The 68,949-nt window shown below is 47.1% G+C and overlaps 5 protein-coding genes across 10 annotated transcripts in view; all 5 read left to right on the forward strand.

The window, feature by feature from the left end:
* Window positions 1-2,051: 2,051 nt before the first annotated feature.
* PSME3 (proteasome activator subunit 3) lies at window positions 2,052-9,515 on the forward strand. 5 transcript variants are annotated; one of them, XR_009182478.2, is made up of 12 exons: window positions 2,101-2,600; window positions 3,282-3,314; window positions 3,439-3,501; window positions 3,698-3,802; window positions 4,679-4,727; window positions 5,626-5,738; window positions 5,986-6,054; window positions 6,166-6,233; window positions 6,329-6,383; window positions 6,513-6,599; window positions 7,271-7,408; window positions 9,131-9,515. XR_009182478.2 is itself a non-coding variant. In XM_058284304.2 (12 exons), the coding sequence occupies exons 1-11, from the start codon at window positions 3,104-3,106 to the stop codon at window positions 7,349-7,351; spliced, it is 798 nt and encodes a 265-aa protein (XP_058140287.1). In that variant the 5' UTR covers window positions 3,096-3,103; the 3' UTR covers window positions 7,352-7,377; window positions 9,131-9,515. The 5 variants fall into 5 exon arrangements, 3 of the variants coding, with proteins under 3 accessions (XP_058140288.1, XP_058140287.1, XP_058140286.1); XR_009182477.2 differs by lacking the exon at window positions 2,101-2,600 and adding an exon at window positions 3,096-3,178; XM_058284304.2 differs by lacking the exon at window positions 2,101-2,600 and adding an exon at window positions 3,096-3,178 and having other exon boundaries at window positions 7,271-7,377.
* Window positions 9,516-9,595: 80 nt separating this feature from the next.
* AOC2 (amine oxidase copper containing 2) lies at window positions 9,596-15,522 on the forward strand. Its single transcript, XM_058284302.1, has 4 exons — window positions 9,596-11,891; window positions 13,867-14,152; window positions 14,383-14,512; window positions 14,857-15,522. The coding sequence occupies exons 1-4, from the start codon at window positions 10,307-10,309 to the stop codon at window positions 15,121-15,123; spliced, it is 2,268 nt and encodes a 755-aa protein (XP_058140285.1). The 5' UTR covers window positions 9,596-10,306; the 3' UTR covers window positions 15,124-15,522.
* A 231-nt stretch (window positions 15,523-15,753) lies between these two features.
* AOC3 (amine oxidase copper containing 3) lies at window positions 15,754-22,508 on the forward strand. 2 transcript variants are annotated; one of them, XM_004484582.5, is made up of 4 exons: window positions 15,764-17,773; window positions 19,152-19,437; window positions 19,799-19,928; window positions 20,710-22,508. In XM_004484582.5, the coding sequence occupies exons 1-4, from the start codon at window positions 16,174-16,176 to the stop codon at window positions 20,983-20,985; spliced, it is 2,292 nt and encodes a 763-aa protein (XP_004484639.1). In that variant the 5' UTR covers window positions 15,764-16,173; the 3' UTR covers window positions 20,986-22,508. The 2 variants fall into 2 exon arrangements, with proteins under 2 accessions (XP_071066777.1, XP_004484639.1); XM_071210676.1 differs by lacking the exon at window positions 19,799-19,928 and having other exon boundaries at window positions 15,754-17,773; window positions 20,710-20,858.
* A 4,248-nt stretch (window positions 22,509-26,756) lies between these two features.
* On the forward strand, window positions 26,757-40,794 carry LOC101434388 (amine oxidase [copper-containing] 3-like). Its single transcript, XM_004484584.4, has 4 exons — window positions 26,757-29,454; window positions 38,456-38,741; window positions 39,486-39,615; window positions 39,878-40,794. Exons 1-4 carry the CDS (start codon window positions 27,699-27,701, stop codon window positions 40,151-40,153), a joined length of 2,448 nt encoding a protein of 815 aa, XP_004484641.2. The 5' UTR covers window positions 26,757-27,698; the 3' UTR covers window positions 40,154-40,794.
* Window positions 40,795-60,781: 19,987 nt separating this feature from the next.
* Window positions 60,782-68,949, forward strand: part of G6PC1 (glucose-6-phosphatase catalytic subunit 1) — an 8,580-nt gene continuing 412 nt past the window's right edge. Inside the window, exons 1-5 of the mRNA XM_004484581.5 lie at window positions 60,782-61,254; window positions 63,676-63,785; window positions 65,664-65,769; window positions 66,346-66,461; window positions 67,689-68,949. The exon at window positions 67,689-68,949 is cut by the window's right edge and continues 412 nt beyond it. Of these exons, the coding sequence (XP_004484638.1) occupies window positions 61,025-61,254; window positions 63,676-63,785; window positions 65,664-65,769; window positions 66,346-66,461; window positions 67,689-68,200 (1,074 nt within the window). The 5' untranslated portion in view covers window positions 60,782-61,024 and the 3' untranslated portion in view covers window positions 68,201-68,949. The remainder of the gene's footprint in view (window positions 61,255-63,675; window positions 63,786-65,663; window positions 65,770-66,345; window positions 66,462-67,688) is intronic.

Here is a 68,949-nt window from a genome sequence, read left to right on the forward strand (position 1 = left end):
TCAGGAGCATGTAGTAGGATCTTGGGCAGTATTGTGCACCATTTAAGATTTGTGGACATGAATTTAGAGTGAGATCAGTCATTAGTGATCATGTATGAGTCATAAGCCTACAGAAATGAATAGTGCTTGTTAAATATAGTGGTGTCCTCAACAATTGTTCACTGAATAAATAAATAGGTGGAGTATTATATAAACCATTTGAATAGAGGAAAAGGAAGGAAAATAATGTTCATCTGTTTTCTTACAATCTACTTGAAGGAGAAAAACATAACTATTTGAGAACAAAGCGATAATTCAAGGACAAACATATTAAGTTCTGAAGTTCAAGTTAGGAACTCTGAAGGAAATGAAGAGTAATTTGGTAAAGAATTCCTGAAGTTAAGTTTCAGATCAGATCTCAGAAGTTCCTTGTGACATGTGTTAATGGAAAGCAAGGTGAAAGGGGGAACACTGTTAGATGTTAATGAGCAAGATGGGCAGGACAGGCTATGTTCTATGCAGTCTTGAATAAGTGGAAAAGGACTTTGAGCTTGAAATAAGGGATGATAATAATTATCGTACTTGAGGAATAACTTCGTCATGCTAAACACTAACAGATTGCTTATCTGACAGTGGGTACTATTTAAGGCCTGCCTTGTGCCCAGGCACTGTTGTGTTTTACATATATTGTTTCTAATACAATAACCCTACAAAGTGCATATTATTATTAATTATTAAATTTCTATTTCATAGATGAGGAATTAAGACTAAGCAGTTCAGAAACTTCCTCAAGATTCCATGGTAAGATTCTTCGGTAAGAATTCCTCAATAAGAAACTGAGGTGGGATTTGAAGCCAGGTCTCTCTGATTCCAAAGATCATAGTCAGGACCTTCCATTTGTACTTGATTTAATTGTGCACCCCCTACTCTCCCTAGCACTTAGTACAGAGGCCAGCCCAAGGTAGATGTTCAGTTGCAAGAGTAATCCCCAAATGTAAACCAGATGACCTGCCTAATTGTTCCCTAACAAACCCACATCCCCAAAACACACACAGATCACTAGTCTTTCAGTTTCTTCAACAAGACAACCTCTTTCCTTCCCCAGAGCACTTGTCGGCATTATTCCCCTACCTTGGGGGCTCTTGCTCTAGATCTCAGCTTAAATGCCACTTCATTGGAGAGGCTTTCCTTGACCATTCTATTCAAAACAGACTCTTGGTATTCTCTATGTCGGCCACTTGTTTCCCAACATTTACCGAATTTTGTCACTTTGGTTTTTGGTGCCATTCCCCTCCCGACTAGAGAGATCTTGAGTCTTGTTTACCTTTGATTTCCCAGAGCTGTGCTACTCAGTACAGGAGCCACTAGCCACATGTAGCTGCAAATATGCTGTTCCAAATTGAAATGTGAAGTGTAAAATACACACCAGATTTTGAAGGCGTAGTATAAAAAAAGAATGAACATATATCCGTAACTTTTAATATTGATTACATATTGAAATATAGAATATTGAAATAATATACTGAGTTAAACATATGATTTATTTCATGTTTTATTTTTTTAAAGTGGCTACTAGATTTTAAATCCAATGCCTGATATATTCCTAGGCTCTTCGACAGAGCCATCCCAGCGCTTAGCACAGTGCCCTGGCTCAAATTTATTGAATTAAGTGAAAAATGTTAAGAGAAAAATCGAATGAATGGGTGACTGAAGAGATACGGTCTCTACCTTTCATTAGGAAAAAGTGGATACAGCATAGTCCTAGAAATCAGGAGACGTGGGTTCAGATCTAGGATTTACTGGGAACACTGTGTAGGCTTGAATCAGCCCTTCTCCATTCTGGGCGTCAATGTGCATATCAGCTAGTTCTTCTCTGAAGTCTAGAAGTTAATGAGTGTAAGTGGGGGGTAAAAGTGGGTAAGTTTGGTATAAATGAACCAGTCTGTGTGGCTCTACCCTCAACACTTCAACTTCAGTTGACGAGAGGACGCAGCGGGAATCGCAGACAAGAGCCGCGAAGCGAGCGCCGGGACCTCCGGCTTCCTCTGGCCGACGTCACTGGGGCGCGACAGGTCCTCTGTCCTGTCTGCGGAGCGGCAGCAGTTCAGGAGATCTCTTCAGTGAGGGCAAGTTCCGGACAAACAGAGGGTCAAATAGTTCCTGAGTCTCTTCGAGGCTCAGTTCTCAGTAAACCATCCTCCACCGCGCCACCGGTCTTGTTTCACCCTTTTTGAGCACGGAAGCCGGGAAGACACTAGCCCCGCCCCGAGCGCCCGGAGCGGAGCCCCAGGGCGGCTGCGCCGGGCATGTGCGTGTCTTCGCTGGAGTCCGGGCGATTGGCTGTGACGTAATTTCCGGTGTGAGCGGCGAAAGCCGGGAGGGCGAGCGAAAGAGGGAGCAGGCGGCAGGCAGGCAGGCGGGCGGGCGGCAAGGAGGGAGGGAGCGAGCGAGCAGTGAGTGAGCCATCGAGGGCGGCGGCGTCCCGAGGGCAGCCGAAATTCCCCCCGCCTTTCTGGCCCTCTCCCCGGAGCCCACAGCGCCTCCGGTCTCCAGCGGAGCGGACACGGCCCGGCCCGGCCATGGCCTCGTTGCTGAAGGTGGATCAGGAAGTGAAGCTCAAGGTAGCGGCACCGTTCCGGGCTTCCTTACCCTTCGCCTCGTTCCCACAGCAGCCTGACCGTCTCCCCACTCCCCATGGCGGCTTTGTCTCCCTGGGGACTCCAGCTCTAAGCTTCCGCTCAGCTTAGCCCAGCCCCCCACTCTCGGAGACAGCATCGGGAGGAAGAGTAATATAGGGAGGCCTTGTGTACTTCGTCTCGTAGTGAAGAGCTCCGGGGGCACCTCGGCGGACACGTGTTGGACTCAGTGCTTTAGACCAGTGACACCTGGAAATCCCCCGACCCAGTAATGTCCCCGCCACCGGAGTCTGCCGTTATCCCTGCCCTTGGCGTCAGGCCTACCTCGTATCATAGGCCTGGTCTGGGTAGGGGTTGGCACGTTTGTGAGCTCACATTCTCTCTACCTACCTTTTGTCTGCTGTCACACCCAGACAACATTAGAAACAGGGTGGGTGGGTGGGAGGGAAGACGGGTGCTGCCCTCGAGCACTGCTTCCTTCTCCTAAGATGGAGAAATGGATCCTCAAAAAAATGAAGTATTTGCAGTCTGGGGGCCTTTCAGCTTCTCATTACAATCACAAGGTGAGGGAAAGGCAGCAGCTGGCTTTAGGATTCCCCATCTTCCCTTTATCTCTGTTGCAAGGTACTGAGTTGTTCTTACTGAATTATTCTCTGTCAATTTTAGGTTGATTCTTTCAGGGAACGGATTACAAGTGAGGTGAGTGAAATACATTTAAAAATGAGAGTGTTGGTTAATAGTTGGGAGTTTCCCATGGGGAGGGGGTATCAGTAGAGAGGCCTTTCCAGGTTACTAATTCAGCTCTGTTTTCACTCACCTTTAGGCAGAAGACTTGGTGGCAAATTTTTTCCCAAAGAAGTTGTTAGAACTTGATAGTTTTTTGAAGGTGAGAGATCCTTTCTTTTCTCCTCTTTCCCCATATTCCACCTGGTTTTACACCTATCTTTCCGTCATTTGAGATAACTTGTGTGTTGATTCTGTTTTGTACTGTAAAGTACTGTCTCATTTCTTACTGTTCAGATGACAATACTTTGTTCAGCTTGAAAAGACTAAGGTATAGGGGGTGGGCATTTCTCTTTCAGGAACCAATCCTAAACATCCATGACCTAACTCAGATCCACTCGGACATGAATCTCCCAGTCCCTGACCCCATTCTTCTCACCAATAGCCATGATGGACTGGACGGTGTAAGTGTCCTTCTGTATTTATCTTTTTTCTTAAGCAATAGCTTCTCTGTCCTCAATTTTTTGGTCAGTTTGAACATGTACAGAAAGTGCAAGATTTGGTTTTGGGAAGCAGGATTGAATCTTATGGGCATGAGGACTCCAATATACTCGCTTTAGACTCTGATATTCAACTATAGCATGAGAATATTCTGCTTTTCTCAGTGTTAGAGAGAGTTTCAAATAGGACTAAACTAGGTACAGTTTCCCTCAGGTTATCTGATCTGTTCCTGTGACTCTAAGCAAGACTTCTTACCTCTGTTTCAATTTCTTGAACCTTCTTATAGGATAAGAAGTTTTTGCTATATAGCTCTAGTCCCCATCTTAGCTCTGCCTCTTTAGAATCTAGTCTTTATCAGTCATATGTCCACATTCTATTTTAACACTGATGACAGTGTATTCTTCTTGCATTACTCTTTCGTTGGTAGAACTTGCATTTCTGGAGACAGGAGCTATCTCAATCATCTTTGAAACCTCAGCCCTACCATTGTGTCTGGTACATAGCAGGTGCTAAATACTGTTGATTGAATATTGTATTCCTTTGTGGGACGAACATATTTGTACATATTCCTCCTTTAATTGCTCATTTTGCATTGATTGCTTTTTTTTTCATATTCTTTGTAGTATCCCCCCGTCCACCATTTGCTAAATATTTTTTATTTCTTGAAAGACTGGTTTTCCCAACTAGAGTGTAAGCTGCTTTTGGCAAGAATCTCTTCCTAAATAAATTGTGCTTAAATTGGGAAGGCAACCAGGGAAGGGATTAAACTGGAAGATACCTGGTGCATGATGTTGTTGGTGTTAAGGGCTGGTTAATTCCTGCCTCTTTTGTATCCTTAGCCCACTTATAAGAAGCGAAGGTTGGATGAGTGTGAAGAGGCCTTCCAAGGTAAGAGCCACTCCCACGCCACCCTAGACCTTCAATCCTGAGAAGTAGGATGGATCTGGTGTTCTCCTTGCCTGATACTATTTCCCAAAGTAATGTCTCCAGATCCTCTATACATGGTCATTATTTGACCCTCTAAATTTAATTTTCCAGAAAAGGGGGAGGGTTTGACTTAGTGTAGACTGCCAAGGGAGAGAGATACATCTCAGATTTTTTACCGAGGACCCAGTTCCATTTTTTTCTTTAAAGACTTATTTTATTTATCCCCTGCCCCCCCCCCCCATTGTTTGCACTCAGTGTCTGTTCTTTGTGTCCATTCATTCTCTGCTCTCTGTGTCTGCTTGTCTTCTCATTAGGAGGCACTGGGACCCGAACCTGGGACTCTTATGTGGGAGAGAGGTGCTCAGTTGCTTGAGCCACCTCTGCTCCCTGCTTTGTTGTGTCTCCCATTGTGTTTACTCTTTGCGTCATCTTGTTGCGTCAGCTCACTGTGCCAGCCCATTGCACCAGCTTGCTGTCTTGCTCATCTTCTCTACGAGGCAATGGGAACTGAACCTGGGACCTCCCATGTGGTAGGCAGGTGTCCAAATGCTTGAGCCACATCCACTTCCCCCAGTTCCATCTTTTTTTCCTCTGTTAATAACACAGTCAATATGTTGAGTCTTTTGAGCATATATTTAAATTTCCCTATTCTTAAAATTTTTGGCATACTTTATTCATTTGTTAACCCATGTATTCTTTTTTCGATTCTGATAGTGGCATCATGGTTTGTAGGTAGAGTTGTAACAGATAAAAGGCAGAGATCATAGCATCTCCTGGATCTGAGGAGGGAAAAAAGAAGGTGGTGGATATTATATTCTTCCCCTTCTCCAGTCATTTGACATCTTCATGTCCTTGCCAGGAACCAAGGTGTTTGTGATGCCCAATGGGATGCTGAAAAGCAACCAACAGCTGGTGGACATTATTGAAAAAGTGAAACCTGAGATCCGGCTGCTGATTGAAAAATGTAACACGGTGAGGCAGGGGCCAGTGACCCATAGGCTGGCCCCATATGGCCCCATTTGAACTATGAGAAATGATGGATGAGGGACTGGAGGCGTGGAGGTAGTATGGGGGTTGGCAGGCCAGGTATCTTGTGCTCCTGTGCTCCTGGTGCTCCTGTGCTCCTGGTGTGTGGCCTTAGCAGCGTGAATCATATACTTTGTCACTTCAGAAAAGGCCATGGTTCTGATATCTGTGTTTTGATTCCCTTATCCTCCAGGTCAAAATGTGGGTGCAGCTCCTGATTCCCAGGATAGAAGATGGGAACAACTTTGGTGTGTCCATTCAGGTAGTGCCTTGTAACTGGGAGCATCTCCCCTGCTTTGTCTGTTTTCCATTTCTTTTTGGTGCTCCTGTGGGGTGACTTGAGAGTGGCTTTTGATTTACCTGTTGTTTTCAGGAAGAGACAGTTGCAGAACTAAGGACTGTTGAAAGTGAAGCTGCGTCTTATCTGGACCAGATTTCTAGGTAGGACAGCTTGGGCTTGGCTCAGAATTGGGGGCTGGTGAGGTGGTGGGTACTGTCCAGGGCTTCCTGCAGCTTCTTCTTCTCTCTCCTTCCAGATATTATATTACAAGAGCCAAATTGGTTTCTAAAATAGCTAAATATCCCCATGTGGTAAGTAAGAGTTTTATGTCTGTGGGTGGAAATGGTAGTAGATAGGGAGGAATGACTGCTGCTGGGACAGAGCCACCTGTGGATAGTCAGACCTTGGAAAATAGCCTTGTCCTCTGCCCCTCCTTTCAGGAGGATTATCGCCGCACCGTGACAGAGATTGATGAGAAAGAATATATCAGCCTTCGGCTCATCATATCAGAGCTAAGGAATCAATATGTGAGTAGCCTTGGTCCCTGCCCACAGTTGCCCTGGGTTCTCTTAGTTCTGTTGATAGTTTTCTGGCCATTATCTAGGGGTTGAGATGGGGAGCGAGGCAAAATGAGTAGAACAAATTCTGCTTGTCCGCTGAGTATTGAGAACCGTGAAATCATTGAGGGTATATAGCTAGGTATCTCCTTTTCACTTGGGTGGGAGGGAAGGCAATATTGCATAGTGGTTAAAATGCAGGTGTTTGAGTCACACAGACTTGACTCTGGAACCAAGCTCTATCCATAATGTGTGTCCTTGAACAACTTGCTTATCCTTTTAATCGTCAGTTTCTTCAGCTCTAAAATGGGACTTTTTAGAGTACTTCACGAAGAGGATTTTAAGAAATAAGTGAAAGTAACACATTAAAGAACTTAGCACCATTTTGGTACATGATAAATGCCAGATAAGTAGTAACTGCTATTAGATACCTGGGGCCTTGGAACTTCTATCTGGGAGTATATAGGAGAGGCAGTCCAGCCACTTTGAATGTAGTGTACTTTCAGGTGGGTGGTTGTGAATGGTTGCTTGGGGATTTGTGAAAAATCTGGGATGTACGGTCTACCTGCAGCCTCTCTTTTTTTCTTTGTAAAGTGTAGGGGTAGAACAAATGTGTGATTTCCTGGTCCCTCTTTTCGTAGGTCACTCTACATGATATGATCCTGAAAAATATTGAGAAGATCAAACGGCCCCGGAGCAGCAATGCAGAGACACTGTACTGAGGCCAGGGCCAGAGCCAGGGGACTCTGTGAGTCTGGCTCAAGACCGACATTGCCTTGGTTTGTTACATGACTATCGTGATGGGGAAACTGGCTGGAAATAGTAATCACACCGCTCTCTGTTTTTAGTTAGAGTCTAATGAAACCCTCATCTAGTTCTGTGACGTGTTTACCTCTTTTTTCAGGCCTCAGGAACTCTTCTATTTCCTTCTTTAATATCCCACATCTCACCTGTCCTAATTTCTGGAGAACTCCAGTTTTGTGTGCACAGGATGTTGGCACAGGCATACTTGTGCTTTCTCTCTCCCCTTCTCTCCCTCCTGTGTCTTGGGCTTTGTCATTTCCTTCTTTTTTTGTGATTAGTTGGTTAGAAGCTGTGGGAACTGGAAGGAAAGCACTAGGTGTTTTTTTGGGAACTGGAGATGTGGACCTTCCTGACATAAGGTTAGTGTCTCTTGCTTCTGTGAGACATTGAACCCTCTCTGCGATAGTTTCCCTGGTGATGACTTAGATTTGTCATCTATATACATCCTGTCTTGAGCCTTGTCAGGACAAGAAGCACCTTAGCCCCAAAGCCAAGTCCCTAGCTCCTTCAATGTTTTCATAATGAAGGTTTTCACATACACACACAGACATGCAGGCACGTGCCTTCCTACTCTATTTCCTAATAGCTCCCCCTACTCCAAATTCTGTCATACAGACCCCTTTCAGAAGGAGGTGGTAGTTGTCTTGGTTGTCATCACCCAGACAAAAGTCCTGGGCCCATCCTCTCTTCTCATATTGTAGCCTCTTGGTGCCCAAAGTCAGGAGAACCGAAAGATGGGAAGAAGAGGTATGGGGAAGGTACTCTTCCTGTGCGACTTGGGTCCTTTTTGGTGTTATTACAAAGACTGGCCCTCTGACTCCTCGTTGCCACTTCCTAGGCCAGTTGTAAATTGGGGTGGGGATGTCTGCAACTGTGAGGTCCAGAAGCTGCTGCTCCTGCTGGGCTTTCCCTTTGGGAAATTTTTCTCTTATTTATAGTATTGTGCTTCCAAGGAAAGCAGTCATTTGTGTGTATATGTGTGTGCATGCACACGTTGTGTATGTGAAAATCTGCTGGGCAAGTCAGAACCGTAGAAGAGTTGCCTCTTATCTCTTGAATCTTCCAGAGATAGCCTTTGTTTTTAGAATTTTTGTGTTACTCCTCATCATCCTGCTGCTTTGTGATTCTACCATGACTGGAGAGTTGATATCTGCAGTCAGCCTGCCAGTGACTGTCTATTTCTGACTTTCACTCTTCCCTTGTCTCCATCTTCCACTCCCCCCCCCCCCCCGACCTCCAGTCATATTTCCACCGGGGATGCATCATTTTTACTCCCAATATCCTATAGAGAAGGAGTAAGAACATTGTCTTCCCATGATTAGTACTTAGTAACAAACCAATTGCATTTTAGTTGGGCAGTGCCCCTACCCACCCTCCAGATCCCTTCCAACCTAAAACCCTTCCCTCCTCCTATCATGTGTTTCTCAGTTTACCTTTTTGTTGGATTGTTCCCCTTGTCCTCCTCACCCTACCATTCTTGGATTGTAATGTAAAATTCTTTTACCATGTCAAGAAATTATTAAAAATACAGGTACTTTGACCTCTTTCTAAAGTTACAGACCCTGGTGCGGTGCTCTGGTGACTAGGGTGTACCCATGCTTACATGCGTTCGTTGACACTTGCATATCCACCTCCACATACACCCCAACTACTCTATTGGGTTGTCTTTATACCAATTAAGCTGTCTCTTTTTTCAGAATAATGGAAAGACCGAGGCTTCTGGCTACGAAGAGGCAAGATTGGGCCCTTTATGTCCAGTCTGAATTAAATCATGTGGAAGTTAGCTCTTCCCAAACCTCTAAGCTGCCTTCTGTATCTCACCCTCAGGAGGTCCCAGTTCCTTCCTTCCCCAGTGATACCAATGAACTGCCAGTAGAGGCTGCTGTTGTTCCATATGTGGGGAATGACCTGGGAATGCAGCACCCTACCCAGTCTTCACCTTATATTCATTCTTCCCTCCATGAACAATATCTTCATTTTCTTGAGATACCAGGGACTCCTGGTCATGGTTTTCAAATTACACCGAGGGCTGCCTGGGACTCAAGCTCCTTCTAAAATAAAGTTTCCTCAATTTCTGCCTAGCGTTCTGGTTGCCAGTAATCCCTTGTCGCTGCGAAAAGATTTAAGGTCTTGAATGACAGAGGAACTTCTGCTCTATTCTGTTTAAGATCAGTACTAATAGCCAATAATTTATGAATGCCTACCCTGTGTTAGGCTCTGCAATGCACATTATGTGCATAATCAAGTTTAATCTTCCTGATTCTATAAAGTAGTTTTTATTATCCCGTTTTTATAGATGAGAGCATTGAGACTAGAATGAGTAACTCTTAGGTCACACAGCTTAGGGAGCTGGGGTTGGTGTACAAGTCAGACTGCTAAGCCCAGGTCCTCAACCACTCAGGCAGAACTCAGTGCTTACTGGCGAAGTGGGCAGTGGATTCTGAAAGTATTGACGTGTAATGCCTGCCAGGAGGCGGGGAAGTGTACGGTTATAGCACCTGCGCAGACATGTAGGACTGAGGTTTGCAGTCCTCAGATTCATTCTGGGTGAAGGTGAGAGTTTAGCATTAATCCAGATGTACTCTAATCTGGTCTCAAATGGATGGAAATCAGTAGTTGGCACTGACTGGGGTTCTTGTAGGGTTTCAGGGGCAGAGAAAGGACTGCACGTGGAAGTACTACCTTGAGCCAAACCACAGGACAGAAAATAGGAACAGAATTACATGAATCAAGGTCAGAAATTTTCCTGTCCAGCCCACAGGGTGGAGTTTTCTCCATTCCTATCCATCCTAGTGAATATAAACCCTGATTTGATGTCAGTAAGTGGAAGGAGCAGCTGGTAGAATTCTTGATTTCAGCTCTCAGCATCTACCATGAATCTCAAGGTAGTCCTCGTGTTCCTGGCATTGTCCATCATTACCATCTTTGCCCTCACCTATATCCTACTGACCAGCCAAGGCTCCAGGCAGCCTCCCCGCTGCCCCTCGGAATCTCCCAGTGCCCAGCGCTGGACACACCCTGGCCAGAACCAGCTGTTTGCAGACCTGAACAAAGAGGAACTGATGGCTGTGATGAGCTTTCTGACCCAGCAGCTGGGGCCAGACCTGGTGGATGCAGCACAGGCTCGTCCCTCAGACAACTGTGTCTTCTCAGTGGAGCTGCAGCTGCCTCCCAAGGCTGCAGCCCTGGCCCACCTGGACAGGGGGAGCCCCCCACCTGCCCGGGAGGCCCTGGCCATCGTCTTCTTTGGTGGACAACCCCAGCCCAATGTGAGTGAGCTGGTGGTGGGACCGTTGCCACACCCATCCTACCTGAGGGATGTGACCGTGGAGCGTCACGGGGGCCCCCTGCCCTATTACCGACGCCCAATTCTGAGAGCTGAGTTTGCCCAGATGTGGAGGCATTTGAAAGAGGTGGAGCTTCCCAAGGCACCTGTCTTCCTGGCTTCTGTCTTCAACTACAATGGCTCCACTTTGGCATCCGTACACGCCACTCCTACTGGCTTGCGCTCAGGAGACCGGGCTACCTGGATAGGCCTCTACCATAACATCTCAGGTGTTGGCTTTTTCCTTCATCCAGTGGGGCTGGAGCTACTGCTGGACCACAGGGCTCTGGACCCTGCCCGTTGGGCTGTCCAGCAGGTCTTCTACCTTGGTCACTACTATGCTGACTTGGGACAGTTGGAATGGGAGTTTAAGGCTGGCCGGCTGGAAGTGGTTAGAGTTCCTCTACCCCTGCCAGATGGGGCTTCATCTCTGAGGTCCCGAATCTCCCCAGGTCTTCTTCCCCCTCTTCAATACTGGCCCCAGGGCCCCCAATACAGTGTACAAGGGAACCTGGTGGCATCCTCCCTCTGGACTTTCACCTTTGGCCATGGAGTGTTCACTGGCATGAGGATTTTTGATATTTGGTTCAAGGGCGAGAGAGTAGCCTATGAAGTCAGTGTCCAGGAGTGTCTGTCTGTCTATGGTGGTGATTCACCCAAGACAATGATGACCCGATACTTGGATAGCAGCTTTGGACTTGGCCGTCACAGCCGAGGCTTGGTGCGGGGAGTGGACTGCCCCTATCAAGCCACAATGGTGGATATCCACTTACTGGCGGGCAAAGGGACAGTCCAACTGCTCCCAGGGGCTGTGTGTATATTTGAGGAGGCCCAGGGGTTACCCCTTCGAAGGCATCACAATCAAATTCAGGGTCATTTCTATGGTGGTTTGGCTGGCTCAGCCCTTGTGATCAGGTCTGTGTCATCTGTGGGCAACTATGACTACATTTGGGACTTTATGTTATACCCCAATGGGGCACTTGAAGGGCGGGTCCATGCCACAGGCTATATCAACACAGCTTTCCTGAGTGGGAATAAGGAAAGCCTCCTGTTTGGGACCCGTGTAGGTGAGCAGGTGCTGGGGGCATTGCACACCCATGCCTTCCACTTCAAGCTGGACCTGGATGTAGCAGGTAAGTGCTGATGGGATGAGGATTGAGTGTCTGGGGTGGGACAGAGACAAAGAAGTCCCCTAGATCAAGCCAGAGATCTCTGGAAGAGCAAGAGGGTGTGGTTCCAGCATGAGAATTTATATAGGCAACAAGGAGCAGGGACTGATTTGTGTTCAACTGCAGTCAGTCTGAAATACTGGGTTTACTGGACATCTGGCAAAAAGTAGAAAGGGGTCCCCTGCCCAGCTCTGAGTCCCCAGACCTGCCGACTAGTTCTTGAAATTAGTTTAGATGTAATGACCAGGCCTGACTGTCTAACTGCCTTAGCCCTCGCTTCATACTCTGGACCCGAGTGATGCCATGGATGGCCCTGTCCGAGGCAGTGGGAGGAGATGGACATATTGAATGGGGTTTTCTGGGCTTTTCCTAATTCTGAGGGTTAGTAGATTTGGGGTGGGGAAGGCAGGGACCTGAGCAGGGGTAGGAAGCAGAGCCTTGTATAGAGAGAGGTTTTCAGAGTAGGGGCAGTTCTGGGGCAAGAGATGGGAGGGTGGGTATCACAGCTGGAGGTTGCTGTACAGGTTTCAGACAAGTGGGAGCACAGGATAGTGGCCCCATCCTCGTGGGAAGGGCCATCCCGTTCTTCCCAGCACATTATCACAATGGGTGCTAGTGACATGGCAGGCATGCAGTAAGCTTGTTGAGTAGGGCTCAGAGCCCAAAGGGTTGTGCTTGTGACAGATTCTGTTGAGGACAGAAAATAACTAGCTTATCAAATAGAATTTTAGACCCAGAAAGAAAATTAGGTATCTACTAGATCCTCTTTATTTTACAGTTGAGGACTCTTAAGGGGTTGGGGTCTGGGGAGGTAGGGCAATGTTGCAAAGTGTATTTCTTGTGAAGCATTTTCTTATCCTCTAGATATGTGGCGGGAGGTGGGGGAAAGAAGAATTAAAAAATAACATGATTGAAATGAGCATATTAAATATATTATTATTTACATATTTGGAATATGACTGCTGATTTAAAGTTTCTCCTTCGCATTTTTTGGCACTAAAGAGCCTGTTATTAGGAAGTAAAATCAAGTAACATTTACTGGATTCCTAGTGTGTGTAGCACAAGCTGATGCTTTGGGGCCAGACAGCCTGTGTCACACAAGCTCCCAGGAATAGGACGGGCAGAGGAGCTAGCTTTAATAGGGTGCTCCCTGAGCCAGATACATTCAGGCAGACTTTGTTTAAAGGAGCCAGCTGTCCAGTTGAAGACCTGCCTAAAGAAGTAGTAGTATATGATTGAGTGCTGAGTGAAGCTGTACAGGCTACGGATGCTATAGTAATTCAGGGAGCTCCCAATTTAAAGATAAAAATCTGCCCACTTCCCAAAATGACTGGCATTGCCCAGCTTGTTGAGAAAGGAGTGTGCAGGGGACCATGGAAGGGGATTGAATTTTTCCAGCCAGCTTCTCAGAGACAAATATTCCTTTCATAGTTAATAAGAATATTTGTAGTCACCTATACTCGCTTTTTCATTTCTAGAGCACAGCCACATTTGTAGCTCATTGGACCTCCACAATATCTGTGAAGTGGATAAAATGGCTTTTATTAGTGAGATTCAGAGTAACAGAACTGGTCCAAGGTCTGTTGGGTAGACCAGCATTACTAGAACTTTCTGTAATGAGAAAAATGTTCTATATTTGCACTAATATGTTAGCTGCTAGCCACAAGTGGCTGTGAGGCACTTGAAATGTGGTTAGTGTGACTGAGGAACTTACTTTTAAATTTACATCACCATATGTGACTACCGGTTACCATATTGGATGGGACAAATTAGACAAAGGCACTCAAGTCCAGCCCTCCTGCCTGCTAGCACAAGGTGTTCTCAGATGCACCCTGCTGCCTTTTGTCAGGCCAATGCCATGGGCATCATGGGAAAGTGGAGGGGTCTGTCAGCAATCTCACCTGGAATGGAACTCCTCTCCCTCCCCTCACTCTGGTAGGGACAAAAAACTGGGTGGTAGCTGAAGACGTGGTGTTTAAACCCGTGGCAGTCCCCTGGAGCCCAGAACACCAGCTACAGCGCCCACAGCTGACTCGGCAGGTCCTGGAAAGAGAGGACCTGGCGGCTTTTTCTTTGGGAAGCCACCTGCCCCGCTACATTTACCTGGCCAGCAACCAGACTAATGCCTGGGGTCACCAGCGCGGGTACCGACTCCAGATCCACAGCCCTCTCGGAATACACATGCCCCTGGAGAGCGTCATGGAGAGGGCCGTCAGCTGGGGGAGGTGAGGAGGGTGCTGGGCAGTGGGTGGTGGGGAAGGGCTGCGCCCCCATCCCAGCTCATGGAGACCTCAACTCACTACCCATGGCTTACCTTTTGTCCCCATACCTCCCCTCACTTCCAAGTAGATAGGGGGTGGGAAGTGGTCTCATAGATTCTGATCCAAAGGACTCCTGAGCTGACAAAAGCCCTTGACATTTCCTGACACTACCTTCCTACAACAATTCTGATCAGATTCCAGCTTGCAGTAACACGGAGGAAGGAGGAAGAGTCACAGAGTAGCAGCATCTATTACCAGAATGATGTCTGGACGCCCACTGTTGTCTTTGCTGACTTCATCAACAATGAAACCCTCTTAGGAGAGGTTGGTAGCCCTAGGAATAGAGGAGAGGGGCTCCTTTGTGCCGTGTTTCTTGGCTGCCTAGCCTCTCACTGGACGGTGGAGGGAGTGGTAGGTTTCCACGTCTCAGGTTCAGGGACCAAGAAGTTCTCTGATGGTCATGGGTCAATACTCCTGGGGTGTGACTGTGACCATCCTAGAGCTTCTTACAGGAATCACCATGGCATATTGTGTAATCCTAGGCTGATGGGTTACAGTGTGGGCAGAAGTGGTAGCAGAGCTGAGCTGGAGATTCAGGGATGGTGGTTGGGGAAGGTGGTTCTTTGGGTCTTGCCTTAAAAGCCCTCTGCTCCTCCCTCTTCTTGCAGGATCTGGTGGCTTGGGTTACAGCCAGCTTCCTGCATATCCCTCATGCTGAGGATATCCCCAACACAGTGACCCTGGGGAACAGAGCTGGCTTCTTGCTCCGACCTTATAACTTCTTTGATGAAGACCCCTCCATCTTCTCCCCTGGCAGTGTCTACTTTGAGAAGGGCCAGAATGCTGAGCTCTGCAGTGTCAACCCTGTAGCCTGTGTCCCCCACCTTGCGGCCTGTGCCCCGGATCTACCCCCTTTCTCTTACCAAGACTTTTAGTCCTAGGGGTGTCGTGGGGTCTGGGGGATGAGACACATGTGCCTTCCTCTGTTTTCACTCCCCATTCCCTTTGTCCTTATTACACTTGCTCTTCTGACTCCTACCCTCTTAATGTTCCTTAGGAAACTGCCCCTTCCCACACTAAATTCCCCATATCCTTTTGGTAAACTCCCGTTTCCTGATTTTAAAATTTTGTTTGAAAATTTTATAAAAGTTATATTAAAATATTCAAGCAGAAACACTACAAATCCTACCACTCAGAAATAGCTAATGTTCACATTTGGTGGCCATTATACGAGACAGTTCTTTATGCATGTATGTTTAAATAGAAGAACAGATAGACTTTTGTAAAATGCTTGATATGGTATGAGTAATTTTGATTAAAAACTATCACAAGAACTTTACTTGTATTCTATTTGACTTTTTAAAGTATCAAGAATCCCCCAGAGAATATTAAGGACTCTGGCCAAGAAAATTAGCACAGGGGAGAGAGGCAAGGGAGACAGATCTGACAGAGGAATGTCACTGGGGAAGTCGTAGGGGCTGGGGTTGGAGTTTCCTTGGAGAGAGAACAATGGTTCACAGTTAACAGAAGGAGAACTTCTGGCCCTAGGCAGGTGGGGGCTGGGGCCAGAAGCTGGGCTCCGGGGAAGGTGAGGGGCTGCCTGCACAGACCCAGCTTCTTGCTGGCTTTGTGCATCTGCATCCGTGCTTAGGCTGGCCAGCTACATTATCTGGAAACTTTCCTTTCTCCTCCTTCCCCCAAGCCCAGCTCTCTTCAATTCCCAGCTCCACCCTAACTCAGAGAACAAACTGATTGGGAGCCAGGAGGACAAAGCCATGTAAGGTCTGTGGAAATCGCTGCTGCCTTGCTTCAGACCCGCCCCCCAACCTCAGCCCGCCCTGCCCACTTCCCCCCAGCTTTCCTTGGGGACTTCCTACCCTCCAATCTCCTATGCCTCACTACCCGGAACCTCAGTCAGACTCCCCCAACACAGCAGCCAAGAGTGAACCTCTGCACTCTGGTTCAGCCCTCGAGGTTAAAGTACAATGAACCAGAAGACCACCCTGGTGCTGCTCGCTCTGGCTGCTGTCACTATCTTTGCCTTGGTTTGTGTGCTGCTGGCTGGCAGGGGTGGAGAAGGGGGTGAACCAATTCTGCCTCCCCGCTGCCCCTCGGAATCTCCCAGTGCCCAGCCCTGGACACACCCTGGCCAGAACCAGCTGTTTGCAGACCTGAACAAAGAGGAGCTGACGGCTGTGATGAGCTTTCTGACCCAGCAGCTGGGGCCAGGCCTGGTGGATGCAGCACAGGCTCGCCCCTCAGACAACTGTGTCTTCTCAGTGGAGCTGCAGCTGCCCCCCAAGGCTGCAGCCCGGGCCCACCTGGACAGGGGGAACCCCCCACCTGCCCGGGAGGCCCTGGCCATCGTCTTCTTTGGAGGACAACCCCAGCCCAATGTGAGTGAGCTGGTGGTGGGGCCGTTGCCACGCCCATCCTACCTGAGGGATGTGACCGTGGAGCGTCACGGGGGCCCCCTGCCCTATTACCGACGTCCCGTGCTGCAACGAGAGTACCTGGACATAGACCAGATGATCTTCGACAGAGAGCTGCCCCAGGCTGCTGGTGTCCTCCACCACTGTTGCTTCTACACACGCAAAGGAAGGAACCTGGTGACCTTGACTATTGGCCCCCGTGGTCTGCATTCAGGAGACCGAGCCACCTGGTTTGGCCTCTACTACAACATCTCAGGGCCTGGGTTTTACCTCCACCCCGTGGGGTTGGAGCTGCTGGTAGACCACAAGGCTCTGGACCCTGCCCACTGGACCATCCGGAAGGTGTTCTATCAAGGCCGCTACTTTGAGAGCCTGGCCCAGCTGGAGGAGCAGTTTGAGGCTGGCCTGGTGAATGTCGTGCTGATCCCAGACAATGGCACAGGTGGGTCCTGGTCCCTGAAGTCCCCGGTGCCCCCGGGTCCGGCTGCCCCCCTGCAGTTCCATCCCCAGGGCCCCCGCTTCAGTGTGCAGGGGGGTCGAGTGGCCTCCTCATTGTGGACTTTCTCCTTTGGTCTGGGGGCTTTCAGTGGCCCAAGGATCTTTGACATCCGCTACCAGGGAGAACGACTAGCTTACGAGATCAGCCTCCAGGAGGCCTTGACTATCTACGGTGGAAATTCCCCAGCAGCAATGCTGACCCGTTACATTGACGGCAGCTTTGGCATGGGCAAGTACGCGTCCCCTCTGACCCGTGGGGTGGACTGCCCTTACCTGGCCACCTACGTGGACTGGCACTTCCTCTTGGAGTCCCAGGTCCCCAAGACATTACGTGATGCCTTTTGTGTGTTTGAACACAACCAAGGCCTGCCCCTGCGGCGACACCACTCAGAGTTCTACTCCTACTACTTTGGGGGCCTTGCGGAGACAGTGCTGGTCCTCAGATCGGTGTCTACCCTGCTCAACTATGACTACGTGTGGGATATGCTCTTCCACCCCAATGGGGCCATAGAAGTCAGATTCCATGCCACCGGCTACATCAGCTCGGCCTTCCTCTTCGGTGCCGCCCGAAGGTACGGGAACCAGGTGGGGGAGCACGCGCTGGGCACCACCCACACCCACAGCGCCCACTTCAAGGTGGACCTGGATGTAGCAGGTAAGGCGTCCTGGCTGGGGTGTATGTCCCAGAGAAATTGCTGAAGAGTTGTCTCCACTTGCCTTGGTTTTTTTGTGGGTTATCTGGGAAAGGAAGATTTGACCAGGCCTATGTGGTTTTAGGTTTTCACATGCCCACCATCACCGCCTTTTGCTGGCTCCTGAGTTTTTGGGTTTTTTTTGGATTGTAGCTCACTGACTGTGTGCACAGCTGCCAGCTCCCTTCCACGTGACCCATGAACCTTGGGAAATAGGAAAGCTCGGGAAGGAGGCAGGGTCTGGGCAAACAAGGTCCCCTTTGCCCTCCTCCCCTCACTTGGAGGAGGCAGTCATTGGTTTTCTGCCCATTTCTCTGCGCCTGGCCTGTGGTCTGGTGTTCTGGATGTCTGTGTTCTGCTGTCCCTGGCACACAAGGGCAGGCACAGGACAAGGCCAGGCTGCACATTTCCTTGGGGGATGGCCCTCCTCCTGCCTGATCTCTCTCTGGGCACAGTACAGTGAGGACATGGGGTAGAATGGATGCTGTAGCCCCAGAATAGTTCCCAAGGTGGGTGGGCACAGAGCAAAGGTCCCACGATGTCTTCCAAGTATCTTTGACTTTTCACTTTCCCTCCCTCCCCACAGTGAGCTCATTGCCACATTTTCCTTCCTCCTTCCTTCCTTCCTCCCTCCCTCCCTTCCTTCCTCTTTCTCTTCTGCCTCTGAAATACCTCAAAACGTTTACTGACCCTCACTGCCATATCCTTTTGGGGCCAGGCCTCTCTCTGCTGTGCCCTCTTCCACTTTTCCTCTCAGATCCAGGGTCCACCTTGTGCCCGGAGGCAAGTCCCAGCTCCTGCCCACCTTGCAGAGCCTTCCTGGCCATGTGCTCTGGCCACACCCACTCTCCCTGCCCTGGCTAACGCACACACCTACGGCCTTTGGCTTTGCTCCTGCATTGCTCCTACCTCCAAGGCCCTTCCGTGTCATCTCTGTTGGTGAAATCTTTGAAGGCCAGGCTGATTGGCCCACGAAGACCCCTCTACCTGCCTGTTCCCGTGTTCCTGTACCCGTGAAGCCACCTCGGCCACACTCCTCACAGAGCAGACCCGTCAGGCCTCTGCCACCCGCGTCCACCTGGGCCCTGGACAGTCCTGTCCGCTGGTGAATGTTGAATGGATGAATGAATGAAATGGACTGGAATTCTTGAAGAAATTTTTAATTTACAGGTCAATAGTTTTGGCTGAAGGGAAAAATCTGTCTTGGGAAGAGGGAAGGGGAGCAGGGGACACGCTCAGTCCTGTGCTTCCCTTTCCCCCACTCCGAAGCCAGGTGGGGGCCAGTCCAAAGTGGGCAGGGCAGCGGCGTGACCGCCTTCCCCCGCCCCCACCACCGCGCAGGGCTGGAGAACTGGGTCTGGGCTGAGGACATGGCCTTTGTCCCGTCCGCGGTGCCCTGGAGCCCCGAGCACCAGACGCAGAGGCTGCAGGTGACCCGGAAGCAGCTGGAGACGGAGGAGCAGGCCGCCTTCCCCGTGGGGGGCACCGCGCCTCGCTACCTGTACCTGGCCAGCAACCGCAGCAACAAGTGGGGTCACCCGCGGGGCTACCGCATCCAGACGCTCAGCTTTGCCGGGGAGCCATTGCCCCGGAACAGCTCCATGGAGAGAGCCTTCAGCTGGGCGAGGTGCGTACCGGGGGTGGCAGAGAGAGGCATGGGAGGTGAGAGTGGTCAGGGGGCGTTGGGAGGGTAATGGGGAATTTGGTTTAACTGTGGGCGGTGAGGTAAGGTCAGAAAAGATTGCCTAGTTGTCAGAAGACACCCCCTTTGGGCCCATCTTCCCCTAGGAGCACCAGAACCCTGGAGTGGGAACTCTTTTCTGCTTGGGTGGGAGGGGCCTTTCTGTTCAAGGGGACGGATGACCAGGCACTGAGGCATCACAGAGGTACAGCTGTGTGAGTGGGATGGGGAAGCGGAGGTCAGCTTGCCCAGCCTCCTTCTACCATAATCAGGCAGCAGGAGGGGTTAGTGACCAGTGCCACCTTAGGTACCAGCTGGCTGTGACCCAGCGGAAGGAGAAGGAGCCCAGTAGCACCAGCATCTTCAATCAGAACGACCCTTGGACACCGACCGTGAACTTTGCTGACTTTATCAACAATGAGACCATTGCTGGAGAGGTCAGCGGCCTGTGAAGGCGCCGGGGGAGGGAGGCGGGCACAAGGACCAGCACCACCTTCTCTTGGGGGTCTCTGCAAACCATCTCACCTGCTCAGGGGTGGAGCTGACTCCTGCCTTCTGCACATCAGTGCTCAGATCATCACCTCTTGAGGGACTCTTCCCAAGCTGGCAGTTCATCTGCCATCACTGGGCGCGGGCCCAGGCCTGTTCTGGAGACCCTAGAGCCCTCTAAGTCCCAGGTTCACGGCAGGGGACTGTGCTGAGGGTGACAATACATCCTGACCCCAGGACTGAAGGAGGCTTGGTGTCAGCAGGGAAGATCGGGTCTCCTGTATCTGAAGCTCTCCCCCTCCTTGCCAGCCAATTGAAGGGTTCATTTCTGAATGTCAGCCTCTGTCCACCTCGAAACTCCTAAACTTCCTTCCATTCTCCTTCCCTCACTTACAGTTGGGGAACTCAAGGAAGGTTAGGGGGAGAAAAGCTGAGGTTGCCTGCGTGTGTCCTCATTTCCCTGGAGGTGGGTAGGCAGATGGCTGTGTGTGTGTGTGTGCGTGTGAACTGTCGTTTATGGAAGGCACAGGCCAAGGCCAGGGAAGCAGGTATTTCTCCCAAAGTGAGACTGATTCTGCTTTGACTTCTGGCTGCATGGGAACACTTGTTTAAAGATTCAATCTTCTTTGAGGGAGGGTGGATAGGTAAGCTGAATCCATATCTGCAAGACTCCTGTGGGAGGCCTTAGCAAAGACTGATCTCTTGGCCCTCTTGCTTCTCCCCTACCAGGACTTGGTGGCCTGGGTGACAGCCGGTTTCCTGCACATCCCACATGCAGAGGACATTCCCAACACTTTGACTGTGGGGAACGGCGTGGGCTTCTTCCTCCGACCTTACAACTTCTTTGATGAGGAGCCCTCCTTCGGCTCTGCTGACTCGGTCTACTTCCAGGGGGGCCAGGACGCTGGCGCCTGTGAGGTCAACCCCCTGGCTTGCCTCCGCCAGACTGCTGCCTGTGTCCCTGACCTTCCTGCCTTCTCCCACGGGGGCTTCTCTCGCACCTAGGTGGTCCCTGGGATGGGGCATGCGGCCAGGGTCCCCCGGGCCAGGGTGTGCTGGGAGGGGGAGAGCTTCCCCATCTCCCCGGCTTCCCTCCCCTCCTTCTTCCCAGCCCTGGCATCCTTACCTCCCCTGCCCTCCTTTGTGACCGCTCTCTGCCAGAGGCATCCTGAGCCTGTGGTGAGGGTGGGGCATACAAAGGGCTCTGTTTCATTGATCCCAGAAGCACTGGGCTCCCACCCTAGCAAGGAGAAAGGAATGGTTCAGCTGGGACCAGGAGTGATGACCCTTTTTTTTCCCCCTAGAGACTCCTTTGTTTTGCTTTATGGCTTTCCCAAGTCTTTTAGGCCATCTCCAGCTGTCTCCTGGGCCGCCTCAGGCCCTCCCTTGGAGGTGAGCATGGGGTCTCTGCAATGGGGATTTTCTTCTAGAGACCCCAGGCAAAGTTCCTGCCTTGCTGCAAGTCCACAGATGGTTCTGGAAGCGGCTCCGTTGCCCAGCTTCCTCTCCCCCAAGTCTTCGTTCTCTTCCTCTCGTCCTCCAGGGCTCTTGCCTACTGGGGTTTCTCTCTGCCCTGGCTCCTGGTCCCCCCCAGCCTCACTTCTCCTCTTCAGTCTCCTCTCCTGTATCTGTCCCTCTGGAAGTCTCAAAGGACAAGGGGGCATCTAGTTTGAGAGGACAATCCCTGTCTATCCCCCTGTGTCTGGCACCTACCTGGGTAGGAGTTGCCCACACCCCCACCTGGCCAGGCTTCTTTCCAGACAGTTCCCTCTGCCCATTTGTGTCTGCCTGCCTGGCACGCTCAGGAGGACGTGCACAGTGACAGCAGGACTTTGTTAGCCTTTTAGCTGATTTCGTGGGGGCAGTGGTAATGAGGAGTGGTCAGCTGTGCCTGGGCTTTGTGCGCTGGCAGCTGCCTGTCTGGGAGGCTGGGGTGGGGACCACGGGTGGGGAGCAGAGGCAGCAGGAACGTCCCATCAAATGTGGACATGCAAAGGAGCCGGCCCTGTGGTGGGGCAGGGCCTGGGCTGGGGTGGGGCCAGCACCAGCCTCCAGGGCCTCTCACTGCTGGTGGGTCCAAAAATTAGCAAGAGATTGGAAACAACAGAAACCATCTTCCATAGCGGATTCTTTAAATAAATTTGGATACAGCCTTACGTGCAATACTATGCCACTGTAAAAATAATCATGTGTCTCTATATACTAATAGGGAATAATTTCAAATGAGAAAGGCCAGGTGGTAACGCGTGTGCAGTGCACTCCCCATGTGTGCTTAGGAAAGGGAGATAATGTAAGTGCATATTTGCCTTCATGTGCATGTACAGAAGAAATGCCAGTAACACTGGCAATGTGGATGGTAATGGTTGGTATCTCTGGTTGTCTCTGGGGGGACAGGGGTGTTGGGAGGAGAAGTGGGAGGTTGGGGACAGCCAAGGAGGGGGCTTTGTACCATATACCCTTTTGTATATTTTGAAATTTGAATCATGTGATGACTTTACCTATTCAAAATAAATAAGAAATGGACTCAAGCCAATACCGACATTTTTCTTTTTAATTTCTAAGAATGGGTGGGTTGATAGGGAGAGGAGAGGCTAAGATGGGTTAAGGGATGGATTCAGGACTAAATTTTCTCAAGTTCTGAAGTGCCAGAGAGGCAGGTGTGTGGCCCTGGCAACTTCTTTACCTCCTCTTGTTTGCATCTCTCTGAGAAAATCTCCGTCGGTGTCTCTGTCTTTTGTAGAAGAGGGGGCGGTGAAAAGCGATGGGAAGGGGTTGAAGTTGAAACAGATTTTGGATGCTGCTCAGCTTCTGCCCAAAGTGAGAGCATAACCCAGGAACTCAGACGTCGTGGAAGCTTCTGCTGCCTTCTATTCTGCCTTACCCCAGGGTCAATGGAACATGGATGGGGACGAGTCTGTGAGCTGGAAAGTAACTGGGTTCCAAAGAACAAGGAGAAAGCCTTCAGCAAGGGGCAGAGGGCCAGTGATGAACCCAGGACTCATCCTAATCTGGGGTGGAAGCAAGGCTGAGGGAGGACAGGGAGAGAGGAAACTGAGGTGACGGAGAAAGGGGCATGGTGGTCCTCTGTGGGTGTGCTCCTCTCTCTTCCTTTGGCTGAGTAACTTCTCTTTAAAATGTCTGTCCTTTTGTTTCCACCTTCTTATGGGTCTATCTTGTGCAGAGTTCCATAATGGTCAGTGCAAAGGCATGCTGCTTCCAGCTGCCCCCGCCCCCCGTTCATGTTACATGGAAGCTCATTACCTTGAAACCTGTCTCCAGACAAAGAGTGTGAGTGTTTGTGCATGGGTGCGAATGCTCACAGGCTTTATATCAAAGTGTGACTGTGTTGGGTTCTCCGGATGTCACCAGAAGGGTGACACCAACTACCCCAGCCCCCAAGTGAGGGGAGGCAGAAAGGACATTGTATTAGTCAGCCAAAGGCTGCTGATGCAAAATGCCAGGAACTGCTTGGTTTTTATAAAGAGTATTTCTTTGGGGTAGGAGCTTACAGATACCAGGCCATAAGCATAAGTTACTTCCCTCACCAAAGATATTTCCGCATGTTGGAGCAAGATGGCTGCCGAGGTCTGTGAGCGTTCAGGCTTTCTGGGTTCCTCTAGGTTCAGCTCTTCTGTTTTCTCCACAAGGTCAGCTGTAGACTAGGAGGCTCTCTAGGCTTTGCCTCTCTCCACAAGGTCAGCTGTAGACTATCAGGTGAATGGCTCTGTCTCTTTCCCTGGGGCTCCAGCCTAAGACTTCAGTATTGAACTCCAACATCAGAAACCCTCAACTCTGTTCTTCGCCATGCCTTTTATCGCAATGCCCTAATCATAACTCAATCCTGCCTAGGTACAGATCAGATTACAAGCATAATCCAATATCTATTTTTGGAATTCATAACCATAGCAAACTGCTACAGACATCTAAACCATTAGCAAGTCAGCCCAGCTGGGGTGAGGCGGTTGCTGGGTGGACCGCCAAGCCCCCACCAGATCCGATCTCTTCCCAAGATCACAGGAGCCAGCTGGAGTGTTGGCCTCAGACCTGTGGTCAAGTGTCTAGGAGTGAAGTGTGACCGAGGGTACCAGGTTCTGAAGGAACTGGTGACTGCAGGGTTCAGATCTTTAGGACCTGAGAAAGAAGAGCTGGCCAAGAGGACTCCTGAAGTTTGGGTCAGAGGGCATGATGAGGACTTCTCCAGGAACGTAGACATGGGAACCTATTCTCTTGGGATTGCTTCCTTGCCTCCCCCAATCACCCCTCAAACCACAGCCCCACCCCCATTGCTTGGCCACATGCCACAGACACTGCCCTGGCAAGAGTGACTTCCTAAATGCTAAGTCAGTGGGCCTTTCCAGGTGCCTCCTTTATGGACCCCTCATTGGCATTTGAGATTACTTATGGCTGCCTTCCTAAGCTCTCTGCTCCCATGATCCTCCACATTCTGATGCCTCCTCGCCCATGCTTGCTCCTTCTCAGTCTTCTCTGCTGGCCCCTTTACCTCTTCCCACCCATCTCTTTGGGCATTTTCCAGGGCTCTGACCTTGGGCCTCCTCTCTTCTCTCCTTCGCTGATCTCAGCCTCTCTTACTTTAACTGCGAATGTTTGTTGTTGGTCTGAATCCGTATTTCTAGCCAGAACATCTCTCTCCTGTAGTCCAGGCCCAAAGAGCCAATTTCCCTTTTCCTACATTTCTATAGTGGGGCTTCCATGAGCACCTCAGACTTAGTATGTTCTACCTTGAATTTATCCCTCCCCCCGCAAAGCTACTGTTCTTATCCTGATGAAAGGCCCACCAGATGGGTCTATCATCTGTGTCTTGACGGCCAGTTCTCCAGTCACTCATTTCCATGTTATTGTTCAATGATGGATATATTGGGCGTGACTCTTACTCCCAACACTTGGTATTAAATGTCACATTTCTTTACTTTTCCAAATCAGAGAATCAGCTCTGTGCCCTCACCACCTGGTTGGTAGAAATTCAGTTTCCTCCAACGTGTTTTTTGGTGGTGCTCACTTTTGGGGTTAGGAAAGAATCCAGGCGCTTCTGTATTCCGGGTGCTGGTGGAGTCAGCTAGTCTTCAGTGGATGGTGGTTACTGTCCCGGGGCCAGTCTTGAGAGGTGGTGATGGAAGAGGCCTGGGCCCCTGTTCCTCTCTGAGGCAGTCACATCCCCAAGGCCCTGGGTGGGGATGGGCTCTGGTCCTCCTCCCCCTGTCACACACACACACTCCCCACTTGTGAATCCCACAAAACTCCACAAAGTCCTTTCCTTTCCCAGTGTTAGGGAAGTTCTCAAAGACCTCTCTAGCCCTGAGTAGACCACAACTACTTCCTCTCCCAGTCCCAAAGCTTTAGGCCCTCCTTTTAAATTGTACTTTTTATTTTGTAAATCTCCCACCAATAGTCCTTGATGACCCACCTGAAGAGGCACAGAGGCAGGAAACTCAAGCCTTGGGTTAAAGTGTTTGTGTCTACCTAGAGGCACTGAGGTAGGCATTTCTCAGGGAAAATTATCTCTCACAGTGTATTCCTTATGTTTTCTAAATTGTTTGTCATATGTATCTATGATGGTTTGAAGCTCTGTGTATACCAGAAAAGTCTTTTCTTAAAGTTAATCCCTTCTTTTGGGTGTGGACCCATCATAAGTAGGATCTTCTGGTGAGTAGGATCTTCAGATCTGACCCACCTCATTCAGGGTGTGCCTTAATCCTCTTACTGGAGTCCTTTGTAAGAGAATGAAATTCAGAGAGAGAAATCCAGGGAAGCAAGAGCAGGAAGCAATGAAACTTGGAAGAGAAGAGAGAGACCAGCAGATGCTGCGATGTGCCTTGTCCTGTGACAGAGGAGTCCAGCATTGCTGGCAGATGGTCTTTAGGATGAAGGTATCATCTTGATGATGCCTTGACGTAGACATTTTCGTGGCCTCAGATCTGTCATCTTGTAAGCTAAAAGAGTTCCCTTGTGCCAGTCCACCTATTTCTGGTATATTGCTTTCAGCAGACTAGCAACCTAGCCTGTTATCGATTACATTTTCTAAATAGTTTTTAAAAGTAAAAATATCGAAAGTGTTGTTTTCCATGAAGAATTTCTGTGCACCATGAAAACCAGATCAGCAAAAGAAAAACTGGTTTGTGTTTTCCTGTAAGTGCTTGTGTCCATCTGCTCCCTAGACCGGGGGCTTATGTTCATATTACTTCTTGGGGATCTGGAGTAGGAGGCCTTTCTCACACCCTGGAATGAGCCCCACTTTTCCTTCTATAGCTTTAAACAACAATAGAGAGGAAAGCCTGGAGAGCATGTTTTTGTTGTTGTTTTTATACCGCCCGTTCCACCCTCCCCTCTGAGAAGGCTCCCTCAGTTGTCTGCTCTTCTTCTTTAGGAGAACTGAACCCTGTACCTCCCATGTAGGAGGAGGCTGCCCAATCGCTCGAACACATCTCCTACTCTGACGAACTTTTATATCAAAGTACAGCTAGTTGCACAAGCATTTCTGGTAACCTGACACTTTTCGTGTTGATTTACCTTGTTATCTTTTCGGGGTTTCGAAGTACATCCCTTCTTCCTGCAATCACTATCCTGCTTCATACACCACACTTCATGATTTTACCCCCTCAGCCCAGTCCCTGACCTGACCTCACACCACATACACCGTTATTATGTACTGTTCCCTGCCTGCCATGCTATTTCAAGTGTCTGGACATTTGTACTTTCTGTACCCTTCAACCGGAATGTCCTTCCTCTTCTCGGGCAGCTGAAAGCATTCTATCTCTAGGGTCAGCTCACACCTGTCTTCTGGAACGTCTTCCTGGACATGTCCAGGCCGGAACACAGTCTCCCACAGGTTCATGAAGCAGGCATGTCTTCTCTCTGGAACGCTCTGGCTCTCCCAGCTCCTCTTCAAAACTGGGCTGCCCAGATGACATCGGCCACCCAACTTCACCTGGCAGAGAAGCTGTCCGTCTTCAACTGTGAGGACAGAGGTGGCTTCACTCTATGCCTGTATAAGCTATTGGAAGGGGGTTTCCTGGAGTTGAGGGCCAGTGGGCTCCTAGGTTCACCCTATAGCCAATTTCCCAGTCCCACCCTGACCTCTGACCTGGCCCATCAGTCCTGCTCAAGGCGGACACACAAGGGCACACTCTGCCTTGCATCTCAATGAAATTATCAGCTTCTGCCTTGCTCTACACCCTACATCCTCCTCTCCCACATTAGGGCACCCAAGGTCTCCCTAGCGTTGACCTGGCTCAGTCCTTTAGTCCCCAGCCTCTCACCAGATGCTTTTGTTCTCATTGTAGCTGTCTGTCTTCCCTCGGGCTGATGGTTTTATTCTAGCTGATGGAGAGAGAGCAAGAGACAGTAGGGGAGAATTCCTGACGATATGTGGGCAGAGGATTTCTACTTGCAGCCTTGTAGCTTGGATAAAAGTTCTATCTAAGGAGAGCAGATGAAGAGTCCAAGGACCTTCCATTTCTTTCCCTATCTCTCTCTTCTTCCTCTAGCCTCTTCACAGCTGCATTATCTCCAAAACTCCCGCCTCCCCCTCTTCATTCCCCAACCGTGGTCCAGAGTGTGTTTGATTTGGAACAAGAGGACAGAGGCTTACATGGGGCCACTTAAAGTCCATGTTCCTAGCTTGGCCCCACCTCCCAAGCCTGACCTGATCACTGGCCCCCTCCAGACCCACCCCCAACCACCCCTCTTCAGCATTACCCATCATGCCTCTTACCCAGCAGCACTACCAGGGACCAGGACCCTCTAACCCAGAGGCTGAAAGAGACATCCCTGGACCCAGGTTCTGTCTGTCTATCTGTCTATTTATTTTCCACTCTGCGTTACAGATCAAGAATCTGAAGAAGGCCCAAGAGCTCCTAGCTATGATTTTCTTCCTTATTTTGTGCCTGTTTAGTGTTCTATCAACAGGTATCGGTGAAGGTGGGGTTGGGAGTGAGGAATGGGTTGAGAGGGGAGGTACACCTGGCCTGCCTCCCCGCTGCCCCTCGGAATCTCCCAGTGCCCAGCCCTGGACACACCCTGGCCAGAACCAGCTGTTTGCAGACCTGAACAAAGAGGAGCTGACGGCTGTGATGAGCTTTCTGACCCAGCAGCTGGGGCCAGGCCTGGTGGATGCAGCACAGGCTCGCCCCTCAGACAACTGTGTCTTCTCAGTGGAGCTGCAGCTGCCCCCCAAGGCTGCAGCCCTGGCCCACCTGGACAGGGGGAGCCCCCCACCTGCCCGGGAGGCCCTGGCCATCGTCTTCTTTGGTGGACAACCCCAGCCCAATGTGAGTGAGCTGGTGGTGGGGCCATTGCCACGCCCATCCTACCTGAGGGATGTGACCGTGGAGCGCCACGGGGGCCCCCTGCCCTATTACCGACGTCCCGTGCTGCAACGAGAGTACCTGGACATAGACCAGATGATCTTCGACAGAGAGCTGCCCCAGGCTGCTGGTGTCCTCCACCACTGTTGCTTCTACACACGCAAAGGAAGGAACCTGGTGACAATGAACACAGCCCCCCGTGGTCTGCATTCAGGGGACCGAGCCACGTGGTTTGGCCTCTACTACAACATCTCAGGGGCAGGAATTTACCTCCATCCTGTGGGGTTGGAGCTGCTGGTAGACCACAAGGCTCTGGACCCTGCCCACTGGACCATCCAGAAGGTGTTCTATCAAGGCCGCTACTTTGAGAGCCTGGCCCAGCTGGAGGAGCAGTTTGAGGCTGGCCTGGTGAATGTCGTGCTGATCCCAGACAATGGCACAGGTGGGTCCTGGTCCCTGAAGTCCCCAGTGCCCCCGGGTCCGGCTCCCCCGCTGCAGTTCCATCCCCAGGGCCCCCGCTTCAGTGTGCAGGGGGGCCGAGTGGCCTCCTCATTGTGGACTTTCTCCTTTGGCCTGGGGGCTTTCAGTGGCCCAAGGATCTTTGACGTCCGCTTCCGAGGAGAGAGGGTAGCCTATGAAGTCAGCATCCAGGAGGCCTTGGCTATCTATGGTGGCAATTCTCCTTCTGCCCTGAGAAGCCGGCTTGCCGATGGTGGCTTTGGCTTGGGCTATTTCTCCTCACCTCTGACCCATGGGGTGGACTGCCCCTACCTGGCCACCTATGTGGACTGGCACTTCCTCTTGGAGTCCCAGGTCCCCAAGACATTACGTGATGCCTTTTGTGTGTTTGAACACAACCAAGGCCTGCCCCTGCGGCGACACCACTCAGAGTTCTACTCCTACTACTTTGGGGGCCTTGCAGAGACAGTGCTGGTCCTCAGATCGGTGTCTACCATGCTCAACTATGACTACGTGTGGGATATGCTCTTCCACCCCAATGGGGCCATAGAAGTCAGATTCCATGCCACCGGCTACATCAGCTCGGCCTTCCTCTTCGGTGCCGCCCGAAGGTACGGGAACCAGGTGGGGGAGCACGCGCTGGGCTCCATCCACACCCACAGCGCCCACTTCAAGGTGGACCTGGATGTAGCAGGTAAGGCGTCCTGGTGAAGCAAGCACACTAGAAGATGCAGCTGAAGTTTACATGCCTACCTAATTTTAAAAGGTTTCATTAAGAAATGGAAAAATATATGTAATAAATGTGAAAGTTATCCTCAGAGATTTTCACTAATAGCACATCGGTACTCTTCAACACATGAAAAGTTTTTTCATTTTCTTTCTACATGGAAGATATGTCATCTGTGAATATGAATATTTACTTCCTCTTCTTCAATTTAAATGTCCTTTCTCTCTTTTTTCTTTTCTTTTTTCAGTCAATTGCTCTAGCTAGAACTTCCAGCAGTATGTTGAATAGGTGAGAAAAGTGGGCATCCTTGTCTTTTTTCTGATCTTAGGGGAAAGACCTTTCAGTCTTGTTATGATGTTAGCTGTGAGCTTTTTATATGTGCCCTTTATCATACTGAAGAAGTTCCCTTCTATTCCTAAGTTTGTCGAGTGTTTTTATCTTGAGAGGGTGGTGGATTTTGTCAAGTACTTTTTCCACATCAATTGAGGTGGCAGATATATTTTTCCTTCATTCCATTAACGTGTTGCATTATATTGATTGACTTTTTTGTTTTAAGCCTTCATTGGATTCCTGGGAGAATCCCACTTGCTCATGGTGGATAACCCTTTTAAAATGCTGCTGAATTCAGTTTAGTAGTATTTTGTGAAGATTACTGCATCTATATTCATAAAGGATATCAGTCTGTAGCTTTCTTATAATTTTTTTTCTTTTTTTTCCACATAAACTTTATTTTTAAAGAGGTTTTAGATTATGGAAAAGTTACATTGAAAGTGTAAGGGATTCCCATACGCCCTACCTTCTCCCGCTCCCTCTTGTAGTGTCTTTATCTGACTTTGCTGTACTAGGTGATACCGGCCTCATAGAATGAGTTAGACTATTGTGGGTCTGGCCATGGTTCTTTTTGAGTTTATCCTGTTTGGGGTTTGTTGGGCTTCTTGAATGTGTTTATCCATGTCTTTTGTTAAACTTGGGAGGTTTTCTGCCACTGTTTCTTTGCATATTCCTTCTGCCCCTTTCTCTTTTTCTTTGCCTTCTGGGACTCCCTTGATGTGTATATTAAGGAATGACGTAATGGTGTCTCGCTGGTCTCTTAGGCTCAGTTCACTTTTTTTTCATTCTTTTTTTTTTTCTTTCTCTTTCTCAGACTGATTCCTCAGCCTGAATCACTTCAGTTGTCTTCTCTTTTGTTCAATGATTCTTTCTTCTGCCAGCAACAATCTGTTGTTGAAACCCTCTAGGGAATTTTTCATTTCAGTCATTGTGGTCTTGAACTCCAGTGTATCTATCTGATTCCTTTTAAAAGTTTATTTATTTATTGAGATACTCATATTGTTCATTCATTGTTTTCCTACTTTATAGTTTTTTCTCGATGTTTTCTTTTATCGCCTTGAACATATTTAGGATCATTTTTTTAAACATTTTTTTCTGGTATGTCCAAATGCTGGTCTTTAATGACGGTTTCTGGATTTTTATCTTGTTCCTTTGGATTGACCATCATTTCCTGCTTGTCTTATAATCTTTGGTTGCACATTGTACATTTTAATCTATTTTTCTTTTTAAAATTAATTTTGTTTAAAGATACTTAGATTATATAAATGTTACATAAAAAATGTAGAGGATTCCCATATGCCCCACTCCCTATTCCTCCCACACTTTCCCACACCAACCACATCTGTTGTTAATGTGGTACATTTGTTACAATTGACATTTTACTATTTCAAGGTGTTAACTTTGGGATTTAGTTCTGGAGGTTTCTGTTCCTTAAGTTTGTATCCAGCTAGTGATATGACAAAGATTCCTCAAGTGCAGTGAGCTAATAAAAATAAACAAACCTGAAAATACCTTTCACAGTCTTTCCAAATTGGCTTATGTTGGCTGTTGCTCTCCTTCAGAGTTTAGCCATTCTATCAAGAAGATCAACCCCAGGCAAAAGCAAAGTACAGGGCCCTGACTTTCCTGAGCCTGTGTTTTGTCCTGGGCCTGTGCTTCCTTGTGTTCTTAGGAATTCCCCCATTTACAGGAATTTGAATGCCCCCTCAACTCCCTTTGAAATAGACTCCCCAGCACTGCCCCCTCAGGCCCTCTATTCTCTGTCTTAAAGCAGATAATCCTTTGCCCGAGGTAGCTTTGACTTAATTTTTCTTACACAGGTTTAGAGTCTGTAAGCTGCTTCTGCCTGCAGGAGAAGTTCTGGGAGGGAGAGCCAGAGAGGAGTTTCCTTGTTTGGCCTTCCAGGCTGCCACTCAATGGTTTGGCACCAAAACCTAGGCACCCCATTATGCACATAGGGGTTGCTCTTGTTTCCTCTGGATCAGGGTCAGGGGACCCACAATGGGAGCACAGGCTGGTGCTGGGGAAAGTGTGTGCCAAGGGCCAGGAAGGACACGATGAGCATCTCCTTTTCAAAACTATGTTTTCTTGATACAGCACTCACCCAGTTACTGCAACCATTTAACTGTTTTCCAGAGTTTTGAGGAAGATGGTTTGCCTATTTTTGCTAGTTGTTCAAAAATTCTGTGGGGGCAATGGCACCCCAGAGCCTCTCACTACTGCCCTCTTTGTCTACCTTCTTTCTGGTTGATAGGTCATGAGCTTTTTATTCACTCTGCTGCCAGGAACCCCTCCCTCTCGTCAGAAAAGGAGTGCCTTCTCAAGGTTCCATCCAAGTATCTCTTTCCAGGTCACTAGTTTAATTGCTTTTCAGTCCCTTGGGAGCCCCAGAGTGCAGCAGTGTTTATAAACTACCCCTTGGCCAATGTAATTTAAAATGGCCTTCAAGGATTCAGACTTACTATATAGATGTAATTAGTTAATTATCTTCACTATTTTCCATTTAATAGCCTAATTTGGCCTGTTCTTAAGCCTGGAAAAAATAAATGGTACTTCAATGTGGAAGACCACAACATTAAAGCTGTGGTCCAATCCATTAAAGTCCCTATGTCCACTATCCAATATTATTGAAATTACTGACTTGACCCAATCAGCAACCTGTAAATATTTTACTATTATAGATTTGCCCAATATGTTCTGTTCAGTGCCTATTCCCAAAGACTCTAAGCTTTTGACTTTACCTCCAAAGGGACACAATACCCCTTTACTGGGCTTCCTATGGGGTATCTAAGCAGCCTTGCCATGACATGCAGTATTTTCAGGTAAAGTCTCAACTGCATCCATCTTTATCCAGGAGCGCAGGTATGACATTACATTGATGACCTCCTCCTCCAAGGAGGGTCATTTGTCACACTGATTCGGGACATATCAATTCTCTCAAAGGAACTTTCAAAAGAGGATGTGCCATTACTCTACACATAATACAAGGCCCTGCCACCTCTGTCAAATTTCTGAAAATTATTTGATAGACTGAAGGCTCCTGCATCCCTGAAAATATTAAGAAACAGCTGTTGACTCTTTCAGCACCCACAATGTTAATATGAGCCCAATATCCTTTAGGACCTTTGGGTCCTGGAACAACATATTTCTTTGTTTACAAATTTAGCTTAACCAACTGATACTCTTGCTTGTAAATCAGTTCACCTTGAATGTGACCCCATCCAACAAAAGACTAGAATCTGTCCATATAGAAAGCAAAAGCTACTTTCATTAGTACCCTTCGAAACTTCTTCTCTCAGGAAACAGATGTGGCTCAACTGATAGAGCAACCACCTACCATGTAGGAGGTCCAGGGTTTGATACCCAGGGCCTCCTGGCCCATGTAGTGAGCTGGCCCATGTGCAGCGCTGCTGCACACAAGGAGTGCCATGCCATGCAGGGGTTCCCCCTGTGTAGGGGTGCCCCACACATAAGGAGTGCACTCTGCAAGGAGAGCTGCCTCGCATGAAAAATGCAACCTGCCCAGGAGTGGCGCCACACACACACAGAGCTGACATAGCAAGATGATGCAACAATAAGAGACACAGATTCCCAGTGCCGCCTGACAGGAATGCAAACGGACAGAGAAGAACACACAGTGAATGGACACAGAGAGCAGACAACAGGAGGGGGGAACTGGAGAGAAATAAAATAAATCTTAAAAAGAAAAAGAAAGAAAATTCCTTTACTATAGAGGCTTTAGCAACCTCCTTTCATGACCCCTGGAGTATCTGGACCACCCATGATGGCTATACATTGCCCATGGGCTAAGAAGCTGCCCTTCTCAGACCTGCTCTAGACACCGTTAGAGTGGCAGTTGCTAGTCACATACTGGGCTTTTCTGAAGGTAGAGGTTCTCACAGACCAGCCTACGACCCTCCATACCCAGGGCTCTATTATGCCTTGGGCCATTGAAGCAGCCCCACACAAACTCAACATAGCTACCAAGACTTCCTTGTTACAGGATGGAGTCAAACATAGGTACCCAGGCATATCCCAGCTGCAGGCGGGGGTGGCCTCCCTTGTTCTCAATGTCTTCCTAGATGTTATGGTGCTGGAGGAGGTCACCCCTCTCCCAGACCCCGTACCTACCTGGGGAGCTCCCGGGATTAACTGAGGGATCAGCAATGGGAGTTTCTACACTTTAGGACAGCATCACCACCATCCTATGTGATGGAGCTCAGTGGAGTGTTGCTGCTTTTCATCCCTTAACCAAGACGTCATGATAGGGAAGTGGACTTGGCCCAGTGGATAGGGCGTCTGTCTACCACATGGGAGGTCCGCGGTTCAAACCCCGGGCCTCCTTGACCTGCATGGAGCTGGCCCACGGGCAGCGCTGATGCGCGCAAGGAGTGCCCTGCCATGCAGGGGTGTCCCTGTGTAGGGGAGCCCCACGCGCAAGGAGTGTGCTCTGTAAGGAGAGCCGCCCAGTGCTAAAGAAAGTTCAGCCTGCCCAGGAATGGCGCCACACACATGGAGAACTGATGCAGCAAGATGACAAAACAAAAAGAGACACAGATTCCTGTGCCGCTGACAACGACAGAAGCGGACAAAGAAAAACACGCAGCAAAATGGACACAGAGAACAGACAACTGGGGGGAGGGGGAAGATGGGGAAAGATAAAAAAATTTAAAAAAAGATGTCATGATAAAAAACAGGATCCAATGGTCAGCAAATTTGCCACAGTTCAGGAAGGTATCTTAGCATTGGATGCCCTGGCCCATCTGTACATTTTTACAAACTTCTGGGCCATTGCCTAAGAGTTGCCCTGATTGGAGTAGAGAACTCTGGGAATCTCTTGCCTCACAGATACCCAAAATATCAATCAAGATACCAAATGCCTCTACATATACTAAGGCCACAATACAAGGCCTCACCAGAAATTCATCCTCTTCAGAATTCCAGATATTAGTAACAGTTACTAAGGCATTAATTTCACTCTCAGAATACACAATGCTGGCTCCTGAAGAAGGCCTTTCAAGGAACTTCCACCTCCCCTACAGGCCCCAGGCAGCTGGTTTAATTGAGAGGCATAATGGGCTCTACAGAGAACTCCTATTTAAATTACAAAATGGCAATGACCACAGGCATTAATTAATCTAAGCTGAAGCCCCGTGGGGACACACACATTCTTCATCAATTGCTTTTATTGGCTACCTCTTTTTTTTTCCCCCCACATAAAGGCCTATCAATCATTCAAGCAACAAATATTCACCAAATACGTACTATGCTTCAGGCAATCCATTAACAAAAGAAATAACATCCTTGCCCTCAGGAGGCTTACATTCTAATGGAGGAGAAGAGAGTACTTTTAGAACCCCTGGAAAGATGTGTATGGTAAAAACATTTTTATGCTTAACCTCTCTGTACCTCAGGTTATTCAAATATAAAAATGGTATAATAGTGTCTCCCTTATAGGATTGTTGTGAGGATTAATAATGACTACTCTAAAAAAAAAAAGAATAGATTCTTTTGAAATAATTTTAGATTTACAGAAAAGTTGTGCAAAAATAGTACAGAGTTCCCATATTCCCTTCACTAGTTCCCACTAATAACAGTTTACATAACAATAGCACAATGATCAAAACTAGGAAACTAACATTATTATAATAGTATTCACTAAAACTACAGACCTTATTTTCATTTCACTACTTCTTCCACTAATGTTCTTTGTTTTTAATCCAGGATAGCACATTGCATTTAGAGGTCATAACTCCTTTCACAGCCTTGACACTTTTGAAGAGTGTTGGGCAATTATTTTGTAGAATGCCTCAGTTTGGTTTCTTTGATGTTTTCTCACGATTAGAATGAGATCATACCTTTTTTGGAAAGAATAACAAAAGGGATGCTTGGTGTGTCTCTTAGTACATCACATTGAGGGGTACATGATATTAATGTGTCTCGTCACTAGTGACGCTAACCTTGAGCGCTTGGTTAAAATCGTGTCTTCTGGGTTTCTCCACTGTTAACATTACTAGTTCCCCTTTGTAGTTAATAAGTATCTTGGGTAAATACTTTGATACTATGCAAATATCCTATTTCTCCTCAAACTTTTGCCAATTAATTTTAATTAATTTTAGCATCATCTGTGGATTTTGCCTGCAACAATTATTACTGTGGTGTTTCCTTACTGGCAAATTAAAATTTTTTCATTATTTCTAATACATTTATTAATTGGAAATCTTTATAAAGGAGAGTTGATCTTCCTTTTTCATTTATGTATATATGCATTTATTTATTCATAACTCTATGAACACATAGGTATTTATTTTATTCCAAGTGTTAGAACCCAGGATATAATTGTTTATTTTCTTCCTTAAGTTGCTCCAGCTTTGGCCATTGGGAGCTCCTTCAGGTTGGTTCCTGTGTCCTGCTGACATGGCTCCATCCGTCTTTAAGCACTTCCTGACTTTCTGGCACTATAAGATGTTCCAATTTCATTTTCTATTTTCTCTGCTCCAGACTTGGAATCAGCCACTTCCCCAAGGAGCTTGGGTTTCTTTTATTGAGGAATAATATTTAGAAACCAAGCTCTAGGTGATAGGTGTGCTCATTATTCCCGGGATGCCATTGCCTTTAGGCCTTCTCAGTGGACTGAGCAAGAAAATGTTCGTAGGTATCAGACAATTACACACACATTTATCTTTTCTAAAAAAGATTTATTTATCCTCCCCTCCACCCCATTGTCTGCTCTCTGTGTCCATTTGCTGTGCATTCTTCTGTGTCTGCTTGTCTTCTCTTTAGGCGGCATCAGGAACTAATCCTGGGACCTTCCGGAGTCGGAGAGAGATGCTCAATCTCTTGTGCCACCTCAGCTCCCTGGCCAGCTGTGTCTCTTATTGTCTCTCCTCTGTGTCTCTTTTTGTTGTGTCATCTTGCTGCACCAGCTCTCCACTTGGGCCAGCTTGCTGCATGAATCAGCACTCCACATGGGCCAGCTTGCCTTCACCAGGAGGCCCTGGAAATTGAACCCCAGACCTCCCATATGGTAGACAGGAGCCCAATCGCTTGAGCCACATCTACTTCCTAACATTTATCTTTATCTCTGCCTGAATGGTGATTACTTTAAAGCACTTGGAACAATGCCTGACACATAACAGGCCCTTAAGAAATAGTAAATATTATTGTTGTTGTTATTATTATCCACATGAGCTCACTTGTGTGGATGTACCAGAGAGAACTCTTAAGTCTTTATTGTCACCTAAGCACAAGAATCCTGGGGTGTGAATTAGGTGCAATGAATCTGCAAAAGGAAGTAACAATTCACTTGATTTCCTGGTCCTTAGAAGGTGTGGAGCGAGCTGCCACTATGTTGTTGTGTTTTTTTTTAAACTGAAAATATTGTACATGTATCTTTTTTCTTTAAGATTTATTTTATTTATTTCTGTCCTCCCCACCCCTTGTTGTTTGTGCTTGCTGTTTGCTTGTTGTGTGCTTGTCTTCTTTTTTATGGGAGGCACTGGGAACTGAACCCCAGACTTCCCATGCAGGAGGGAGGCACCCAGTGGCTTGAGCCATCTCCACTCCCCACCGCGTTTTGATTTACTGCTCTCTTGGTTTCAGATTAAGTTGACTTCTAATATGGGGCCTAGTGAGACTCTAATAAAAAAACTCAAAATTTCAAAAGTTCAGGGAACATACTGTGTCTTTGGCCCTGCTCCCAGCTGAACCCCAAACTTCAGGAGATACGTCCAAGCCCCAGCAGCACTGGCCCCAGGGTATGGTTTTCTTTCCTTTTGGCTCCCCATGTTTGCTGTCCATGTCCTTTGTGTGCTGACGTGAGAGCAGTATAGAGCCAAGTTAACACTGGCATTCTCAGCCCTGCCACAATACTATGTACCCTTGGTGACCAACCAGGGAATGTTATTTAAGCTCTCTAAGCCTCAGTTGTCCCATCTTTAAAATGGGGACACTGTAGTTTCTCCTTCATAAAGTTGTTGTAAAAGTAAAAGTGTAAAGCAGGCAGCACAGTTTATGCATAGCTCCTCCGGGTTCAGTAAATGCTAGCTACAGCTGGTATATATATTTTTTCAGGTACCAGGGGCCGGGGATTGAACCCAGGACCTCATATGTGGGAAGTCAGTGCTCAGCCACTGAGCCACATTGGCTCCCTTGAGTTGGTTTTTTCGTTTGTTCACTTGTTGTAATTTTTTGTTTGTTTTTTTTAGGAGGCACCGGGACCTTAACCCGGGACCTTCCATGTGGGAAGCAGGTGCTCAACTGCTTGAGCCACATCTGCTCCCATGGTATCATTTTCATAATAGGGTTTTTCTGACAATCCTGTAAACTTCAGATGTGAGGGGCAGAAAGAACCCTGCTCCAACCCCAGGTAAGCTCCTCTCCCTTGCAGCCCTTCAGAGTGAGAGGGTTGGTGGAGATACAGTCACCAGACATCTGGGGTTGTTATCAGAGATGACATCAGGGAGAAAGACCTTTCCAGTATCTCTGAATTGGGAATATCTCGGGGAGAGGGAAGGGGAGCAGGGCACACGCTCAGTCCTGTGCTTCCCTTTCCCCCACTCCGAAGCCAGGTGGGGGCCAGTCCAAAGTGGGCAGGGCAGCGGCGTGACCGCCTTCCCCCGCCCCCACCACCGCGCAGGGCTGGAGAACTGGGTCTGGGCTGAGGACATGGCCTTTGTCCCGTCCGCGGTGCCCTGGAGCCCCGAGCACCAGACGCAGAGGCTGCAGGTGACCCGGAAGCAGCTGGAGACGGAGGAGCAGGCCGCCTTCCCCGTGGGGGGCACCGCGCCTCGCTACCTGTACCTGGCCAGCAACCGCAGCAACAAGTGGGGTCACCCGCGGGGCTACCGCATCCAGACGCTCAGCTTTGCCGGGGAGCCATTGCCCCGGAACAGCTCCATGGAGAGAGCCTTCAGCTGGGCGAGGTGCGTACCGGGGGTGGCGGAGGGGACACAGGACGTGGGCTGTAGGAAGGGCCCCGCATCGCTGAGAACCCAGGCTCCCCCCACACCCAGTGGGTGCCCATGCACACACGTACAACTCACACACACACATTCCTGTAGCCACAATTTTTAGGCACGTAAAATGAAGTCTACTGTATCGATAGACGGATGAATGGAAAGATACATGTTGAAGTCAATATAGTAAAATGCTAATGGTAGAATCCAGGTTGTGGGTACATGGGTTTTCATATTTTTTCAACTTTTCTGTGTTTAAATGTTCTTTATAAAGGCTCAGGGTAGGGACGACAAAGAGTAAAGAGGGCCACAGAGCTGAGGAAGTATACCTAAAATCCAGCAATTTGAGATACTGAAATGGATGTAGGTCGGGAAATAAGGCCACGTCTCTACAAACAGACCCTGAGCCGGACACACAGGCTCTAATCTGGATGAGTGAGCAACTTTTCTACCTGTAATCAGAATATGGACCAACTGATGTTTAAGGTACAGGATATTGAACAAGTGCGGGAACTCGGTAGTATGTATATATGTGTGTGTGAGAGAGAAACAGACAGACAGACAGAGAACAAGAATGAGAACTAGACAATGATAAGAGGCTTGACACGTCAAGACCCTTGTTCTCATTTCCCCTTTGAGTTCTCTTTAGTGCCAGCTTTAGGCAATAGGACAGGCTGGTGACCTTGTAGGTCAAATAAAAATTTCCTGTAGGTACCTGCTGGCTGTGACCCAGCGGAAGGAAGACGAGCCCAGCAGCACTAGCATCTACAATTTGAATGACCCTTGGACACCAACTGTGGACTTCACTGATTTTGTCAACAATGAGACTATTGCAGGGCAGGTCAGTTGAATGAGATGTTGAGGGAGGTGGGGGTGAGGGGCAAAGAGAACAAGGATTAGCCACTTTACTCTCTCCCAAACGAGATTGCTTGGAGTTTTTAGAACGTACTAATGAAAGAAAATTTATTATTTCCCATTTTTCCTGAGAAGTTAAGAGAGTATGAGCTGGTAAGCTGAATCCATACCTGCAAGGCTCCTATGGGAGTCAGGGCACATCCTTAGCAAAGCCAGACCTCATGGCCCTCTTGCTTCTCCTCTACCAGGACTTGGTGGCCTGGGTGACAGCCGGTTTCCTGCACATCCCACATGCAGAGGACATTCCCAACACGGTGACTGTGGGGAACGGCGTGGGCTTCTTCCTCCGACCTTACAACTTCTTTGATGAGGAGCCCTCCTTCGGCTCTGCTGACTCGGTCTACTTCCAGGGGGGCCAGGACGCTGGCGCCTGTGAGGTCAACCCCCTGGCTTGCCTCCGCCAGACTGCTGCCTGTGTCCCTGACCTTCCTGCCTTCTCCCACGGGGGCTTCTCTCGCACCTAGGTGGTCCCTGGGATGGGGCATGCGGCCAGGGTCCCCCGGGCCAGGGTGTGCTGGGAGGGGGAGAGCTTCTCCTCTCTTCCCAACTTCCCTCCTCTCCTTCTTCACATCCCTGATGTTCCCCCCTGTCAAGGCATCCTGAGCCTGTGATGCCTCTGACATAGGGACATCACATGTTGATCCCAAAGGCGCTGGGTTCCCACTCCAGAGAGGAGAGGATCCACCCAGCTGGGAGCTTGGAGTGATCACCAAGGTGTCCCTAGAAGACTCCCTCCCTCTTTTTCTCCAACAGTTTTTTCTCCCATTATTTTTTATTGAGATAGGGCTTACATGCCATAAATTCACCTCTTTAAAGTGTACAGTTCAGTGGTTTTTAGTATATTCGCAATGTTGTTCAGCCATCATCCCTATCTAGTTCCAGAATATTTTCATCACTCCTAAAAGAAGCCCCACACCAGTTAAGAGCTCACTCCCCTTCCCTCTCCCCGATTCTGAACACTGCATGTAAAAGGAATCATACAGAGGGAAGTGGGTGTAGCCTGGTGGTTGAGCCCCTTCTTCCCATGTATGAGGTCCAGGGTTCAATCTCTAGTACCTCCTAAAAATAAAAGAAAGAATACGTGCGTTTAAAGGGAATCAAACAATATGTGGTCTTTGTGACTGGCTTCTTTCACTTAGCATAATGTTTTCAAGGTTCATCCATACTTCAGATCATAATCACTTTTTATGGCTGAAAAATATTCCATTGTATGGATAAATCACATTTTGTTTATTCATTCATCAGTTGATGGACATTTGGGTTGCTTCCACTTTTTTGCTATTATGAATTGTTGCTATGAACACCCCTATACATGTTTTTGTGTGGACATATGTTTCCAGTTCTTGGAGTAAAATTGCTGAGTCATATGGTAACTATATGTTCACTCTTTTGAGGAACTGCCAGATTTTTTTTCCGAAACAGCTGTACCATTTTAAATTCTCACCAGGAATGTATAAAGTTCCATTTTCTCTACATCATCACCAATATTCATTATTGTTCATCCTTTTGATTATAGCTATCCTAGTGAGAATGAAGTGATAGCTCATTGTGGTTTGGACTTGCATTTCCCTAATGACTAATGATGTTGAGCATCTTTTCATGTGCTCAGGGCCATTTGTATAGCTTCTTTGGAGAAATGTCTATTTTTAATTGGATCATTTTTCTTTTTATTGTTGAGTTGTAAGAGTTTCTTATGCATTTTTGATACTTGTCCTTTATCAGATATGTGGTTTGCAAATATCGTCTCCATTTCTGTGGGTTGTCTTTTCACTTTCTTTATAGTATCATTTAAAACAAAAAAGTTTTAAATCTTGATGAAGTCCAGTTTACCTGTTTTTTCGTTGGTTGCTTGTACTTTAGGTGTCGTATCTAAGAAACCATTACCTAATCTGAGGTCACAAAGATTTATGCCTATGTTTTCTTGTAAGAGTTTTATAGTTTTACTTCTTACATTTCAGTCTTTGATCCATTTTGAGTTAATTTTTGTATATGGTTTTTTAAAGATTTATTTAATTATTTTATATTTTAATTCTCCCCTTCCCCCCACCCCCAAATAGATCTCTCGTCTGTTTGCTCATTATTTGCTCACCTTCTCCAGGAGGCAGGGGAACTGACCCTGGGACCTTCCACATGGGAGGGGAGTGCCAATGGCCTGAGCCACATCTACTCCCCTCTGGCTGTGGTGTCTGCTGGCTTGTGGTATCTGTTCATTTAGGTGTCTGCTCATTGTGGTGGATACAGTGTGTTTAGCTCATTGCGGCCAATGTGGCATCTGCTAGTCTTCTTTAGGAGGTACTGGGACCTGAACCCAGGACCTCCCATATGGTAGGTGGGCACCCAACTGTTTGAGTCACATCTCCTTCCCTTGTATATGTTTTGAGGTATGGATTCAACTTCATTCTTTTGCTTATGGTGTCCAATTTCCCAGTACCATTTACTGAAAAGACTATTCCTTTGGTATTGCATTGTCCCCCCACTGTTTTGAAGAAATCTTCAGATGCTCTCCTGGGCCATCCCAGTTCCACCTTTATCCTGGCTCTTGAGTATGAAGATGGGACCTTGAGAGATCACATTGTTCTCTCAGTCCCCAGGGTGGTGTCCCCACTAGGCCTGTGTCTCAAGTCTCAGGAAAAAAACAGTACCAAAAATACATAAATACATTCTACAAAAACAAAAAAGAATTTAAAAAAAGTCAAGTCTCAGGAATATGCTCCTCTGTCATCGTTCTTTCTCGCCCTGGCACAATCCTCTCCTCCATCTTCTCCCTCCTCCTCCTAATCCTTCCATTCTTACTACTTTCTATTTCTTTCCAAGGTCCTGGGGTGGGGGAATGTGTCCATACTGCTCCAAGCCCTGTTTTCCCAGCCCTCTGTCCCTGGGCTTGGGGAAGTCTTGGAGATACAGGTCTTGTTTTTGAGTCTTTTTTGAGAGGAAAACAATCCCTGGTTGTCTCCTTGTGGGAGACATGTTGCTGGACAGCTTTCTTCATCGTGTCTCTCTGCCTCTCATTGTTTGAACCAAAATGTTCCTTCTGTCATCTTTTCATCTCTCTACACTTGGCCAGTAATCCTCTTCTGAGTTCCTGACATTTAGTACCTGACTGGGCAGGTTCTAAAAAAAGGAGCATGTGGAGTATACTTTTTAAAAAAAAGATTTATTTTTTTTCTCCCCACCCCCTCAATGCCTTGCACTTGCTGTGTCTGTTCGTCTTCCTTGTTTCTTCAGGAGGCACAGGAAGGCAAACCCGGGACCTCCTATGTGGGAGGGGGCACCTAATCGTTTGAGCCATGTCTACTCCCTGCTTTGTTGTGTCTCTAATTCTGCTTTTCCTCCCCATGTCCCTTGTTTCATCACCTTGTTGCATCAGTTTGCTACACCTGCCCATCATGTCAGCTTGCTGTCCTCTTTAGGAGGCCCTGGGAACCTCTGCTCCCTGCTTGTGTCTCTTGTTGCATCATCTTGTTGTGTCAGCTTGCTGCGCCTGCCCATTGCTCCAGCTCGCTGTCTTCTTTAGGAGGCACCAGGGACTGAACCATGGATCTCCCATGTGGTAGACAGGAGCTCAATCACTTAAGGCACATTAACTCCCCTGGAGTATACTTTTGAGAGGGGAAAGGATGGTCAAGAGACAGCAGGAGTTAGGGTGGTTCTGTGGGTGAAATGATAAAGCGTCATCTGTTTCCAGGACCATGGGTGATAGTGGTCTCATTAGTCTGCAGCAGCCAGTGTGGGTGACCAGGATGTCGCCAAGAGTGGGAACCAAAAAGCTGAAGCTCAGGCAATGAGGCCAGGGGCTGCCAATCAGAGGTGGGCATGCAAATGAGCCAGTACCTCCCGGTCAGGGCAACAGCCTCCAGGGACTCATATCCCTGCTGCCCATCTTGGAGTCTGGATTTTTTTTTTTTTCATTTTTTAAAAATATTACATTAAAAAAATATGAGGTCCCATTCAACCCCACCGCCCCCACCCCACTACTCCCCCCACAGCAACACTCTTCTCCCATCATCATAACACATCCATTGCATTTGGTAAGTACATCTCTGGGCATCGCTGCACCTCATGGTCAATGGTCCGCATCATAGCCCATACTCTCCCACGTTCCATCCAGTGGACCCTGGGAGGATCTACAATGTCTGGTAATTGTCCCTGAAGCACCACCCAGGACAACTCCAAGTCCCGAAAACGCCTCCACATCTCATCTCTTTCTCCCATTCCCCACACCCAGCAGCCACCATGGCCACTTTACCCACACCAATGCCACATTTTCTTTGTGGACCTTGGATTGGTTGTGTCCATTGCATATCTGTGTCAAGAGGAGGGGGCTTAGATTCCACATGGATACTGGATGCAATCCTCCTGCTTTCAGTTGTAGGCACTCTAGGCTCCATGGTGTGGTGGTTGACATTCTTCAACTCCATGTTAGCTGAGTGGGGTAAGTCCAATAAATCAGAGTGTAGGAATTGAAGTCTGTTGAGGCTCAGGGCCTGGCTATCATATTGTCAGTCCAGAGATTCAAATCCCCTAGATATATCTTAAACCCCAGCACCAACTACAATTCCAGTAAAGTAGCATGAAAGTCTTGTGAAAAGAGATCCCATCTGTGTCCAGCTCCATCATGCAGAAACACCAGCTCCAAATAAGGGCCAACTGACATGGCAGTGAACCCCATCTGCCATGACCATAGAACCTGTGTGTCTCTTTAGCCCTCAAAAGAACCAATACCTGGGGTTGTATCTACTTTATCTGTCTCTGAGACTCTGCTCAGGTGTGCATAAGGGCAATCCTTCTGACAACCTCCAGACTCTTTTTTAGAAACTCATAGCCATATAAACTCATTTCTCCTTTTCATTTCCCCCTTACATTAGGTCAAACAGCAGGGTCTGGACTTTTGATGGGCATAAATAAGACCTGGGATCTTTTCTGGGGTGGCGGGGGAGGTTGGGGGCAGGAGTAAGGGGGGAGGAGATAGGGTTCAATTACCAAGTTTTCTTAGGTTCCTCCAGGCCAGACAATCTTGTATGATATTGATATAAAATTAGATATAATATAGATGAGATATAGAAACTCTGCTTTTGAAGTTTACCCACTTCTGTCAGCATCTCTTCTAGAAGAGGAGGCAGTGAGATCAGAAGGAGAGGGGTCTCCTTCCAATGGGAAGCCCAGACCACCCACCTCATTCTAGGGAGGGCACTGACTGGGCAGGTTCTAAAAAAAGGAGCATTCCAGGCACAGAGATTTGGTCTAACTCAGCTTATGACCAGAAGGGAGATGGCACACCAGAAACTGAGGCCACAGGGAAGTCCTGACATTCCCCAAAGGACTGCCTCAACTGACTTCAACCATGTAAGTGGAAAAGGAACTCTGTTCTGGAAAAGAGAGCTTCATGTAAAGAATAAAAACTGTGGGAGCCAAATTCACTGTGAATAACAGCAGTGAAAAGCGGTGAAAAGTGCTGGGTGGAGAAGCGGTTACATCAGCTGGTTTGCCGATTCTTCCTTCTAGTATGCTTCTCCACTCTCAGTGATTCCACTTCTCTTTACTGTCTCAGCTCAATAAATATCTTGTCTGGGCTTTCTTGTGTTTTCTTGTTGAAAGATATTTGGGCAATGAAAGGTAGAAACTCTCATTTTGCTCCCAGGACAAACTTGGGGGGAGCCAAGAATGCTTCTCTCAGCTGTTCCACCTCCGTTTCTCGAGTTGCACAGAAGGGGAGGGGAGGCTGTGGCCCCAGGCTGAGGTCTGTGTGGCTGCTGTGGCTCACGTGCTGACCCCGTGGGCTCCCAGCTCAGGGTCAGAGTGCACAACTGGAGCCACCCCGGAGGGAGCATGTATACAGGGACTGTCTAGAAAAGACCCTGAGGCAGCCTACTTGGAAGGTTCTTCCCGGGACAATTCCTTCCAGCCACAAGCACCAGACCCTGAGGAATGCAGCCCAGAGAGCTCCAAGGGGTCAGCCTCGCAAAGGCCTGAGGGGAATCTGGAGAGTGGAAGGAAACATTGGGAGTGTGGGTCCCCTGGGAACACCTGGACCTGCAGACTCCACTGAAGGGACCTCGAACGGCACACACCACACACACACACACACGCACACACACTGAATCAGTCTGAGTTGCCAAATGTTCACTTCTACCTTGTCCCATGGTCTAGTTCTGCCCTTGGGTCCCCACTTGGCCTGTGGCTGACAGTTGACATGACAGTGTTTGCACCGCTCAGGCGCTATGGCAGGTGACTGCAGCTTCTGCAGCACGCCTCCTCCCGACATCTGCGTCCTGTGATGGAAAGAAACAGTCTGAGTCAAGCCCCGGCCATGTGTTGAGACCTGTTAATTCTATATTGATAATCATCATAAGAAGTTAAATTTCCTTCATAGGAACATCATGGTGGAGTGAGGGGCAATCAGATGAAGAGGCTATTTCTGACCCCATGCAGCGCCAGTTTTCCCAGAGATCAACAATTAGTCTTTGCCTTTCATTACACTGCATCTATTTGAGAAACAGAGATGGAGAGAGGTCAAAATGGGGATGGGTTTGGGGAATGGAGTGGGGTGGGGGAAGAGTTCAGCTAGGGCAACACCAGGGTAGGGATGGAGTAGAGAAGGGCTTAGGGATGGGGTGGGGATGGAAGGCAGGGTGGGGTGGGGTGAGCATGAGAGTGAGGAGAACTTGCAGCCCTCTGGCCTCTCTGGTCTACAACCTTGCACTTCTTACCTTGCCCCACCTATCTTGAAGCAAAGAAGACTTCATTCATTCATTCGTCAAACATTTCTGGGGGCTTCCTGAATACTGCACATGAATTAGGTTTCAATAAAGCTGTTTTTTTTTTTTTAAGAGTACATGTCTCCATCACCCCTATCCCCTGATCCCCAAGCTCACCTCCCCAAGCAATATTATGAGTTTCTTGATATCTTTTTGGTCACGGGTAGGGGAGTGACATTTGAAGTGGCAAATGAGTTGAATTTAATCAAGTGGAGAACAGGGGAGCAGAGTGTTCCTGGCAGAGACATGAGGCATGAAGGCCTTTGGTCCTGTGGTGTGTCCAGGGAGCAAGATGCACTCCTGTTGATGGACATGGAGCAGGGGTGGGGGAATGGACAGACATGAGGTTGGAAATGTGAATGGGGTCAGGAAGATAAGAGCCTCCAATGCCAGGCAGAGCAGTTTGGATTTTATTCATAAGCAATGAAAGCTTTAAGCTGTACACATCACAATGTGACAATAATAGAAAAAAAAAACCCTCCTGAATCTCCTTCTACCATCCCATTTTCCCTGCAGTCCTTGTCTCTATGCATATATAATTTTATCCAATCAGGTAAGAACAGTACAAACGCACTTTTTTTTTTTTTTGAGGTACTGGGGCTGGGGATTGAACCTGGTACCTCGTAAGTGGGAAGCCAGTGCTCAACCACTGAGCCACATTGGCTTCCTTGAGCTGCTTTCTTCATTTCTTTTGCTTGTTGTTTGTTCTTTTTTTAGGAGGCACCAGGAACTGAATCTGGAACCTCCCATGTGGGAAACAGGTGCTCAACTGCTTGAGCCACATCCACTCTCCCAAATATACTATTTTTATTTTTTAAAGATTTATTTTATTTATTTATTTCCCCTTCCCGCCCCACCCCCCCCCCCCCACCATTGTCTGCTCTCTGTGTCCATTAGCTGTGTGTTCTTCTGCATCCACTTGCATTATCAGGAGGCACTGGGAAACTTTGTCTCTTTTCTGTTACATCACCTTGCTGCATCAGCTCTCCGTGTGTGTGGCGCCACTCTGGGGTGGGCTCTCCTTGCAGGGCACACACCTTGCACATGGGGTGCCCCTGTGTGGCACAGCACTCCTTGCATGTGGCAGCACCTCGCGTGAGTCAGCTCACCACACGAGTCAGGAGGCACTGGGGATCAAACCCTGGACCCTCCATATGGTAGATGGATGCTCTATCAGTTGAACCATGTCTGCTTCCCCCAAAACACACTTTTGTATTCTTTTTTCATTTAATATTACATTCTAACCATTTCACAGATTGCCATAAAACACTGAAAAGGATGCTTTTTAAAGGATAAGTGATACTCTATCAAGCTGAAAATAAACTAATCGTTTCCCAATGGGCAAGTAGGTTGGTTCCAATTTGTTATCAAGTGGAATAATGACTTGATTGGATCTTGGCTTTGGACCATGACTTTAATACAGAGGTAAAAGGGACTTTGGGACTCATCTGGGTCCATCCTTAGGGCTTCCTCCAGCTCAAGTAAGCATTTAACCCATCTGAGGCTGTTTCTTCATCTGGAAAATGGTATAACGTATCTGAATCACTTAAAACCCTTTCAGGGTTTCGTAGGTTTTTCAGACACTGGAAGGTCCCCAGCCCTACCTGCTATGCAACAAAGGAACTATCTGAAAACAGTGAAGTCCTTATGGGCTCATCCCTTCTTCAGGCTTAGGAGAGTGCACCACTGCCCTCTTGTCTCCCTTGATCAAATGGCAAAGCAATGTCTGGGGTGGATGAACTCTGGAGACTCAAGAAATGAAGACATTTGGGGCTGTTTATGGTTAAGTCAGAGGCTTCCATTTCATTTTCTTTGACATCAGTGGAGGAATTTACCCACTGTGTCGGTGCTAGATGCTAGGAGGATAGTGGGTACCAGATAGTCAGAGCCCAAGAGGGATGCTGCTGGAACAAGAAACCCTCTCCGTTGTCCTCTGGTCCTTGGCAGTGGGAGCCAACCCCAGACCCTCCTCCTGTCCCTTTTCTCCCTCTCCTAAGGCTTCTTCCTTACCTAGGCTGTCTGGCTCCAGTCTGCCCTGTAGCTGTCACAGAGACCTCATCAAATGAAGGGAAATAGATTGTAGCATCCTCAGTGGGGCTTGGTTCCTCAGATATCTTCCCTTTGTCATGTCTCTTATACATCCTGACCTTATATCCATGGGTCAGAATATGATGGAGTCATTTTTTAAAATGACATCATGTTGTAAATATGGAAAGGAAATTCTTGTATTTATGCATATTTCTGATCATTTTCTCAGGATAAATTTCTAGAATTGAAATTATTGGATCAATGGTTATAGAAATGTGATTCTTCTTCATATTGCCAAACTACCTTCTGGAAAGATTTTACCTAAATGTATTACTTAATAGTGCCTTTTCACTGTATTCTTGTCTGCCTAATCACCTGTTTCATTTGTTGTCAAATTAATAAAGCAGTTTACCTTAAAATATGATTGGGACTCTCCCTCTCTTGAGGACTCTCAAGGAACATAATGTCTGTCTCTCCCACTTCTTCCATTAAAATGGGGAGGCCAGTTTAGTGCAGAATATTCTGGGCCAGATGATTTCCAGATATTATTATACCTCATTTTACAGAGGGGGAAACTAAGATTTAGAGTAATTAGGTAATTTGACCAAAGTCACCTGGCTGGTAAGCAGTGGAACTGGGATTGAACCCAGGTCTCCCAGAATCCCACCTGACTGCCTTCCCCTGAAACTTGGCTCTTCTTCACTGCTTGTCTCATTGTCTGGTAGCACTGTCTCAAGAATTAAATAAGGTAATGCTTGAAAAGCACTTGGCCCCTGGTCTGTGTTAAGTGATCCTCTAAGAGCAAAAGCAACACTCATGGATCAGAGCAGATATATGCAAAGTTCCCTTCAAGCAAAGGCAACCTTGACTGTACATTGAAATCACCTGGGAACCTTTTAAAACTTCCAACTACACAGGTTGCACCACAGACCAATAAAATCAGAATCTCTGGGGGTGAGGCTCTGGCCTCAGTGGCTTTTAAATTTCCCCAGGTTCTCATATGTAGTAATTCAGCTTCTAAGCCTGCCGGAGGAGACTGACAAAAGGGCTCAGGATATATAATGAATGTGTCCATCATAAGGCATGGAAAAGGAGCATTGCAGAGCTTGCTCTGGCAGTGACAATCCAGACATATCTGGAGCAGAGGCAGCCCAGTCAAAGGCCAGGACATGTCCAGCCCTGGAGACTGGTTGGCCCCTATTAGCCACATAGATAGAGGTACCAAGCCCAGTCAGACTCTTAAGTTTCATGGCCAAATGATGGTTCTAATCTAGCTCAACAGACCAGTTTCCCACCATATCATGACCATGGGAAGAAAATGGGCAAGTCAGTTATAGCTCTTGTTGTAAATGAACCGTATTAGTCAGCCAAAGGGGTGCTGATACAAAGTATCAGAACTCTGTTGATTTTTATAAAGGGTATTTATTTGGCATAGAAGTTTACAGTCACAAGGCCCTAAAGAGTCCAACTCAAGGTACGGTAAGAGGTACTTTCTCATCCAAATTCATTGGCCACATGTTGGAGCAAGATGGCGGGTATGTCTGCGAGGGTTCAGCCCTCCTTCTTCCTCTTAAGGCTCTGTGGTCCCAGCTTCTTCCAATCTCAGCCCTAGGCTGGTATAAGGCTCATCTTTCTTCCCAGGGCTTGCTTCTTTCTGGACTCAGCTGCTCAGTACTCTTTACAAGGTCAGCTGTAGACTATCAGTCTCATCTCTCTTCCTGGGGCCTCTGCTACGTCTAATGAACTATCTCTCTTCCTCTGTGTTCTTCTCTGTGTGTCTACTTCCATGTGAGTGTCTGTTTTATCCTCAAGGGGGCTGGAACTCGACACTGAGTCACACTCTAATGATAAGGTTGGATCAGAGCCCTAATCTTAACATAATTTAATCAGATGTCTCAGCTGAATGAATACAATCAAAGGTTTATCACACCAGAGGAACCAACCAGTTTACAAATATAATCTCTATTTCTTTTTGGAATTCATAAATAATATCAAACTAATACATGAACTAATTGGTATTCTGATAAAAATTGCTTTTGCTTTGATAGTTATTATAAATCAATAGTTTGGCCTTTAGGCATGACTTTGGTAAATCTAGATCTTCCTTGAAAGAAGGATTCCCCTTGGTGAAGCCATGAATCAGATTTCTGCTTCAGGTCCCTCCCTTGGACTGCAGTGACTCCACCAAGAAACCATCTGGGATGGTGTCCAAGAGGTGTCCTAAAAGATGTCCTGCCAGACTCTTCTGATTCACACTAACCTTGCCACAAACTTCACAGTTAATTTCCAAAGAGCAGACTCAAAGTAAGTGAATTCCCACCTTCCTTCCTTTACCCACCTATATTTTTTCCTTGGCCAACTGCCACTTGTAAATCTTCAGAACTTCCCACTCTCTGCAGGGTATATCAGGTCATCCACAAACTGGGTCTAGGCTACCCCGCCATCCTGATGCCCTGTACCCCAGACACCCCAGACTATGTGCCATTCCTGCAACAGGCCCTTCCCTTCATACCTCTGCCTATATGCTCCTTTCTCCTTGGCACATTGCCCCTCCCCTTCCTCCTTTCTTCATCCAGTGACTTCTTTTTTTTAAAGATTTATTTTTTATTCATTTATCTTCCCTTCCCCTCCCTCCCCCCCCCCCCGCCCCCCCAGTTGTCTGCTCTCTGTGTCCATTCACTGTGTGTTCTTCTGTGACCACTTCTATCCTTATCAGCGGCACCGGGAATCTGTGTTTCTTTTTTGTTGCGTCATCTTGTTGTGTCAGCTCTCCGTGTGTGCTGTGCCATTCCTGGGCAGGCTGCACTTTCTTTCACACTGGGCGGCTCTCCTTACAGGGCGCACTCCTTGTACGTGGGGCTCCCCTACGCAAGGGACACCCCTGCATGGCACAGCACTCCTTGCACACATCAGCACTGCGCATGGGCCAGCTCTACACGGGTCAAGGAGGCTGGGGTTTGAACTGTGGACCTCCCATGTGGTAGGCAGATGCCCTATCCATTGGGCCAAGTCTGCTTCCCTAGTGACTTCTTACTCATCTTCTAAAACCCAACTCATTTATTATCCCTTCCACCATTCCCTGGGTAAAACTAATTGCATTGTTCTACTGACGGTACTTTTGCAAGGTGAGTTCACACACTGGACTCTAGTTTTGTCTGCCCGTGTTCCCATCATAGAAACTGAGCTCCCTGAGACAAGAACCAGTCCCATTGGTCTGATGGCCATCATGGTATCAAGCCCATTATGGGTGCCTAAATATGTCTTGGTTGAAATTTGAATAAACAATAACAATTGCTACATCTTGAGTAACGAAGAATTCTTTGTCTTTTGCAAATCCATTTCACATCCAAAGACAAAATCTCAGGAAGCCCAAAGATTCTGTGTGAGAAATCACCCTGGCTTCACAGGCTAAACCAGGACAAGGGGCCAAAGGGCAGTATTAATGTGGCTGAGCCCAGCCATTTCCTCTCCAGCTTTCCAGATGAGACTTGCCCCACCTGGACCAGCATGGGACAGAAGGGTTTCTGGGTCAAAGGACATTGGTAGGTCTGTAAATCAATTCCCCATGCTTAGCATTCCTAAAACAGGCAGAGCCTCTTGGGGTAGACCCAAGAGGGCATGGTATAGGAGGCTTTGAAGCACAAAACCCCAAAATGCTATAAAATTAGGCAAATTTGTGAAGAATGGTGTTTTTGAGGTAGCAGATCAATAAATTAATAATTTCGTCATTATGGATAAGCAGCTTTGTTGTTGTTGCTGTTTTTGGATAAGCAGCTTTATAGTGTGGCCTCTGAAGCCAGATTGCTGGAATTTGCATCTGGCAACTATGACCTTGGGCAAGTTATTTAACTTCTCTATACCTCACTTTCCTTACATGTAGAATGGGTACAGTAATAAAATCTACCTCACAATTTTTATGAGGATTAAATGAGTGATTCTATGTAACTTTCCAGGACTATTCTCTGGCATATAGTAAATGCATAAATGGATGTTAACTATTATTTAATATTTTATTTACCATCACCTACCCAGTATTTCAGTTACTGCATAACAAGCCGCCCTTAGTCTTAGTGCTTTAACACAACAAATCATTTTATTTTGTTCCCTATAGGTTGGCAATCAGGGCTGGGCTCAGTTGGGCAGTTCTTCTGCTGGATTAACCTGGGATCACTCACATAGCTATAGCTATCTGGCAGATTATCTGGGGCTGGGTGGTCTAAGAAGGTGTCACTCATATGTGTAGTATCTGGGGCTAGCTAGGCCACATGTTTACAGTGATATGTCTCCAGCAGACTGGCCTAGACTGCTTTGTGTGGTCCAGGGTCCCAGCCACAGTGAAAAGAGAGCAAGCCCTAATGAGTGAATGCTTTTTTTTTCAGGACCACGTACATGGTAAGCAGGTATTCAACCACTGAGCTACATCTGCTCCCAATGTTTGTTTGCTTGTTTTTTGTTTGTTTGTTTTGTTTTGTTTTAGGAGGTATCAGGGATCGAACCCAGGACCTTGTTCATGAGAAGCAGGCACTCAACCACTTGAGCTACATTCGCTCCCCAGTGAATGCTTTTTAAGCCTCTACTTGCATCAAATTGCTAATGTCTCCTTTAGCCAAGGCAAGTCACAAGGTCAAACTCAGATTCAAAGGATGGAGATATAAATTTCACCTCTTGATGACAAGAGAGGCAAAGTCTCAAGCTGAAGGGGTGTGTGTCCAGGGATGGGAGGAACTGTGGCAGTCATCTAAACAATCTACCACACTGGGCATCAGCTAAGTGAGCAGAGCTCAGTTCTAGAGGCTGGAGGAGGAACTTTCTAGGCCCTCAGGGAAGCTCAGGATAGCAGGAACAGGGTAAGACATATGCAAAACAGCTGCAATGCAAGGTTTGAACATGATAAATCCCAAGATAAGAACAATTCAATGGTAGGGGAGTTTGGATCAGAGTGATCATTTACAGTCCATGAGGGGTGGAAATTAGGAGTCTGAGAAGTCCTCATTAGCTTGATGTTGAAGTGTGGGTAGAAGCTAAACATGCGGACATGGGAAAAATGATATGCCAGGTGGAGGAGAGAGCCAAGGCATGAAGACAGGAAATCCTGAGCATAGTGCACATGAAAAAGAGCTGTAGGAGGATATAAGGCTGGAAAGATAATCTGGGGTCCAATAGTGAGTGAACTTGAATTTGGACTTTATTTTGTAGGCAATAGGGAGCCACTGAAGATTTTCCAGGTGACAAAGGAAAAGAACTGTGTTGTAGGGAGACTACTTTGCCAGCATTCTATAGGATGGCTTGGGATGGAGGATGAGAAGGAGAGTGAGAGATCATTGGATGATGAAGGGACTATGGGTTTAGGCAGAAGGATTGGTGAGGGAGAATGAGAGGGGGAACTATATGGGCAGAACCTGACAAGTGACATCAAATGGAGCAGGGAGACATCAAGGATGACTCCAAGGTTGCCAGGCTTAGTGCTATAGGATGACAGATGGAGAGGAGTTTCATTCATAGAGCAGGAACATCTAGAGGAGGAATAGGTCTGGAAGGAACTCATGGATTTTGGGAACACTTGGGAATATCCAGCTGTTGTCCAACTGGAGTTTGAACATCTTGGACAGACATTCAAAAGAAGCCTTTCATCTCTGAAGTCCAAGGCCTTGCCAAGGGCCCAGCCCAGAATAGAAACTCAGTAAATCCCCAGGGATTGAATGAAGGATGGTCAAGGAAGGGGCATGGATTTGGGTGTCCCATGCCTGGGTTGCAGCAGCCTAGGAAGAGGGGAAAAGGAGGAAGAACGGAGCCTTAGCCCACGCCACCCTGACCATGGGATGAAGAAGAGAAGTTGGAAGAGTAGGACTTGCTGGAGCAACACTGAACTCCAGTGAGGGTGGGCGTTTCAAAATGGTTAACTACCCAAAGTGTCAGATGTAGCCCAAAGATTAAGGAGGAAGAAGGATGAGAAAAGGCCAAGAAATCAGCAGATTTGACAAGAAGGTCACGGGTGGCTTCCCAGCAGTGCAGGGGAGGCTGAAGTCATCCAGGGTTGAGGAGGGAGAAAAGAGTACCCTGCTTCCCAAAATTCAATGTTGTAGAGGGCCCCTGGACTTACAGGCCTCCAGAGCTGCTCTCTTTCCGCTTCAAACCTACTACAGTGAAGAAAATCTTAAAAAGAAAACAAACACTGCCTTTCCTTTCTGCCATGAAGACTCAGAGGAGGCAGCTAAACTCTCCCAGACCTTCTGCCTCTCTCTGCGACCTGCTGGCTGGAGCTCTGGCACTGTTGGGACTTGTGTCCAGGGAGATGGCTGTTTTCTTTCTCTTGTGTTTTCATAGCTCAGAATAGCTCCGGGGCCCCTCCAGGGCTGGGACCTACTGTTTATTTTAATGACAGCTCTGGACCTCACTTCTTCCTCTCTGCCTGTATCACAGTCTTCATTTGGGACCTCTCAGAGGGGGTGAGGTGGGCCACAAAGGATCCAGTCTGCTTATTTCCTAATTAGCTCCCCCAACTGGCTCCAGAAGGGGAAAGGAGTCATAACTGACTGTATTTGGGTATTTTAGTTGGGATGAGGTTTCCCTGGCTGTTCAAGAAAAGAGTTGATTGAAAGGACTACAAGGGGAGAAAAAAGAAAGGGGCAAAAAAGCCTCTGTAATAGTGGTCAAGGCAATTTGGGGAAAAAAACCTTATGTTTCTTTTGTCTGGGTCTATTATCCCAGAGGCAAAGAAGGGTTGTTTGAGGAGACAAAGTTAAGTGAGACTTGAGCTAAGGATCAGCCCAAGCCTGTCATCCCTTCTTGCTTCAATTCCAGATTCTTTGGAAGAATTGAGACTGACTAAAGAAGAAAAGGAGGGAAACCAAGTCCTCTATTGCAATGGCTCAGCCCTGGATAAATCCGTAGTGCGGTGGGGAATGGGACTGAGGTGGGGACTTGGGGAGGGCTGAGAGCGGGACAGAAGGAGCACCTTGCTTTTCATTAGAAGGCTGCCTTCAGCAGCCAGCCCAGAAAGTTACCCTTCTCCCACTGATATCTTCAGCATTTAGAAAAGAGAGAGAGAATAAATAGCAAGATTAAAGAGCTGTGCAACTTTGGCCACGTCACTGGAGTTCTTTTGGCTTTACTTTCTTCGTCTATAAAGTAAAACTCAGGGAGCCTCCCCCTACTTTCAGCCTCAACATAGTGAGTCTGTGGGGCTCCTTTGAAAGTAGCTCCAGGGAGAGACTGTCTGATTTTTAATTATCTAACAAAAGTAAATGATTAATTATTGCCAGAAGAAAAGGATAAATGTGGTCACATTATTTTTAACTAAAAATTTTCAGAAGTAATACATTTGTACAATAAAAAAAAAATTCAGAGTTCAAAGGAGCATCAATGAAACAATGAAAAGTCCATTTCCTCCCACCCAGGGGGCACCTACTAAACACCAGTGCCTCCATAAATCAGCCCAGACTTGGGGTACCCCAGGAGTCAGAGAAACTCCCCCTATTCTTGAGAGAAGGTCAGCTCCCTCACCGACAGCCTGGCATCCAGCCAAGAGCCAGATGGGGAGCATCTTTCCCTTGCTTCTGCCTCTGCAGTGTGTCATCAACAAACTTGAGGGAAGTGGACTTGGCCCAGTGGTTAGAGCATCTGTCTACCTCATGGGAGGTCCGCGGTTCAAACCCTGGGCCTCCTTGACCCGTGTGGAGCTGGCCCATGCGCAGTGCTGATGTGCGCAAGGAGTGCCCTGCCACGCAGGGGTGTCCCCGCATAGGGAAGCCCCACGCGCGAGGAGTGCACCCTGTAAGGAGGGCCGCCCAGCGTGAAAGAAAGTGCAGCCTGCCCAGGAATGGTGCCGCACACATGGAGAGCTGACACAACAAGATGACGCAACAAAAAGAGACACAGATTCCCATGCCGCTGACAACAACAGAAGCAGATGAAGACGACGCAGCAAATAGACACAGAGAACAGACAACCGGGGCGGGGGGTGGGGGGGAAAGGGAGAGAAATAAATAAAAATAAATAAATCTTTAAAACAAAACGAACAAACAAACCAAAAAAACGAACTTGAACACTCAGCAAGGAGGGAGGAATCTGACAGCAGGAAGGCATCACCAAAGGGTTGGTCCAGAAGGGAGAATTGCCTATTATCTGTGAGGGATGTGGTTACCATTTACGGAAACAGAATATTCTCTGGAGGGAACAACAGCTTCTTTTTTTGGGGGGGAGAGGGGGGTTGGAGGTGAGGAGGAGCAGGGAGGAGAGGAAGAAAGTCAGTCTATGATTCCCACAAAGGTTCAAATGATTCATCTAATTTTGGTAGAAGGTGGTCCCCAGGGTGGCAATGAGCAGAGAGTTCTTAACTGTTTGCAATCGAGCAAAGCCTTTCAGGTATTTTTCTGTGGACAGCGTGTCCAGGCCATCCTAGGTGGCCAAGGCACACACCATGCTCTCCCCACCTGGTAAACAGATGCACAGTTCAAGGTCCCGAAGCTGAACTTTCTCACCATGCCAGAGGTGAGTCAGCCCTTTTCACTGGCTAATAATGATTAATCCAGTCTCCCTCCGCCTGTTTTTCCCAACATGTTTTTGTGAAAAATGAACTAGGTCAGTCACTCAGAAGGTGACAGCAGTTGATCTGGCTAGTTTCTACTATGTACCACTAAATGCATCCCCACTGATCTCAGAAAAAAAGTCACCACACATATACACACCCCAAATAAATTAAAACAAACAAAACAAAACTGGAATCTACTCTGCTACAGGACCCATTCTGGTGATAACATGTAAGCGAAAGTACTAGAACCCAGCATCTAAGCCAGAAGAGAGGATTCAGCTGCAGTTAAACTCAGAATTTATTTTTGTGGTGATAAATGCAGTTTTTAAAGAGCCCTGATAAATGACAGCTCCTTCCCCTCTTTGCTTTCCCATTGGCAAATAAACTTGCTTGAACAAATGAGTCAATCTTGCTCTAGAAGAAGGTGCCAGAACACTGAAACCAGCTCCATTTGTTAAAAGGCAGACCACACTGTACTTTCTGACAACTTCTCTGAATGTTCTTACCAAACCAAGATCCTATAGCCTCTGAATTTCTGTTTGTGCAGAAGATTATCTGAAAGCACCTGATTAGTGTATCTGACAAAAAGTTGCCTGTATAATTTATCATCCTAATTGCCCCCCCAGACTTGCCAGTCATTTCCCCAGAGGACATTAAGTCTTGAATTGCCTCCACTGAGAACAAAATAATAGGGGCTGGCTGGCATTTGTACAGATGAAATTTGGTTTCAATCCAAGGCCCCAATTTACATTGTTGTATATTGCTGTATAAATGCCTAGCCTCCCTTTCCCACTACAATTTCAAGGTCCTGGAGGACAACTCTGATTTAACTTTAAAATCCTCAGGGAGTCAAGCATTTTGCTTTACTTAGTAAATGTTTGTTGAATTAAACTGAAGGAGTTCCTGAAAGGGAAGGTAATGGGTGGTAGAAGGAGACGGTGGAATCCCCTCTTCTGGAGGGAGTTCTTTCAATGGGTGCGTTCTCAGCAAAACCTCCAGCCTCTCAAATGCTTTATCCACAATATTTACCTCCAATATCCACAAGACCTTTGAGGACTTGATAACTACAATTTCTCTCCTCAGTCAGTGTTCTCACAGGCTCAGATTCTTTGGAGCCTCACCTCATGATAAAAATTTGCTGGAGCTTGCAGAACAGGGCTGGAAGATAGAAAGGTGGAGACCAGCCTTCAGTGACCATGAGGGTCCCCTGCCTGGCAGGCAGCCTGCCAGAGAGACTCCCTCATTGCTGCTGCACCGCGAACGGGATATCAGCTCCATCACAGCCCCGTATCGACACAAGCATTCTCCCTGAGGTGCTCCCGGAAGATAAGGCTCTCTCTTTGCTCCCCTACGCTGAGCACACGATGGAAACCCCGCCAGCTCAGAGACCCTGGCTCCTAGCTACCCTGCGGAGGTCAGAGAGTGGCCTTTGGATATTTTGCCAGAGGATCTGCCCCATTTACCCTCAACTCTCCTCAGCCCATAGAAACTCCCATCCCCAGGGATTACCACAGGAATTACTCAATACTTTCGAGGAAGGCTTATCAGGGCAGAGGGAAGGGGCCGGCTTTTCTGGTGGGGCCGGCTACCTGTGGCCCAGCATTGCTGACAGTGCAGTACTCTCCCCAGCCCCACCAGCCCCCACATCGCCAAGCACGTGCCTCCTCTGCAGCCCACCCACCACCACCACCACTGCCGCCACTATTACCTGCCGGATGCGGGGGGGGGGGCAGTTGACTCTAGGGGTGTCTGGACCAGCAAGACAATGTGGTCAAGGGCAACTGAGTGGGAGCCCATGGGCGTCTGGGGATGAGAGTCTAGCTCATACCTCCTGTATGAAGTTTTAATCACTTCCTGCATAGAATGTTGTCCACCTTTGCTAAGACTTGCTTTCTCTCAGTTGTTCTTGCTTGTCCCCAACCTACCCCTGGCAAGTCAATATGGACTTACTGATCAGAAGTTCAGGCAGGTTTTAAAAGTTTTCTTCCAACTGGTGATATCCTTGAAAATACATCACTTTGTCCCCTGATTTACTCCCCTGCTCCCATTAAAGTCAGGAGAACCAGGTGTGAAGTTTTGGCCCCTCTTCTGCTTACAGGCTTTTTTTTTTCTTTTCTTTTTTTTACCCCAAACATTCCTTTTATTTTACCTTATATTTTTATCACACACAAAAAAATTGCATTGGAATTCCTTAGATTTTTCTCAGTTTATTTATTTGGGGTTGTTTTTTGTTTGTTTGTTTGTTTTTACTTTAACAGTATTTAAATAGTTTACATCTTTACTATAGGAAAAATTAAAATTCTGATATTTACAAAGAAAAGTTAACTTCCCCCTCTCCCAGAGATGACTTAATGTTCACATATCCTTTTTGGCTTTTCCAGTTTATTTTATGGTAAAGATCAGTAGTGATTCTTAACTTCCTGCTGGGGAGACACTTACATATTTTTTTGTTGGCAGGACTATCCAGAAGGTTTTGTTTATCATTAGGACATTCAGACATACCTATCCTTTTCTTGTATCAGAAAACCAATCTTGTCCAATTTAGGACTACCCAATCTGATAGCACAAACAAAGCTGTTGGAATCCAGAATCTCTCAGGAAAGAGGTAAAAATGGGACTTTGCCATTCCATGCATGCCCAGATAGCCCTTTTGTGGCCCACAAGTCTGACATACAAACGCAAAAGCCGTTAAAGTCATCGTGACCCAAATACTTAGATTTTCTCAGATGCCCATTTAGTTTGATAAAATGAGACACTGTGCAAGATCTCAGTATATGTGAGAAAGGTCATCTGGAGTAAGTTCTACAGAACGAAAGCCCTGAGAACCTCTCAGGTGGGATTCGCAGAGCTGTGTGCATGTGGTGCGCGGGAAACTGAAGGCAACTGTCCACCAGGAGCAGTGACCAGTGTATTTTTTCAGCTCTAGACTTTTATCTTCAGGGGTTCTAGAATAAGTAAAGACTTGTACGGAATTCTAGCAAAACATTTTCTTTAAACTTACTCCAAAAGAGGCCGGTCTCTTGTAACTGGACATTTGTTATTTTTATTTATTCCTTGTCTGCATTCACAGCTATAGTAATATTGTATTGACATCCTGGTGTTTTTATAAGTTAAAACTATTTGTATCCACAAACAATCAAAGGGAAACTCAAGATGCAGAAGCCCTTTCTCAAAAACAACTAAAAATTTCAAGTTCTTCTTCTAGGGTCCCGAGTTAATTTGCTGATATTCTTATTCAGAACCACACATTCATATTGTTTTTTCATGAACATATATTCATTCTATTGCTTAAATCTGTTGTTGTTGTTTTTTAAAAAAGGTCTTAATATTAAGGACGTCAAGTGAATTAATCAGTGCATTGCAGTCAAAGATGATTATTTTCTGGCCCTAAGAGATATAAGACCAATACTGGGAAGAGGGCTTGATCTCCCAAACCAGAAGCATTTCCTAGACCCTAATGCAATTAAGGAAGGAACAGCAGGGTGGTAATACAATAGAACTTGCAATATATTAAAATTAATAACTTGAAACTTGAATGGCTAGAGCACAGGGCCTTCATCATGGTTTTCTCTATTCAACCTCAAATAAGTGCAGTCGCGGACTTAAGAAATCAGGCACCTCTGCAAGAACCTTAATGGATTTAGACTCTGCCCTGTGTCTCTGCCCTGGTTAAGGATACAAGGAGGGCAACCCCTTGCCCCATCTAGCAGCATGCCAAAGTTAATCATTGGCTCTGCTGAGTACATGGCAGATTAGCCTGTTTTTGAGTGTCTGTTTCTCCATTTTACGTAAATCACCCTGAACACGTTTGCATCAACTTACCAGTGAGGCACCTCTGATCAATAGATTTTAGACAAAAGTGGGTTTTGAGTCCAAAGATCAGGGCTGGGTTGACCTGCAGACTGGATACAGGGTGTATAAAACAGGGACAAGGCGCAGGCTGATAGCAGAGCAGTTACCACCAAGCCTGAAATAACATAAAGGCTCAGCTGACGGCTTCCCGAGGTGCCAAGGGAGTGAGGATGGAGGAAGGAATGAACGCTCTCCATGACTTTGGGATCCAGTCAACACGCTACCTTCAAGTGAACTACAAGGACTCCCAGGACTGGTTCATCTTGGTGTCCATAATCGCAGACCTCAGGAATGCCTTCTATATCCTCTTCCCCATCTGGTTCCATCTGCGAGAAGCTGTGGGCATCAAGCTTCTCTGGGTAGCTGTGGTTGGAGATTGGCTCAACCTCGTCTTTAAGTGGTGAGTAAGAACCAGACAGAGGAGATCAGCAAGGAAAGAGGTTGGCTTTCTCTCTGGAAATGACTGTTCATCAGGAACTGCTTTCCCCTTGTTACTCAGGAAGCCACACGCTGCTAAACCTCCTTGACTTTGGAGCATCTACACAAAGAGGCAACCCAGTCAGTGAGCTGAAAATACAGTCAAGTCTGTTTCAGACAGATTAACGGGGTGGAAGGCCAGTTGTACTTAGTGAAAAGTCTGAATCACAGGCTTTAAGCAAAGAAACACAGTTTTATTACTTTGAGTAGGTAACATAAAGATAGATGTATGAAAGAAGAAAGATGATATATGAGAAAGGAAAAACATAGATAATTTAAAAACTTGTACGAGGAAGTGAAAATAACCCAGAGAACTGGGCTCCAGCCCTCATCCTGCCACCAACCAGCTCTGTGTCCTTAGCAAGTCACATCAACTCTTCAGGAGACTCTGTTTTATAATCTCTGATCCTAAATTATCTCTGGGACCTTAACAATAATCACAGTTAACATTTATTGAACACTTAATGTGTGTCAGGCCACTTGCTAAGCATTTGTGTGTGTGGGGGGGTAGTTACTATTATGTTACAAAAGAGGAGACCAAGGCACTGAGTTAGGTGACTAGAACAACACGGTTAGTAAATGGCAGAGTCAGAGTTTGAGCCCCAGCAGTCTGGTTTCAGAGGCAACGCTCAAAATAACTGTTCACGCAGTGCTGGCAAACCAGCTGTCTGGGAAACAAAGAGCTCTGGTTTTTGTTTCTGGAAACAGGAACAAGGCCAACTCTGGAAATGGCCTTGGCTGATTTCCGTGGTGTACATATTCCCACTCTGGTCACTTCCAAGCTTACCAACAGTCCTGGCTAGCAGAATTCCCAAATACTTAACTGTTGGTTCTTGCCAGCCAGCACCAGCTGACCCCAGCTTGGGGTTGGCCTCTATTTTCCCTTCTAGGAAATGAAGGGATTGGACCAGCTGCCCTCCAAGACCTTTGTTATCCCTAAAACCATGCAGGTCTACTGCTAGGTGACTCTTAAGACCTCTTTTAGCACGAACATTCCTTGGCCATAAACAAAGTCCTTCAGGATAGGGGGAAAAAAAAGTGCTACAGGTTCAGAAGTCAAAGGCATATTGAAGGGATTCATGAAACCGCTGTTGAAAAAACTTTTAAATTTTGTCTGTAACTTTCTTTATTCAGCAGCGTGACCCTAAAATGTCAAGCCAGTAAAGATTATTCAAAACATCTGAACTCAATTAAAGACCCCTGAATACGATGCCTGTATTTTCTGAGTTGGTAGAAGTCAGAGGTAGTGGCTATCCCACTACTACCACCACAGGGTAACAGAAGTGGGGCTGGCCTTTGTTGTTTTGTTTTTAACAATAAAATTTTGTTAGATATATCATTCCATATATGAACATATGTTAACAATAAGCGTATAGTAAAAGTTGACTTACAAAACAAGCATACATGTAATCAGGGCTCCCACATATCTCCCTACCACCAACACCTTGAATTGTTATGAAACATTTATTACAAACTATGAAAGAGCATTGTTGAAATGTTACTACCACCTGTAGCCCCATATCTTACATTTGGTGTATTTTCCCCCTAACCCACCCTATTATGGACACCCTGTCTTAGTAGTATATATTTGTTATAATCATGAGAGTACGTTCTCATGTTTGTCCTGTTAACCACAGTCCATCTTCCACGACTGGATTCTGTGTGACTGGCCTTTGACATCTCATTTCCACAGTGAAAAACACATCTGGGACTTTTAAAGGGAAAGTGATTTGCCTGAGACATCCAGTTTCGAAGCAGAGAGGATACAGAGTAAACATCTGAAGCCACATACATCCTTAAGGAGAGCGAGGCAGATGGGGACAGGGGGCCGTGTCTCTGGGGAGGGGACTTCACCTCAGGGCTGGGGTACAATCTCTGGTATCTGAAGAAATACAGAGCTGCCCGAGGCCTGAAGAAAGAGACAAGAAACCCCGAGTATACGCAAGTCCAAGTGGCAAACTGCAATTCCGTGTCTCTAGACGTTCTTCCAGAAGATACCCTCCTTGGGGTTAAAAAAAAACAACAAGTCACATAGATACCATTTGTGTAGATTTTAGGATCTTGCCTTTATGTATGTAAGGATATGTATATTTATACATATATGCTTGAATAGGTAACACATTCAAATGTTTCAAAATTCAAAAGTTATATACAGGATATCTTGTAAAACGTCTTTCTGCCACACCTCTCTCTAGCCACCCCGTTTCCCTTCCTGGGGGCAACCAATGCTATCAGTTTTCATTTTAGGATCCTGTGGCTCTTTTCCTCAAGCTAGTCTTTCTTCTTGGTTTGGGGTAAAGGAGTTCATTCAGTAACTTCAAACACCGGTTCTGCTTTTCCACAGGATTCTCTTTGGACAGCGCCCATACTGGTGGGTTCTAGATACCGACTACTACAGGAACACTTCCGTGCCGCTGATAAAGCAGTTTCCGGTCACCTGTGAGACTGGGCCAGGTCAGAGTCCCACCCACTGTAATGCGATTTCCCCTGTAGACACGGAAGCTGGGTGTACCTTGCTCATCATAGACATCCATTTATATATATATATATACACACACACACATACGTATTTTTTACCCATTAATATTCGTTACTGTCCTTGAAGGCACATGGAGAGAGCTTTGAACTTTTATCATTGTCTTCAATTTGGTGCAACACCATTTTACCTCATTTCAGTGAGGCCTGCCTAAATGGCCGTATTGCTGCCACTTTGGAAATCTGCCCAAAATTTCCAGAACTCAAATTGCTAGTCCAGGGAGGCAAAGGCACCCACCTACCCCAGGCAAAGGGCTTGTGAAAATAACTGTGCCGTAGCCCTTTGTCCAGGGGAGGGAAAGTGGCAAAGCCTAAGTCCGTGGCTATCTTGTCCAGTGGCCTGGCCCAGTAGCTATGTCCCCCAGAGCTGACAGTCCAATCCTACTCCCTGCCTGCATTTTATTAATTACAGCCAGAAAAGTATTAAGAAGTCAAATGACAGATTTAATTTTTCTGTAGGTAATAGGAATATCCAGCCCCTTCGCTCACCCCCAGGTCTCATGCTAGCATCCCTTCCTTGGGGACCCCATCTCTGGCCCCCAAACCAGGACTTGTCCCTTAGTTATTTGTTCTCACAGAACCACTTGTTTGCTTCTGAGCATATTCACTCATTCAGCTGTTATCAAGCATCAACAAAGGACAGGACCCTGAACTAGGTGTTTGGGATAGAGCAGTGAACAAAACAAAGATCCCTGCTTCACGGCGCTGAGATTCAACTGGGGACAGGGGGATGAGAAACGATATTTTTAAAAAGTAAAGGATATTAGAAGATTATAATTTTGATGCAAAAACACAAACATCAACAACAAAAAACAAAAACAAAAACAAAACAGGCAAAGGAAAAGCTTGACCCATGGGTTTCCCAGAAAAGCTGACTCAGTGATTGGCGTGGACTTCAGCGTACTCCGGAGCAACTCCGCGGAAAGGAAGGGACAGAAGCGGGACTGGGCAGAAGTCCAGTTGTGATTCAGTCCCGATTGAGCCCGCAAGCGGAGCTCTGAAGCTGGGAAGGCTTTTCAGAGTTGCCCTGAGTTGGAGTAAGGCCGCCAGGACTTTACACCCCCATATGGACCAGTTATTGGGTATGGGCCCCCCACATCTCCACCATGGTAACCTTGATCAAGGCGGCTCTCCTGCTCACGGCAATTCCTGAAGAAGGCTGAGAACGAAAGGCAGCCTGCGGCCGCACTCGCAACAGCTGGGAAAAATAAGTCCTTCAGTCCAGAAGGGGGATCTGGAAGCATATCTCATCAAAATCTATCCTTCAAGGTAGAGAGATCAGGAATAAAGATGGGTTGCAGTATTAAATAGGGTGGTAGAGCAGGCCTCATTGAGAAGGTAAGATGTGAATCAAGACTTGAAGGAGGTAAGGGAGTTGGCCAGTAATCTCTGGGGAAAGAGCTGTCCGGTCAGAGAGAATAGTTAAGCAAAGGTGTGGAGGTAGGAGCACGCCAGAGCAGTCAGCAAGGAGAGAGTAGAAAAAGAGAGGTAATGGAGGCAGATACGTTTGTAATTATACATCCAGTGCTCTATTTGTATAATCTCTAGACTGTATAATCTCTAGACAAGAGTGAGGACCTTGCCTGGTTTTGCTCATCATTGTACCCCCAGAGCCTAGCACAGTGCTGGGTACATAGTACAAGCTCAGCAGATATTTGTTAAATAAATGAATTAATGGGTAAAAGAGTGATGACAGGATGGCTGGATGGACAGATGGCTGCATGGAGATACCCCTGACAGTCTCCCAGTTGGAGACCTTTCTACCTTTTGTCCATCCATCTCTTTCCTGCCCTTTAGGGAGTCCTTCTGGCCATGCCATGGGTACGGCAGGTGTATACTACGTGATGGTCACATCCACCCTCTCTATTTTTCGGGGGAAGAAGAAGCCGACATACAGATTTCGGTAAGGACTCATTATCAGGGTATGGGAAGTGGAGGACACAAAGTGGCTCTCTCTGTAGCTGGCACATCACATGCTTTTCCTCACAATCCCCCAGCCCATTTCTACACCTTGACTTGATATCGATAAGAGTCATGACTGAGGGGAAGAGTAGAATCACAGTGTGTTAGAACCGCATCCTTTATTTAGTAGATAAAGAAATTATGCCTAATGAGTTAAAGGGACTTCTCAAGATCTAGCGGTGAGTTAGTGGCAGGACTTAACTAAAAACCCTCATTTCTGTACCAACCATATGGGTCACCCCATTCAGGTGAAATAGACTACAGGAAACTAGATATGCAACCACTGGGGAAAACCTTCATTATTAAACAGGTGAAATAGAGAGGTTAAATTCACTATACACAAGTGTTCACCACTCACCACAGGTCATCTCTGAGCTTTCAAGTAGGGACTTCAATTTACAAAAATTCTTCTGACCTGGCACCTAAACTGGCCAGGTCCCAACATTCCTGCTGTGGCTGTTTCCTTGGCTGAAGTTTCTGCATCCAGGTTCTGTTATGGTTGCCTCTTCTGTTACAGGTGCTTGAATGTCATTTTGTGGTTGGGATTCTGGGCCGTGCAGCTGAACGTCTGTCTTTCCCGAATCTACCTTGCAGCCCATTTTCCCCATCAAGTTGTTGCTGGAGTCTTGTCAGGTATCACTTGCTTGATTCCCTCTCTCTGTCCCCAACTACTTCCTTCCTCCTTAGTAAGGACAAAATTCTATAGTGTGCCAACCATGTTTCTTCTGCATATATTCAAAACTCTTAGCATTTCAGTGAGTTGAAGTTAAGGATGGGCAATTTGAAATGATTAATTTCTATAGAAGTGTCCAGAGTTACACAGTTGAGTGTGTTCCAGAAAAGTTGCCACATATCTAATTAACTTAGCCAATTGGGTTAGCATGAAATTGCCAAGTTTTTTCAGATTTTTATTTCTTACTGATCTTCAGTTGGAAGTGGGTCCTAATTTAATTTTAAGGAAATCTACCAAATTTAACAATTAAATACAAATATTCTAGGAAAACTCTTTTTTGAAGTACATTCATTCATGAACTGAATAGATTCCCACAGTTGGTCTCTTTTGTAGTTTCAGTTTTGAATAACTGTTTTCTCAGACTCCGTTAATAAAGGGCAGAAAAGATTTAGATTAAGTGTATGAAATAGTTTTTTTTAATTTGTGGTAGCTGCTGGAATATAAGAACTCAGGGAAATTGGAGGATTGCTTTCCTCAGAGTTCAGTAAGAGCAAAAGAGGGTAGCATTCAAAGAAGAGTTGGGAATAAAGGAGATAATGGTCTCACCGGTAACCACAAAAGTAATGCTGCATTTAGTCCTGGGTTGCATATTCGAAGAAGAGCCTTGAAGCCATGTCACATGAAAGACCTGGGAATGTTTGGCTAAGAGAATAACCATCTTCAAATGTGTCAGGGAGGGACTAGATTCACAATTTATTAATTCTGGCAGAAAGAGCTAAGGCCAGCAGTTGGCATTAAAGAGGAGAGATTTCTGCTCAGCACAAGGAAGATCTTTTCAGCAATTAAATCCATTCAAAGATGAAATAGGCTGCCTTAGGGGGAGTGAGCTCTCCATCCCTGAGGATATTCAAACAGAGACAGGAGGACCACTTGTCAGGAAACTTGTATATGGTGGGAGAATGTGTGAGACCTGACCCTTCTATCTGAAAGAGTCTATGGCTGAGGACAGGGTAGAGGTACATGTGGAATTAAACCAGGTAACCCTCTAATCTGTTGTCCATGATTTAATTCCACACTGGCAGGATAGATGGCCTGTCACCCATTGCTCCAAAGCCACCTCTTGCTGAAGGTCCAGAGTTTGCGCTATTTCTCACACTCAGTGACACGCCATTCTTTCTTCCACTCAGGCATTGCCGTTGCTGAAACTTTCTGCCACATCCAGAGCATCTACAATGCCAGTCTCAAGAAATATTTCCTCATTACCTTCTTCCTGTTCAGCTTCGCCATTGGATTTTACCTGCTCCTAAAGGGGCTGGGTGTAGACCTCCTATGGACTCTGGAGAAAGCCAAGAGATGGTGTGAGCGGCCAGAATGGGTCCACATCGACACCACGCCCTTTGCCAGCCTCCTCAAGAACCTGGGGACCCTCTTTGGCCTGGGGCTGGCTCTCAACTCCAGTCTGTACAGGGAGAGCTGCAAGGGCAAGCTCAGCAAGCGGGTCCCCTTCCGCCTCAGCTGCATCGTGGTCTCCCTCGTCCTTCTGCACCTCTTTGACTCTTTGAAACCCCCATCCCAAATCGAGTTGATCTTCTATGCCCTGTCCTTCTGCAAGAGTGCAGCAGTGCCCCTGGCCTCCGTCAGTCTCATCCCTTACTGCCTCGCCTGGGTCCTGGGCCAACCAGACAAGAAGTCTCTGTAAGGGATGTGGAGTCTTCAGTATTTAAAGTAAATGACTTGTGGCAGGGACTGAGAGGCGTTAGGATCTTCTGTCGGCCCATTCTGAGGCTGGAAGTGCTAGAGAGTCACCTCAGAAGATCCACCCTTTTGCCAATTCTAATTCTGTGAGGTGATGTTTTTTGCAAAGCTAAGGAGACTATTTGAGAAAGCCTGAACTGTTAGAAGTTGGGTCAGTTCTGGACTTCTTCCTGAAGACTTACTTGTCTTACAAATGCAAGATTTTCAGGTGGGGTCAGCTCATCATCTCAGACTGGGGATCCCAAATGAGAATTTTCTACATGTGCTCCTCCTGTCCCAACAAAAGGAGAAAGGAGCTGCGGGTTTGATAGGGAATGAAGGAAGGATTAAGGAGGATTTTTAAGTATTCTGAAAATCATTCAAATTATATGCCAAGCAATACCTAAATGGTTTCAATTACATTTGAATCTTTAGGTAAGGCACTTTCAATAATGGAAAACCAACTTAAAGTAGAACCCATAGTGGTTAGTGGGGGCAATTCTGCTTCTTACTTGTCTTTTTCTATTATACATACATGGTCACTGTATTTGCCTGGGTTTCTAAATGGCAGCAGTGACCTACCTGTTGCACTAGATCAGAACATTCAGACATAGGTGGCTTCTCCTCTGTCACTCTCAGCCTTCCTCTTTATTAGCCCAGTTCTGCTTTCCCCAGAATTTTCCCCTTGCTCCTCACCTGCTCTGCTGGCTCCTC

This window comes from Dasypus novemcinctus, chromosome 21 (genome assembly GCF_030445035.2).
Source record: "Dasypus novemcinctus isolate mDasNov1 chromosome 21, mDasNov1.1.hap2, whole genome shotgun sequence".
Lineage (NCBI taxonomy): Eukaryota > Metazoa > Chordata > Mammalia > Cingulata > Dasypodidae > Dasypus > Dasypus novemcinctus.

Coding starts and splice junctions, on each gene's coding strand:
- PSME3 (XM_058284304.2), top strand. CDS start 3,104: ATGGAGAAATGGATCCTCAAAAAAATGAAGTATTTGCAGTCTGGGGGC. Junction 5,739..5,985: donor TGATTGAAAAATGTAACACG/GTGAGGCAGGGG, acceptor CTTATCCTCCAG/GTCAAAATGTGGGTGCAGCT. Junction 6,055..6,165: donor ACTTTGGTGTGTCCATTCAG/GTAGTGCCTTGT, acceptor TGTTGTTTTCAG/GAAGAGACAGTTGCAGAACT.
- AOC2 (XM_058284302.1), top strand. CDS start 10,307: ATGAATCTCAAGGTAGTCCTCGTGTTCCTGGCATTGTCCATCATTACC. Junction 11,892..13,866: donor GCTGGACCTGGATGTAGCAG/GTAAGTGCTGAT, acceptor TCACTCTGGTAG/GGACAAAAAACTGGGTGGTA. Junction 14,153..14,382: donor AGGGCCGTCAGCTGGGGGAG/GTGAGGAGGGTG, acceptor AATTCTGATCAG/ATTCCAGCTTGCAGTAACAC.
- AOC3 (XM_004484582.5), top strand. CDS start 16,174: ATGAACCAGAAGACCACCCTGGTGCTGCTCGCTCTGGCTGCTGTCACT. Junction 17,774..19,151: donor GGTGGACCTGGATGTAGCAG/GTAAGGCGTCCT, acceptor ACCACCGCGCAG/GGCTGGAGAACTGGGTCTGG. Junction 19,438..19,798: donor AGAGCCTTCAGCTGGGCGAG/GTGCGTACCGGG, acceptor GTGCCACCTTAG/GTACCAGCTGGCTGTGACCC.
- LOC101434388 (XM_004484584.4), top strand. CDS start 27,699: ATGCCTCTTACCCAGCAGCACTACCAGGGACCAGGACCCTCTAACCCA. Junction 38,742..39,485: donor AGAGCCTTCAGCTGGGCGAG/GTGCGTACCGGG, acceptor AATTTCCTGTAG/GTACCTGCTGGCTGTGACCC. Junction 39,616..39,877: donor ATGAGACTATTGCAGGGCAG/GTCAGTTGAATG, acceptor CTCCTCTACCAG/GACTTGGTGGCCTGGGTGAC.